Below are 72,089 nucleotides of genomic sequence, written 5' to 3' on the forward strand. Positions count from 1 at the left end.
CATGACATTCTACTTGTATATGTGAGTACTGCATTATTGGCCATTAGGAATCATTAGGAACATACAAGGAGCCTGTCGTGTAACTGAGACCAGCTTCTCACGGGTACCAAACAGTATAATCCATTTATCAAACTTCACATTTATGAAACATCATTTTAAAAGCAATTAGTGTCCTTTTCCTCCCTCACTAATGGAGTGGCTTCTCAGGAAAATGGTTTCATTAATGCTTTTTTTTTTTTCCTCAGACTTTTTGTAAGTGCTACTACTTTTTTGAGGTCACCTGTCTCTGTGTAACCTCCTCTGAGTCCAACCCATCTAACCTGGAACAAACAACTCCTCATATTGTTAGCATCAGATTTGCTATATATATATTTTTTTTTTAGTAAAGGTGATTAGCCACTCATTGGCTAGCAGAGCTGATAATTACAGATCCTTTTAACTCCTCTGTTGTAGAGGAACTGAGCTGCTGTGAGCAGCAAACCTGCATAATGTGGGGATTTTTGTTAGCATCCTGTTTTGATAATATATATATAATACATATATATATTTAAATCTCATTTTTCACAATCCCCCTTATGCCCTTCCCTATCTTCTGGGGAGTTACGGACTACAGTTTAAGAAGTAAGGGGCTTGGTGTTTATTAGGATCATACTGTTATTTTCTGTTCATTTGTTTACAGCTGAACTTTCGTGTACTTTTAGCTGGAAGGTCAATGATGTTTGCCTTGTTTCTTTTTCTGTAATTATTTACACAGAAGAATGATATCCACTTTACACCTTTGTTTTACTAAGCCTCATAATCCAGGCTCTTGGAGCTTCCAAACACACAGCAGGCTCTATGCATTTGCTCCTGTTCCTACACATTGCTCTTGTGTATCAGGGATCAGAACTGTACACAACAGTCCCAGTGACCTTATTTATAGTACGCTGATTAGTTCTGACACATTTCTTCTTATTAAGGAATATGATCACAATTCATGAAATACAAAGGTCAGGGGGTTGATTCTTTTCCTGGCAATAAATGTTTCAGTGATTGTCCTTAACTTGCTAGCTGGGAGCTAGGGGACCCTTTTTTAATCTAACCCTCATGCAATCGCAGGCCTCTTGGTGATTTCGGTGGCACAAAGTCAGTTCTTAAGTAGTGATGATTTTTCTCAGACAAAACTCTTGGTGTCTTTAAAAGAATTTTTGTCTATAACGAATAAACAGGTATGGACAGAATTGACCATTAATCACTTTAAAATAGATTGGCCGAAACAAGTACACTAGGAAAAATTGCAGGCTGGCGTGGGCCAGACTTAGTTTACCTTTTGCTTATCTGATTTCTAGCACGTGACTATTTTATTCACTATAAAGTATAGTTTTAACAGAAGCTCAGCCTGAGCTATATGCCAGGTTGGCCATGCCAATTACTTTTTCAAGGCAAACTAACATTTGGAGGGCAAAGAGATTCAGCTTTACATAGATCTGAATATGAGCTTTGCTGCTGAAATTTAATGCCTGACATGAAGCATTATTACGTTCACCCCCTCTGACAGACAAGAAGGTAGAATCGGTAATGACAGACATGGGGAAGGCTGAGGTACTCAGCAGGTTCTTTACCTCAGTCTTCACTGCCAGTCAGGCTTCCCACGTCTCTCAAGTCCCTGAACCTCCCTCCAGTGGCTGGGGGAGAAAAATGCCTCCCGCTGCGAGCGAAGAGCAGGTTCAAGACCACCTGATGGAACTGAACAGGTACAGGTCTATTGGGCCTGATGCCGTGCATCCCTGGGTCCTGAGGGAACTGGCTGATGGAGCTGCCAAGCCTCTCTCCATCATAGTTGAAGAGGCCTGGCAGTCAGGTGAAGTCCCTGGTGACTGGAAAAAGGGAAACATCACTCCCAGTTTTAAAAAGCATTTTTAAAAGGTCCTTGTGGACAATAGCAATGTGCCCTTACTGCAGCTACATCCAGGGCACTATTCACAAGAGGTTGGCCAGTATGGCAAGGATTTATTTCTCGCCGTTTTGGCACTTGTTAGAGCACATCTGGAGTAATGTTTTCAGTTCTGGGCTCCCCAGAACACAACGTAGACTTACCAGAGCAAGCCCAGCGAAGAGCCACTGAGATGTTCATGGGGCTGAAGCACATAAGAGAAGAAGCTGAAAGAGTTGGGTTTGTCAGAGGAGGAGGCAAAGGGGGGATTTTATCTCTGTTTTCCACTGTCTGGTGGGAGGGTGTAGAGAAGATGGAGCCAGAGACCCTTCAGGGCTGCATGACAGAAGGACAAGAGGCAATGGACACAAGTTAGAACATGGGAAAATCCCGATTCAAAGTAATGAAAACATTGCTAATGTAAAGATGGTCAAAAACTCAACCAGGTTGCTCAGAGAGATGGTGGAATTTACATCCTTGGAGCTATTTAAAACTCGACTGGACATGGTTTTTAGCAAACTGAGCTGGAGCAGCTCTTAGCAGAGGATTGAACTTAAGACCTCAATAGGTACCAGAGACTGTATTAGTCTGTGATTCCGACTTCTCTACATCAGTAAAGTAAAAATGTTGGTGGAATCATTCCCTATTTCATAAGTACTCTACGAAATTACATTGGTATACTGGCATCTGAGGTAGCCATTTTTATTTCTCTTTAATTGTTCTAATCAGAGCCATTAACATAATTGTTTTTGCTTATGAAATGGCAAAGAGTCTCGCTGGAAGGAAAGGGCTTTATAAAATATTGGTAGTTTTATTTCAAGAAAAGGAATGTTTTCTACTTAGCCTTAGCTGAGTTCCAGTAAACACAAATTTAATTTTATTTCAAACTCTACCAAATAAAATTTGCTTTGCTGTATGAGTGCATACAGACAAAGTTGTACATGATTTTAACAGTGCTGCAAAATGCACTTTTTTAATAATGCATGAAGTAACCAGAGTTATTGCAAACTCAAGTACTGAGCAGATTGCAATAGTCTTTCAGCAAACATCGTGTTACTGCACTTGTACGTATCTTCCGGATGCTAAAAGAAAATCCTGTTCTGTCTTCATAGCCTCTTCCTGAAAGAAAAGAAGAATCAAATACAGAAACCACAGGAGTAAAAAGCATGATGTTCTCTGCATGAAGGTGCTTCGCATGTGTTTATAATTCCAATTATATACTCTTCCCTAGGACTTCAGCAGAGTTGGAATTTGTGCTCAACAAGCTTCAGCCTTCACTGAGTGATTTGCTTTTTGCAGGCCAGCCTCCCTTCCAAAATGTGAAATGGTCCTTAGCATTTGCAGTCTTACATAGAACAGTTTTCTAAATCATTAACCTGAAGTCGATTCCACGGTATCACAAGATACAGCTGCTTTAAAACAGTTACATTTTAAAAAAAAATGCATGTGCTTTTATTTTCACCCTGTTTTGAACATGTTCAGTGTTCTGCTCTTGTATCTTTCCATTTTCTAGCTTACTGAGCTAGAAACTTGTTGTTAGAAGCAAAAGGTGATTTTCTCAAGTAATCTTCATCTCCTGACTCCAGGAACTGGCGTTGGAAGGGAGCTATCAAATTATCACAAGGCTTGTGATAACATAATGAGAGTTAGCTACGCTCTGACAACCCCTGTCAATGAGACAACAGCAGCTGCTCTGAACAAATATGTACAGCCAAAAAAGAACAAAATAATGGCGAGTCAAGGAGAAGTGAAACAGGGAATTAGCAAAGGATAAACTTGACCAGGCTGTGACCAACCAAGGATAACCTTGACCAACTTTCCCATATGTAAAATGGGAATCATAGCACATATTTATGGAGCAGGGTTACTGTTAGGGATCAATTAATTAATATTTGTGAAAACTATGGAGTCCTTAATGGAATAAGTAAAATAGTAATGTGAGCAAAATAGTATCTGTGTCCCTCTAAAGCAGCCACAGCTTATCCATGGGAGAGGGACAGTGCAGAAGAAGGGACAAAAAAAGGCCAAGGAAATAGAGGTCAAATGGCAAGAAGTGCTGCAGGGGGAGAAGAGGAACTGAAAGCATGGGGGAAATGGAAGGAGGCAATGAGGTCATTTGGGACAAAGAGGTGATGCCTGGGTTACTGCAGTGTAAAGACACAGGGCACAAACCCATATGAAATTGAGCTTTATTAGTTCTGCTGCACGTGCAATAACCTGTGTACGTTCCTGTTTTCAGTTTGTAGAGAAAAGTAATTATAAGTATAACCAGATGGAAGTATTTAACTGACCATCTGCAAGTACAGAGGGGAACTATGTGTTTTCCAGGGTATAAATCTTTGAAGAGAAGAAATCAAAATCATTCTACTTCTGTATTGCTGACAAAGAGAGCATTGTTTGAGAACTGATTGCAACACGCACTTGAACAATAGCTTCAGATCAGCGGAAGCACAAAATATTGCTAACTGTGACATATGTTTCAATTAAAACAAAAATAATGAACCACCCATTAGTGTCATGAAAAACACAGGCTATTAACAGTAAATGTTCTTTAGCAATTTTATTATCTCCACAAAGCCATATTGAGTATTTTTTCCACTTCTTACAGATCATTTTTTCCACTACGTAGCTGTCTGCCATATGCATGCTGTTTTACATATTCCTCCCCAGCTTCCTTTATATCTCGGTGCTATAGAGAACTGATTAGTGGGGGAGGCTGAAATTATACGAAGACTCCTTACCTGGAGGCTGCCTGTTGTCATATTGTGCGTCAATGTTGTTAGTACATGACAGCTAATCTCGCTTTTGGAGAAATGCTGCAAAGATCACAAAAATACTGTCTTGCTGACTGCAGTGGGAAGCTTTGCTTGGTGCTCTGGTAGGGAGCACACACACCGAAGAAGCATCCTGTACTTCTCACCTCTGGCAATGGATTTTCCAAATTAGTTTTAGCGCACTTAGGAACTGTCATTGACTTCTGAGGTTTTCATTCTATGGAGAAACTGAAGTGAGTTGATAACAATGGTTCCCCTGGTGCCTGTGTCAAGGATCAAATCCATTTAAACTTTTTTTTTAATTCCATAATAGAAAGTTTTTTGATACAATATTAAACAGCCTTATGTCTAGATATACTTGTGGCCCTATTTCTCCAAAGAATTCTGCAGAGGCCTCTGCAGATGTTCAGAACAATGTCAAAAAGCACACGGTTGCTGTTTCCATCCCTAGCTCGCGTACTTTCATATTGAGATCATGGAGACCTGAACTATACACATTTCTCTTGCAGAATATGACGCCATCTTTCAAAAACATTATTGTTGTATAAATGGACTCTTTTTCTAAGAATGACTGCATTACTCTCAGGCAGAATTCCACCTTATTTTAGGATTCTGGAGAATCAAAGCGGGATAACATTTTAGAAATCTACTGTTAATTTCAGCACGAATAAATTCTTTTATTTTACATTTTTGTTGGACACCTCTCTTACTAATGTGTATTTTAACTTCTGTTGGTAGAAATTTGTATTCAGTTTAGTAGTGTATTTTATTTTCTCTTTTATACTTTTAACTTTTTGGATGCTGGTAATCCTTTGTGTAATAAAAGGTTAATTGTTTGCCAGCTATATATATGGCAAGGTGCCCAGTATCAGCTGAGCTGTAAAAAATGCAAGCACCCAAGTATCTTCATCTGTGAACTCTGCAAGAAACAAATATTACTCTCTGCTTAAAAACAAAGCCACACTGATTGAGGAAAGCTTCGATCCTCTGAAATTATCATAAGGTATAAATCATTGTGAGCCAGTTTTACTTTGCCAGAGAACTCTCCTTCACCAGTTTTTTCTGTTTACAAAATTGGCCCAATAATGATTACTTCTCATACCTCTTTGTAAAATATTCCGGGATTTACTGATGAAAAGTGGTAAGGAACAAAATAATATTTGTCTTTAGTGCAAGTATAGTTTTCATAATTTTCCATAGTTTGTACAGTTTTCTGTGATAATTTATTAATACCTTGTTTGTGATTATAACTAAGATTGAATTAATTCTTTTGAAACTATGAATAAAATGTATCACCTCACCTGTTTTAAGTATTTGCCTGGATCCTCCCATATTCACTTAGCCAACCATCACCCCTCTGTCACGGCTCCCACAGAGCATATTCAGCTGCTCTGAAAAGTATTTTATTTCTGAAAATGTACCAACAACATAGTTTACAAAGATTAATCTACTAATCTAGATATTTAACTTTCTGTCGGTGAATACAAGATGATTTGATATGACTTTTAAAATATATTTCCTGTTTGTCTCTGCCGTTCCCAACAAGGATCCAATTTCACTCACATAATGGGTTAAGATTCCAGTTCTGTATAATTTGCATTCAGCTTCAGGTTTTCTTGGACTTGTGACATACAAGTTGAGGAAAAATTCTTTCATGTCTCACTCTACTACCTCGTAGCACAAATCCTGTAACACCTGTTGCCCACAAGGTAAGGTGTATTTCCAGAGCAGGGCTGGTTACTCTACCACGAGGATGGCGGATGACCTTCACTGGGTTATGTGTCAGTAAAAATCCAGACGGTGAAGTCAGATGGTCTTTTTGCAAGGACTAGAACCCCGTGCTATCACGTCTGGATCTAAAATTAAGCTTCCAGAACAAATAAAGAGGTTTATACACAAAGCAGCCTCTTCTGACCTCAAAGCTGACTGCTGTGGGCAAGAGGTTGGACAAGAGACCTCCAGAGGTCCCTTCCAACCTGAATTATCCTATGGTCCTATTAGGTTATGATCTTGTGAGCATACTACACACTGGTCTGACAACAGACACAATACGTCTGCATTAAGACACTGCAGCAATAGTCTGACTGCTCGGTGGTTTGACTGGTTAGCAGACAGGGTGAGCAGATTCATGGGACCAATCCTGTTGTCAGCCAACATGAATAAAAACCTGACGTGCCCCAGACTCGGCAAAACCACCTGCAGTTGCAGATAGACGATACGGGAACAAACATACCTGTATACCATGCCTACTCTTCAATTTTTCAAGCCAACCTACACGCACACGCCCTCGAGTAAGCTGGGCTCCTGCCAAACCATGAAATTATGAAACACGGAGAGGCATGGGGTGAGCAGAAGCAGTTTGTACCTGTCATGTTTTCTCTTTGCTCCTCTGTGTCTGTTGGTGCCTCCCTATTTTTGGATTGTAAACTCTTCAGAGGATTGAACAGATTTTCTCTCCATGTCTTATAGAGGGACTGACGAGGCAAAGGGCTCTGGCCTCTGAGTTGTGTCTCCAGGTGTCATGGTAATTCAAATATTATATAATAACAACAACCACCATGTAGTATGAGAGACTTTAAGGGCAGGGAACTAATTCTATCTGTTCAACTAATACATTTCTGTGAGAAAAGCACCTATTCTTTAGCTGAAACTCTTAGGAGATACTGAAAGCAGCATTTCTCTCAGCAGCATATCCCAACCATTAATGTCATCTACCACTGTTTAAAAAAGTGTGTAATTTCTAATTCTAATTTGTCTGATTTCAGTTTACTAATTTTTTTTTCTTGTTATGCCTCTCACTGTGCAAGATTAAAGATCTCTGTGGTCACCTCCCGGTCTTCTTTTTGATAACACAGGCAGATCGTGTCCTTTAAGTCTCTCCACATAAAGAATTTTCTCTGGCCTCAAACAACCTCTCAGCATTCTTTTGACAACAAGGACACCAGATGCTGGTGCAGTGTTACCACAAAAATCTCACCAATGCCACATGCAGAGACAAAACAACGTCTCTTGCTGCTTGCCACATCCCTGGTTATATAGCCAAAGATTCCACTATTTATCTATACTGTAACATTAGACTAGAAACTGATTTTTGCTGGCTTGGCCCCTGTGAATTCAGTCACTGCTCTCCGTAACACAGCTCATCTCTGCAGGCATGACCTGTTCACTGTATTTTTGAGTAACTCTACTTGTGCCTACATTTGAATGGAATGAATTTACCAAGCAATACAGATCTTACGATAACTCCGACCTTAACTTAATTTTCCATTTAGCCACTCCTTTTCCTCAGAGCACATCAGTTTTGCTTTCCCATAGCTGAAAATCCTAATACATCTATCTGTTTTCCTCAGAATTAAAACGGACCATCCTTGTGCTCTCCTGAGAAGTTTCACCCTTCAGAGCTGCTGCTCAGTGGATGCCACCTTCCAGTTTCCTGAATAACCTGAAGTCTGTTCTCCTAAAGCGCAGGGTCTGCAATCTGTTGCTCTCCTTCCTCAGGATCATGAACGCCACTCCTGGCCACGGCTTTTATCACCAAGCCACTGATTGCCACATCCCCTGGTTCTTCCTTGCTAAAGTGGCAGATCCACCTGTGGTTGGCCCATCCACTATCAATAAATCATCCCTGACGCCCTTCAGAAATCATGACTGCTTGCACTGTGATGTGTTGTGCTTGTAGCAGATGTCAGGTAGGTTGAAATCCCCCCAAAACCCCGGGTCTGTGATCAGAGACTTCCTCAAATCCTTTAAAGAAGTCTTAATTTGCCTAATGAGGTAATCTGTACCAAACTCCCACCACATCACCCCTGCAGAGCTCTGGTTTCCCAGGCTGTAGGCGTTTGTGCACATACCCTTGAGATGGGTGGCCTCTCACACCCTGTTTCATCGTCCCTGAGGTCTCTCTTATTCCCAGCATGCTGCACCATTTTCTTACCACCCGTGACCACCATTTCTTCTCTTCCCCGTGCATCATAGCCTCCCTCCTCTGTTGTCCCCAGCTGAAAGTTCTCCTGTCCAGGCTGGCTGGCCGGTTGGCAAAGATGCCCTTGTCTTACTTTGTCAGGTGGATCTTGTCTCTCCCCAAGGATACAAGATATGGCTGATATTTTCTCTCAGACAGGGTTAGTTACCATCCTGATCTACATGCATGACAGCAACTCTGTAGCCCTTCTGAAAGCTCTTTCTCCTCAAGTATGCACACACACACACAATCCTAGGTCTATCCTACCTAAACCAGTCAAAATAATGGAATATTTAACTTTAAATTCCAATTGTGACAACTAAGTGTTAACATCCAATCATTTCCTCACATTTTAATTGGCAGTGAAAGCGTTTCTGTATTCAGTTCTCTATGGCCTGTACGGTTCCACTCGATGCCACTTAATTGGTTGCAAACTGAATTATCTCCCAGATAACCTTGTAGAATTCTGCAATAGTGCAATCACATTTTGCACTTTTGCTTTGGGGAGACAGCATCCTGTCATACAGTCCTTGTGTCATTTTTTGAACACTTTGCCCTCTCCGGGTTACACAGGATAATCTCTTGTAGCATGCCTAATACTGTAAAAAGTCTTATCACATATGGATCTTGCAGCTTTGTATTTCAATATATGAATTGCTGGATATCTGATGGCTTGATGTGTCTAGCTGGTCAAATATCCTCTCTTGGTCTTTTTGCTCATGGGTGGCCAATCCATTTCTTTTGTTTCTATTTCTCATTCCCTTGATGCTGTCCTCCCCCATTGTTTCTGTGGCAACAGTTTCTGAATGTAGTCATCCAAGAGGTATTCATTTTCTCAAATACTGTACTTATGAAATACACACTTCTGGACCATGTCTATTATATAAAAGAAATGCTTGAGGATATCTCAGGTTGCAATAAATAGCTCAGATATAAGCCTTTTGAAAGACATATTTACGTTTCACATGAAGGAAAACTTAATCTTTATTTCCATTAATTTAGTTGCTACAAAATGTTTACTTCTGAAGACCATGGAATCACAGATATATATTTTAATAGCTATAAATTTAAATTATCTTTTTTTTTTTTTTTTACAGTGATGTCTTTATGATCTAGGCCCTACTAGGCATTTATCATTAATAATAATGCATCCCAATCTGCTATATGTTTCCCATATGTGAAAAAAGACAGGGTGAGACATAGCTAATTTTAGGCCTCCTTAATGCAGATATTAACATCTTGGACTAGTCATCCAGATTTCCATTGTAGTCCTCAGACAAACAGGCACATGTAGAAGATGATTCATCTCGTTCCCAAGCAAACATCTTAAAACAGTTGATATAAATGTCTGTTCTACAGGTCAACTTGATTTTGGAGATGTCTGAGGCTGGGATGGTCAAATCCCAGACTCGGTGAAAGCAAAGAGCTGTTAATCTAGAGGCTGATTAAGAAAAAGGAAAGAAGAGAAAATTTCAAATGTTTGTCCTATGTGCTTGACCCTCCACACCCCTCTTCCCATGAGGGACCCTTTAGTAATGGCTCTGACAAACAACTGCTGCTTGGAAGCCAGAAGTCACTCCAAAGTTACCCTGGCATTAGAGTGATGCAGTTGACAGGAGAGATGAGTTTTCTTAGCTCAATTTTTAATTTGCTTTTGCTGCTTAGCTGGGATTTATGCCTAATTCCATTCTCCCCACCTCCCCAGGCTGCAAGGTAACCGCTTCTTTCCGTGGAAGCAGGTCAGCACCCGCACTAAGGAAGCTGCTTGCTCATCCTCACTCCCCTCAGTTCAATTCTTCCCTGTTTCCTCCCCATGCCGAGTCTGTTCCTCAGCAAATAAGAGCCAATTCAGATGATAAAATGAAACAGAGCCTCACTGATGCAGAATGTGGCTGTAGACTTCACCACCAAAGAACAAAAACAAACACACAGAACCCAAGAGGCAGGCACACTTCACCACCAAAAAATACAAAAAAAAAAAAAAAAAGGAAAAAAAAAAAAAGAAAACCAAACCCAATGGGTGGAAAGGTGACATAGCTCCATAGAAACCTCCCCATACAGCAGAGCAACCCCTAGAATTGCACCCAGCAACCCATAGAACTGAAACCTATGGGCAGATACAAAAAAAAAAATAATAAAAAACGGGTTGAAACACCAAGAAGTGTAGCGCCTGGAGCGCTGCGAGCAGCCGCCAGGAGCCCTCGCGCCCACCCCAAGCCCACCGCCGCCATCTTGGCGGGCGACGGCCCCGGGTGAGGCGCTGGGCTCCACGCCCCCCTTTTTCTCCCCTCTGCGCATGCGTGCCCGGCAGCTCCCGGGAGGGGGCGTGGCCAAGGCGGGGGGCGTGGCCGGCGAGCCGGCTGGGCGGGGCGGGGCGGGGCGGGGCCGCGCGAGCGAGCGTGCGCGCGTGCGTGTGCGGCGCCCGCCGGGAGCCGCGCGCCCTCGGCCGCCGTTGGGGCCGTAGGGGCCGTTGGGGCCGTGCGCGTCCCCGCGCGTCCCCGCGGCTGGCGGGGGGGGCGCGGGCTGCCCGCCCCCCGCAGCCTTCATCCTCCTCCTCCTCCTCCTCCTCTTCTTCCCTCTGCCCGGCCCGGCCCGGCCCGGCTCGGCTCGGCGCTGTGATTGGGCGGAAGATGGCGCTGGGCGGATGGAAATCCTAATGACAGTCTCCAAAATCGCCTCCATCTGTACCATGGTGAGCCGGGGGGAGAACTGGGGCTGGGGCTGGAGCTAGGGTTGGGATTGGGGTTGGGATTGGGGCTGGGGTTGGGGCTTGGGGTTGGGGCTGGGGTTGGGGCTGGGGCTGGGGTTGGGATTGGGGCTTGGGGTTGGGGGGGCTGGGGCTGGGGCTGGGGTTGGGGCTGGGGCTGGGTTTGGGGTTGGGCTGCTTTTGGGGAGCAGCTTGTTCCCCCAAAGCAAGGCAAAGCTGGGATGGGGGAGCCTCAGGCCGCTGCCTCGGGTGGCTTGGTGGCAGGCAGGAGTGCTGAGGGTGCCTTCCTTCCGCTGGTCCCCTCGGTGGCGGTCCCCGTCTCTCAGAGCACTTTGATAATGCTATGGGGCCGAGAGAGGCTGTTGGCAGGCGGGTGCTGCGCTGGGTACCTGGAGGAGTGGTGGCATCCCACACGTTGGGTGTCACTATCTTCATAGCCCTCTTGACAGAAGCAGCCATGCAGAGGTGGAGAGGCTCTCCTGGAGTTCCTTCGTAATGATGGGTGGGGAGCTCAGTAGGTTGACCGATGAGGGAATGCTGAATTTAGGGAAGGAAACATCCCTTAGTCAGTAGAAGTCACTACAAGTCGTGGAAGAGATGTGTCGGCACGTCAGGATTTATCATGCTCTTTTCTAACTCTTCCATGGACAAATCAAAATCCCTGTCCCCAAATCTGTTTCCACAGGGGAGGAGATGGCTAAGGGGAAAAACGCACTCTGTCATCCCATTTGTTAATTTGCTGAATTGGGATTATAATGTATCGTAATGTCAAGCAGTGGGAAATGCTGATGCATGCATAACTGGAAACTGATTTATGATTTTCATAAATCTTATGGCAAAGAGTCTTTAATATCTCCAACAGGCAGTTCGGAGTTGGCCTCTGAGAATTTGGAATGAGTGGCCATAAGCCCGTGGGGTGGGGTTGCTCAGGTGGTTGCTGATCAGCTGGAGTAGTGTTCTTTGCGACATGGGAGATCACTTCTTTTCATTTGGACTCGGAGGGCCAGACTTCCTGAGCTCATGAGCCGTCCACCAAGATCTTCTTGGGACCAAATGTAGGACCAGGAGTTTTCATTCTCTGAAGCAGTTACGTTTCAGGTTAAGACTGTTGAGGAGCCAAAGTGATCCTTGAGCCAGGACAATCTGGTTGTGCTGCAGTTGTAGCTAACTCATTTTTACCTACGGCTGACCACTGGCTGTTGTGTCAGCATAGGTTCAGTGCTGGTCCCCTGATTTAGGTCCAGTATGGGATGCCACTTCTCTGCTTATCACAGTGTGAAAGTTGTAGGTCTGGATCGGCCTGGCAGCTAGTTGCAGGTTATTCTGTATCCGTGGTTATTAGAAATGACATCTCACTGGCATGCAGGTCAATACCTAAACAAGTCTTTCAACTAAGAATTTTATGATTAACTAAAGCGTCTGTACCCGTGAAGCTGAAATTCTGATGTCAATTAGATATTCTGTGTCCTGTCGTAATCATGTGCACTGAGGTGGATAAACTCTGGGCATAAGATTTTTCCTATGCCTTTCTGATGCTTAAGCTTTAATAGTACTGTGAGACTCGGGATAGCTAGAATAGGATGTAAAAGTTTGGCACTAATTTATATAGGATTGTGCTTATAAATATTTCAGTAAAGATAGTGAGAAGAAGCAGTTGATATTTACTTTGGAGTTGTCCAGAATGACTCCTTTAATTTTCAGTCATATAGTAATTGTGCTTAAGCATTAATTTTTCAAAACCAAAAAGGAATATAAATGCTGAGTAATACTTTTTTTTTTTTTTTCCCCTGGCAATTCTTCTTTGTGTCAACCCACCATCTGATACGCTCTCAGCAGCTTTATGAAAATTCTCACAAGGTTTCCCTACCTTTTGCCCATGCTCTCTTAAAAGAATTCTCAGGTTGTTGCTTCCCGTCTTCTGTTTGGATAGTACAAAACCAGTAACAGGTACTTTTTGCCAAGAGACGGTGCTTACACAAACCTAACACATACGTACACCTGCAGTCTGGAGTGATGTTGAAGAAGCTCTTCCATCTCAGTCCCACGTTTTATGGCTTCTTTTTTTTTTGTATCCAAATTAGTTTAACTTCTGCTCACTCACTAATATTTAATGCACTTTATCCTTGTTGTTCAAGCTCTGAATACTGGAAAGTAATAAACCAGGTTTTCCAGCACTGGCAGGTTGTGTGGATACAGTGAAGAGTGATAATGTCCAGGGTTTTTACTCTGTTTGCCACAGTGCCTTCGGAGATGATCTTGCAGGAGCACGCTCTGTCTACAAAGGGGACTTTTTTTCTTCATTAGTTTGTTATCTATACTTCAGTGTTCACATCAATTATGCCAGAGCTCTTCCTGTAGTACTGTTTTCTACTGTTCTACCCCTGTGGGGTTCTCTGGACTTCTCTCTGTATCACAACTCTCGTGTTGTAATAAGTCTTAATTACATGGCTGGAGATTGTGGAAGAGCACTGGAAAACACCTTTGCTCTTGAGTGGTTTAGTCACTGTTCTTGTTGCAAAACGGATGAGGTTATAAGGTGGGCTTTGTTGTTGATTTTGATGTCTTTGCAGTAGAAGTAGAAGCTGGCCTTTTACCCTCATCCCCACATTGAACTGCAATCAAAGTCTTACCTGACTGAATGATACCGGGTTTTTAATACATTTCTGGGAAGTGGTAAAATAACCCATGTTAACTGCAGCAAGATGTGCCCCGAGCTATCCTCACTATAAAGATTCAATCTAGTCCTTCTGACTTTTGCTTTTGCTGTCTAGAGTCCAGCAGGCACTTATCATCGGGTGGAAGGTATCAAGCCTTCTAGTGGCTGAAGTAAGGAGAGGACAGAAGTTACCTTTGTAGTTTAAACGGTGTCGGTCTCAGACATAGAGAAGGAAGTTAGGATAGTAGCAGTACTTGTTTTTCTGTGTTTCTTCTAGAAACTGGTTGATTACGTTAGCATGACCTGAAAAAGCTTAATGAAATTTACAAACTATGCTAATCTGTAAACTGTAGTGCTAGACACGAAAATATTTTGCTTAATGTTTCAGGTATTTGTCTAAACGATCCTTCTCTGTCTGCTAGTTTAACGTTTTATATACAGGGTCAGTGTGCTTGGCCATTGAACGTCTTCAGTTAATTCAGACCCCCAAACTGACATCGAACACATAATTTGTAGTAAATCTGGCTTTTATAATGTCATAGTGTGTTCTGCGTGAGGAGTATGCGCATGTCTTACAGTCTGAATTTTTGTTTTTAGGCTTGTTTTTGAAAGTAGTAAGGCTTGTGGGATCTCACTGAATGCCTGGCTGTTGTCCTTTTCCTGCCTGCCTTCTTATCCCACCTCTTGCCCGTTTCAGTCCCGTTTGACAAGGGAGAAGATGTCTCAGAGATATTTGACTTCTTACACGCATGTGGGGAAAGGCTGCTTAGGGGAACAGCCCCTGTCAGCGCCCTGCTGAGGGAAGGCCGTGGTGCGGCCTTACCTCAGATGTCGTGGTGCAGAGGCTTTATAAAACACTTAATTGCAGCTTATAGTTAACTCTGAGGTAGGTGTACATACACAGGCTTCATTACTGCTCAAGAAGCTATTTGTTTACAATAGGTTTTTCAAGCCTGATTGTGAAATCCTTACTTAATGTAAATTGATGTTTGCCACAGTTTGCAGTCAGCTAGAAATGGCTGTCCCGTACTCACTCCTGTTCCTTTGGTCTGCGCCGTCTCTGCCGAAGCACAAATTATAATATATAATGTCTAATGTAATTGATAATCAGTTTAACAGATTCCACAGAAAAGTGTGAGGGGCACTCATGCTGGAAGAAGCAAGTAGCAGCAAGGAAGGAAGCTCAAAGAGAGGAGGTGATAGGAAGGAAAGCAGAAGGTGAGAGGGCTAAAGTAAAGTAGCGCAGAGGAATTAGCAGCGCCGTGGCGTTCCTTATCCGGCTGTTTGCCTGCTTATGTAGCAGGGCTGGCAAGAAACAACATGAAGAACATGTGCTGCCTCCCAGCCGCTCCGCTGCTCTCTGGCACCGTGGCCTGGACCCGCCTCATCGGCGGGCTGGAGCGCTCAGGCACGGGTTTTGTTGCAGGGCACGTTCAGTTTTGGAGAAATGTGTGTTAGACAGTTAGGTTAAGAGCTTAAACTGCTGCAGGGAGGTTCACTCATCGGTTGGATTTCTAATTGGGAGAGCTTTTCATGATGAATATGACACTAAGAGTCAAGCTGTGGTTGTGGCATTTGTCATCATCATTCTTGCAGATGTAACGTTATTGTACAGTAATAAAAGAGAAGTCTACACATTTGCTCTTTAAAATACTGGGTTTATGGCACTGCTTAATACGCCAATTAATTTGGACAAATTTGACTCTAAATACATAGAAAACAAATGTCAAATACGAGACATGAAGAAAAAAGTACTGAAGTTGTGTAGCTATAAAGCAGTATTTGTCCCAGCACAGAGGATTACTTAGTTTGCATATTACGTAGTTGGATAATTTCAAGTATATAAATGTTTCTTTGTCTTTTTACTTGTATGCAAACATACATTCATTTTGCACATTCTAAGCATGCAGAAACGATAAAATACAAACTTGGACTCTCGTCTTTCCAACAGCAAGAATTTTTATCTGTGTCAGTGGGACCAGCTGATCCCATTACTACATAAAGCTTGATTATTCAGATTGGTCTTTTAAGTAGTCTTTGTTACTTTTTAAACTAGCAAAACAACAATTAAGACTTAATGAATGTCTTAATTTGCATTAAGCCTTGTAGGAATGATTCTGTTAAAATGTTGTAAAAGGCTTACTGCCCATGAATTGACATTCTTTGTTTTTCTCTTTCAAATCTGTTGAAGGAAGGAGGAAGATGAACGGCCTGTATTGGAGTAACTTTTGTTTTCCTGGCTTAGGAAGTTTCATAGATTAAAATGCTTTTAACAAAGGACATACTTCAAATAAAATCTATCTGATCTTTAAAAAACAAAACAACAAAAAAACAACCCTAGATAACTTTTGTAGTGTATAACCAGAATGAGTTATTAACATAAATGATGTATTAGCATAAATACGTTGAAGTGGTGTATTAACATAAATATTCCAGAACTGGAAAACATTTTTTTTTTAACCATTTTTTGTAAATTCAAGATTTTAAATAAGTACATGAAAATAGGAAATTATGAAAGCAACAATTTTTTTTATTAAACAGGATTTTTTGTGGATTAAAAGAGTGTTTGAAACACACTATAGTGTGCAGTTTATTAAGAAAAGCATTTGAGCAAATGTGTTACTGTATTTTTTCCCCTCTGTTTTTTGGGTGATTAGGGGGTTTTTGTTTGTTTGTTTTCTGGTTGGTTGTTTTTTGTTTTGTTTTGCTTTTACATGGGGGTAATGCTTTTAATTACCTGGTTATTTAGGCGGTGAAAGGTTTCTAAGGTCGCCATCAGATCCTCTTGTAAATACATCTCACAGACTTCCTGTCTTGTCCATTAGTATAATTCAACCTTTAAGTAGAAGTCTATGAAGGTAATAGTGTTGGCCTTTCAGGATCCTGCTTAGTAGGTGTCATAAGAGGTGTTGTATTGATACTAGCAAAAATCCATCTGATCAGAGGAACCTGAAGCAAAATCAACAGATCTCATAAACAGCATTATCTCGGGAATTTTCTGGAATTATACAAGATAAATACGGCTTACTGCGTTGGCAGTGTTTAATTTGTTGTGATATGCTTTCCTTCTGCTTTGAGGGTAACAGTCAAAATCCATATTTAAATGTGGCAGCAACCTGGGAAGAATTGCATCGTTGTGAAGATTCATTCCATGAAAGAGCTGAGCCCAGAGCCCTAATTCTTTGAGTCTCAGCTTCATATATGGGAGTAACTTAGGTTTGACTTAAGTGTTTAAAACAGAAGAAGTATGACTGTCTGTCTGTCTGTCTGCCTGCTGTGAAGGAAAATGTGTTGCGTGTGCTCAGTGAGGCTCAAAAAGACAGGTGTGGTAGACGTAACGAATGGGAAGTGAAGGTAATTTTGTGCTGTGCAATCATCTTCCTTCCCTGTGCAGGGATGTTTTACCATGGGCTCAATTAGACTATTGAGTTAATGCTATTGAGTATGATTAGAGTACGTAGGACTATGTCTCAAATCAATTAGGCAAGGAAAAAACTAAAACTATTTGTAAGTATTTTAAAAGCACGAACTGAAGCTATCCAAATTAGATTATCAAGTCGCGTATTGCTAGAGCGTGTTCTTCTGCAAATAAAATAACTACAAGCATTACTGAAGCCCACTCAGCATATTGCACTTCTTCCTGGGCCAGAAACAATATTGTAAGAGATGTGTTTTCGTTTTGCTTTTTGTCCTGACTTATATAAATACATGGAAAAGTGTGAGTTTACATATTCTAGTAAAATATGACTTGAAGAGTAGAATTTTGTATTTCGTTTGCCACAGAAGATTCGATCAGTCACCATGCATTAATTAGTTTAGGCTGGGAAATTCTGTACACCTGCAATAGTGGCACAGACAAGGAAGCATCTTCTAATATATGGGGGGGGGGGAAATGAAAGCACTATCGAATGAGTATTTATATACTGAAATTTACTTTTACAAATTGTAAGTAAATTAATTTTATACTTGTATGTTATATTCTTGTTGAGGAAAACGTTGTTATTCCTGGTTACTGAATTTCTTACTTACTTGTAATGCCTTTCAGTCACTAGGAAGAATAAAGTTCTGGTCTGTGTTTTTCTTCTCTTTCACTTACCTATAGCTAAGTCGTGCTGGAAAATTTTGGCTTCTATATACACCTATGTAATGTGGTTAGTTATGTCAGTCACCTTTTTTCTTTGTTGTTCCTTGCCTCTTGGGGAAGGTGGAGAGTATTGTAGGGAATGATCTAGCATAGAGCACAAATGAAGGGAGAAAGACATCTTCAGGACTTTGACAACAAATGTAAGTTTTGAGATAAGAAGTTTCTTTTAATAAAAGTTCAGTCATTGGTTTTACTCAGGAAACTTACAACTCAGTAAAGTTACAGAATAAAACTATTACAGCAAACTACTGAGAAGAGGACCCACCATGTTATCAACTGATGTTTATTCTAGAAAGGGATAGATCAGCATCCCCCCTCCCTCCCGTAAGACTAACACCAGTATAATCTTCAAAGCACATTAGGCTGGTTGTGAGTCAATCTTTGTAAGAGAAGAGCTGTCTACTAGGCTGGGTGATAAAAACAAGGTAGGACACATGAAAACTGGTAATGTTTGCCTGCTCACTGACATGTTTGTAGACAGTACTTCAATGCAGGGTAGCTTTTTTTTTTTCTTTTTTCTTTAGGCAAGTGCTGAGTGCCTTCACATTAGTGTTTCAGTGTGCACTTCTGAACTGATTCCTTCAGGCATCTGAATTTTACCATACTTTGGTTTACATCTTGAAGTCATCTTACTGTGCACAAATTAAATTCCTTTTGGTGGAAACTAAATCAAGCAGCATAGTTAAGCCACAGCTGAGTGTTCAGTCACAGAGCCAGTCTAAAACCAATCTGGCAAAAAACATCTGAAACTCAAATTGTGCGTATGTCAGATCATAAACACCCACTGATGTGCTTTACAGATCTGCTGCTGTAAGCTTATCCATATGTTAGCTGTTAGAATTAGTACTGCTGAGACCCACTACTTGTGGCACCACAGAAGTGTGACCTCTGGGGCAGTGAAAGAAGGCAATGATAAAAGTGGAAATACTTAGCAATATTATTGCTTTAGCAAGTTTTTTTTTTTTTAAAAAAAAAGAAAAGAAAGGGAACCCATCTTATATCTGCACTTTAGATTTTTTTTTTTCTTTCTTGTTGAAATGCTCAATGTCATGGATTTTTTTTTTGTCCATTTTAGAACTTTTAGAGAACCTGTATCTGTAAAACGTGAAAATCAGGAGAATTAATTGTGCTTAATTAAAGATACTACACTCTTCCAGCACTAGTTGTATGGGTTGTTCAGTGAGCCCCAAAAAGCAGAGAATCATTTTGGGATCTTCCCGTATCCCAGTTAGGTGGCAGAGGAAAAACTTTTATACTCTGCGTCATACATCATAGACTGAAATCTCCCAAGTCTAGATCCAAGTCTAGATCCAGTAAATCTCTCATGGCTGATGTAAAAACATATGACTCCACTTCTGCTTTAAACCACTGCTGACCTTTTGTCTAAAAGATCATACGATACCATAATATTTGGTGGTGTCACAGTGCTTCTCCGCTACATTCCCAGAGAAGCTGTGGATGCCCCATCCCTGGAGGTGCTCAAGGCCAGGCTGGATGGGGCTTTGGGCAACCTGGTGTGGTGGGAGGTGTCCCTGCCCATGGCAGGGGGTTGGAGCTGGGTGGGCTTTAGGGTCACTTCCAACCCAAGCCATTCTGTGATCCGTATTTGATATATTATCAGCAGGGACTGATAATGTGTACGGTAACGTTAAATGGGAAACCTCTCAGAGTGAGGGATAGTTAGGTAATAGTTCTTACGTGCCAGATGTGAGTATGCATTTCAGCACGCTCCTTCATGCTCCTGCTGCATGCTCTGTCCTCCCCGTCTGCAGCCAGCACACTGTTACTGTGTGGGGAGGAATGACATCCTCTTACAACAGACAAAAAGAGGGGTGTAGAAGGAAGTCTGAGTAGCTTGTGGGTTTTTATATTGGTATCAAACATCCGTGCTGGTTTGTACTGATAAAACATTCATAATCAACCGCATTCAAACAAAAGTAATGTCATGCTCTGAAGCTATGTGAACGTCTAAGCCTCGAATGAAACAGCCTTGAATAATCAGAAAACTGTACTGTTAGTATAGGCCTATCTTAGCATGTTTTACTTACTGACGAGTCAGGATCTTTATTGTGCTAGAAATCTAAATACAGTGGTCAGGTCTGTATGAAACAGAAACATCAAAGTTTATATCATAATATTCTCCCTTCCAAAGATAGAATAAAGTAGCTACTCCACCCTAGCTTTGAAAAGAGAAAGAATTTCCTAAACGCCTTGAATTTATTTTTAATGAAATAGAGGTTTTAACAATAGGATAAAAAGGCCTTCCTTTTTTTTCCCTATTTATTTGTAAATAATATCCACCTTGCCAGAACTCGTGGGTGTATTTCAATAATACTGCAACACCAAATATTCAGAAGCCATGGAGCACTTTAATCTTAGATGAAGGTTTATACAACTTTTCCTCATCGTCAACGTCACCATTTGAGAACAGTTGTGAAATCCTAACTGCTATTTTTAATGCAGTTTTGTGATTTTGATTCAGTTTTATTGTTGTTATGTTCAGGGCCATTTGCTACATATTTTGTGTAAAAACAAACAAATAAAAAGAACTAGTTGGGAAGGAGTTGCATCTGCTTTTAAGATTCTTTATAGTATGTGCTATTTTAGATTCACTTAGGCTTGACTTTAGACTGGAATATCCATGCTTATGTGTTAGTTTATTAGAGGGTGTATATATATGGCAATGTTTTATGCAACAAAGGTTAGATATGTTTGCTTTTCACTAAAAGCATTCAGAGTGAGACCTCTAAAAAGTAAGTTATTTATTCTCTGAATTTTCCAAGCAGAGGTTTTTCTATCTCTAAATAATAATAAAAAAAAATTTAAAATCTCCTTCCTTTGAAATCCACTGTTTATTGCACCAGTTTAGTCTACAGCCATCAGCTGGAACGACAGAGTAATCAGAGTTACTTTCTCTGACTTCTCTCTGAGGATCAAAACCAACAGATTTGTTGGGCAAAGTCTGCAGCATTTCTAATGCACACCAAAGCTAGCTGTACTGTGCTCTTTTAATTTTACAAGTCAAAGTATTTAACAAAACAATTTAAACATTTTATATTTTTCATTTTAAGTGGAATCGTCCAGTCTGTTTGCTTCCTATGAACATCTGCATTTCTTAACTTTGTGTGAGATACATTGCTTGAGTATGAGAATTATGCTTGTTGAGGGGAGCACCATTTGACCTTTTATCATCTACTTTGTAATATTATATTAAAGTGATTGTTATTAAAGAAGCTACTCTGAAACAAATAAATATAGCACACCAACAGTGTAACTGCATAAAAATACACAAAAATGATGTAACTTACTTTGAGATGTTTTTGAACAGAATGCATTTGGAAACACATTATCTAAGGCGTTTTGGATTATGTAGAAATAAATTTCTGGTGGTGAAAGGGTGTTAGGTTCTTTATCATACGCATGTAAATATTATATTGTGGCACAGCTTCTCGCTGGGTGACCTGTCTGCTTTTAAGATCTGAGTGGAATGATTTTGTGGCCAATATAAACATCCTGAGAGTGCAAATCAACAGAGAACGCAAAGGACCGATTTTCCTGCATGCATGAGTACTGTTATCCTGCCTACAAACTTGTATTTGGATTAGGAAACAGACTAATTAAACATGTTTTCTTAATTTGGCATGTATGATTGTTGAGCTGGATCACAAACTCCACTTCTTCTACCCCTCTGGGGTACAAGCAGGAAGGTGTTTCATTCATTTTCTGTGTTTAGTCTCTGATTTATTTTTGTCTTCCTCTCTCCTGATTAGAGGGATTGCTTCAGCATATGTAAATTCAGTAAAATCTAAGTTTTACAATCTGTCATCTGAAGATGCAGGTTTGGTGTAGCAAGGTCTACAGCTGTGACCAGTAATCTCGTGTGTGTGCACACAGGTAAATTGAAGTAAATCAGTGATTGCCTGGGGATAAAAACCTTTGAGCTAACTGTTTAGTATGCATATGTGAGAATCAGGATTGAAATATAATGTGAAATGCATAACTAATGTCTGTGCACGATACAGAACATAGCTTGAACAATGGCTCTTTTCCCCAGATGTGTGCTGTGGTCAGACTCATAATTGTGACTGTGTTTTTGATGTCTCTGATGTGTATGAGCTGCCACTCATAGCTGTAGTTGTTCATTTTACAATTTTCAGATCCAAGTCATTTATCCTTGCGAAAAAAACTCGCTAGATTTTTTTTCTCAAGCAGATGAACTCCCTGTGTACATAGTTGTAACACTAATGTTTTTCTGCTTTTGATTTTTCTAGGGCGCCAATGCCTCAGCTTTGGAGAAAGAGATTGGTCCGGAACAATTTCCAGTTAATGAACACTATTTTGGTTTGGTTAATGTAAGTTTCAGTTCCTAACACGATTGCTTTGAAATGCTGTGACTGGATTTGTTAAATTGCAAGACTGTGACTGAGTCGATAATTAAAACACTGAAAGATACAGCCATTGAATAGACACACTTACTGAAACGTATTTTAATTATTGTATTTGTTGAAATGTGTTACTGAAATAATAGTTGAAATTGGGCTAGTTACTTAATACTTTATTTCATTTTACTTATTGTAAGGTAGTTTTTAAACCACTTGCAGTTACGATGTAGAAGTATTAAAAAAATCTGTTTAGAATATATATCACATAGTTGGTAATTTGCCAATCTAAGAGAATAAATACAGTAAAAGAAAAAATCTGTGAAGCTGTTGAAGGTATCAAGCTTTCACATCTGCTATTTTTATTGAGATGTAAAAAAAATAATACTGAGCCCAAAGGGGGAAGCAAGTGTGGAAAAACACACTGAATTGTTCAATTCATTTACTAGTTTTCAGGAATAATGTAAAATTTAATTTCTGGTGTTACCCATGAAAAGTATATCTTGTTATAAGTTGCATGATTCTGTCTGAAATAAATTATTAATGGCTTTATTTTGGGGGTTTTGGAAAGTATGTACTAAAACCAGGTGGATTTTACATGAGCTAGCATCTTCCTTTTTGTAGTGGAACTAATTACTTGTAGTGCTGTCCTGCTACTACAGCACGTGTCTCTGCCTCTAGGTTCTTAGCACTGACATGGTTTAGGTGTCTAAAATCCCAGCATCCACTGGGCAGTCATTAAATGTTCTTACTGATAAGCTGCCTTAGATGCAGCTTAACTGCCATGACTTAAATTAGTAATTTATTCCTTTCCTGTGGAAGTTGAATTTTCTTCAAAATGACGCATTGCGTTTTATTTTTATTTTTTATGAAAAGATGAAACAGAGGAGTTTAGCTGTTAATACTTACTGTAGGGGGTACACTGTTCCCCGTAAGATTTTGCTCAGCCTGGAGAAGAGGAGGCTCAGGGGGATCTCATCCGTGTCCCTAAATCCCTGAAGGGAGGGTGCAGAGAGGACGGAGCCAGGCTCTGCTCAGTGGTGCCCAGTGCCAGGACAGGAGGCCATGGGCACAGCCGGGCACCCAGGAGGCTCCCTCTGAGCACCAGGCAGCACTTCTGTGCTGGGCGGGTGTCCCTGCTTGAGCAGGGGATTGGACCAGGTTACCTCCAGAGGTCCCTTCCAAACTGAACTGTTTTATGATTCTGTTAGTTCTATAGCTGAGCTTAGACTTTCCTTCAAAGCTGTTCCTTTTCTCAAGTCTGTTTTTCTAATTTCTTATCTCAGTCCAGGGAGGATTTATTATGTCTCTCATATTACACAACGGATTGAACATCGTTGCACTGTTTTCTATATACAAAATCTCTTTGACCTTAATTTATACCTACAGTACTGGTTGATATGAATGCTGCCTCACTGTCCCTTTTCAGATCAGAATGTATGCCCTGTTTTTACTGTAGAAATGCATCTAGAGAGAGTAAAAGAGGTAAAAAAGAAATAATTGAAATCTTGCGATGTCCTCTTAGCAATCTTAAACAGATATCTTAGACACCACCCACCCTTTCTCTCAAGAGTACAGCACTTCTAAAAGTTTGTCCCATGATCTATGGTAGTATGCAAAGGGCTTATGCTGTCTTGGCCATGTCTTAAAATAAAGTGTAAAAGTATTCTATTTTTTTTGGAGGGGAACAATGGCTTAGCTTAAGCCTTTGTCTTCCACCTTGGTTATGTGTCTATATAAAACCCTCTTAAAATGACCCAAGTAGTCAATAAACTAATGCGAGATCAACCTGCAGATGACATATTAGAAATTTCAGTTCTCTAACCATCTAAATTCAGATGTTAAACTGGGTAAGTATATGGTGCTAATATATTTCCACTTTAAACATGTGAAAGACCAGGTGGTTGATGGGGTGTTTGATTCTGTAAGTGAAAGCTCTACATGGAAAATTCAGCCTACAGTTGAAAGAACAATATCATTCACTAAATCAGCAGGAAATATTTTAGATATGTGGTAAGATCAAAATGTTAGTAGCATGAAGTACTGCCATTTGCATCCACTAAACTGAAGATCTTTGCGAACTATCTGTCAGAGGTAGCAACTCCTCTAAAAATGCCTGACATGAGCACTTTATTCAGTTAAATCTGATTGCCCTATTGGGGTCAAACCATAGTGCATTTCAGACTTGCTGCTGATTCCTTCTCACTTTGTGTAGAGCCAAATGCTAAGTACAAAGAAAAATAAAGTTAGCATTCCTAATGTGATCTGGAGAGACTGAACTTATAGGGGTGACACTTAATAGCAGGTCAGAGAAAGCTTTCTTGCCTGATGCGGGATTTTACGTATGAGATTCAGCAAGTATAGATTGCCTGTGTAGACATGGCTCAAATATATAAGCTAAACATTAATGCGGTATATGTATTATGGTATTTACCAAAGCTGTAGTCTCACCATTCCATATGCAAATCTAGCTCATGTTGCTGTTTTTTTTTTTTGTTTGTTTGTTTGTTTTTTGTTTTTTTTTTTTAGGATAATGCCAGGCTTCACCAGGCAAACTGCTGATTTGCAGTCCTTTCATGCCTTTCTCCAACTCTGTCCAACCTTTGTCATACTGCTGAAACATTTCAGCTTCCATAAAATCACAGAAGGGTTGGGGTTGGAAGGGACCTTTGGAGGTCACCTGGTCCAACTCCCTGTTTAAGCAGGAACACTATGACCCAGGACCACGTCCAGGCGGCTTTTGGAGATCCCCAAGGAGGAGACCCCACAGCCTCTCTGGGCAGCCTGTGCCAGGGCTCCGTCACCCGCCCAGCACAGAAGTGCTGCCTGGGGCTCAGAGGGAGCCTCCTGGGTGCCCGGCTGTGCCCATGGCCTCCTGTCCTGGCGCTGGGCACCGCTGAGCAGAGCCTGGCTTCGTCCTCTCTGCACCCTCCCGTCAGGGATTTAGGGACACGGATGAGATCCCCCTGAGCCTCCTCTTCTCCAGGCTGAGCAGCCCCAGCTCTCCCAGCCTCTGCTCACAGCAGAGATGCTCCAGCCCCTTCTCCATCTCCATGGCCCTATGTTGGACTGTCTCCAGTAACTCTGTGTCTCTCCTGTACTGGGGGACCCAGAACTAGACACAGCACTCCAGGTGTGGATTCGCTGCTGCTGGATAAAGGGAAAGATCACCTCCCTTGACCTGTGGACAGCACTTGTCCCAGTGCAGCCAGCACGTTGCTCCTTTGTCAGCTGAGTAAGCTGAAGGGGTAACAGCAAAGATTGTGCAGCTGTCAAAGGAAAGAACAGGACCATGAAGCGAGATTGAGATAGGCTATGAAAATAGCCTTTCTTAGGTATGTACATCTTAAGATGGTCCTCACAGAAACAAGGAGGCAAGTTATAAACCAGTTGAAAATATCAGTTAACTCCCCTGTATGTAGCCTCTGTTAAGTTTCCCTGAAGAGACAGACGGAGGAGTTTCAATGTCCGGTACAAGCTGAAAGTTTAAGATAAGAAATACCATCGTTGTATTTTCTTACATTTTCCTACTGTTACTCTGATGCAAACTGCAAAGGCATTTGTTTTCCTACAGCTCTATTTTGAATAAACCAAGCGAAATACCCTTCTTGTTTTGAATAGCTGGATGGGTGTTCAGTGCTGTGCATTTTCCTATTTCAGAGTGGTGCTGGAGTTCTTACAGTATCACTACAAGGCATACAGCTTACAGTTACAAACTTCTCATTGTAAAAAGCTGTGCAAGCATTGCTCTGTACAAGTATTGTGCATCTGAGGCAACTGGCTTTTGTTAGCTGGAAAGTGAGGAGAGAAGGAAGGTGTCAGTTGACCAGGCTAGCAGGAGAGCTGAGTATGGAAGGAGGAGAATTAGAAAGTGATGTGTAATCTAGAGGTTGAAAAGGCCCAGATTGACATTGTTCAGTCGGTGATGGGATGATGAGAGGACTGCAGCAAGGTCTGTTTTTGGCTGTTTTTGAAGTTAGAGGTGTGTTTTTGTGTTGGAGTTGAAGGTGGGAAGTAAGGTAATAGTGATGGTAAGACCAGCATTTATTTGCTTAACAAAGTTTCCTATTTACTTAGTAGAGAAACCTCCCCGCCTTTTCCCCATTTCCCTATCGGAAGCTTGTATTTAAAAAAGATATATATCAGGTTTTGCAGCTATGGAGATTGATTCTTTACGTAAAAAATAAACATGATCTAATAAAATTGTTGTTTTCAAACTATCTTCTATTGCCTGCTGTCTTTCTGAATTTGGCTGGAGAAAACCGTATGAAATTGATCTGCTTGCTTTTAGTTCCAATCCATAGACATGTAGGTTAACATACATTAATATTGCATTTAATCTCCAGAATTTTGTTCAGTGTTCTCTGTTGCTTCATATTTTGGTTGCCTCTCACTGCATGCTTGTCATTGTAATTAATTTGTAATCAAAGCGTTCCTTCTTAAAATGGGAATGTTATGAAATTTCTAATTTACTACCTTTTCATCTTTTGACATCTGGTGTAGAGGTTTTTAACACTTCTTCCATTTGATTTAACTGGAACTTTTAAAACATTTTAATGTATTTCTTCTGTATATTGTTATTTCTAATTATAAAGTCATAAATAGCTAGCTTATAATATTAAATGATTTGACATAAACTAATGCATGATTTCATCTGTTTCCTATAAGGAAAAAAGCCCTCTTTTCCTCTTAAATTCATTAACCTGTTTGAGTGCAGATTTGGGCCTCAATAGAAGCTAATATAGCTAATATATTCTCCCTGGTCTAAAAAGTAAAATTAACAGGTGTTATTTTGCTCAATTTTTAGTATGGAGATCTTAAGACTTCTTCATGTCTTTTTAAAAAAATACACTTCTTATTCTTTGAGTGAATCTTGGGTATTTAGGAAGCCATCTTTCATTATTTTAAAAGCAAAACGAAACAAAAAACAATTTCCTTGCCAGCTTTCTGATTAAATTGCATAGTGCTCTTGTTTGTCATTGTCTCAATTGGTAGAGGGCAGAAAACAGTTACTTCCCCATTACTCCTAAGATGTAAAAGCTTTTAGTGCTTTTTCTCTGTTGATGGAAGCTGCTCTTAATACCTCTAAATGGACTGTGTTTGCTGTGTAACAGTCTCCCCATCGCAATATAATTTGGTACCCATATATGCTAATATTTTTATATAAAGCATAAAAACATTATTTTCACATTTTACAGGCTGTGCCTGGTAGGTATGTGCTTCAATTTGCAGGTTGAGTGACTGCAGCTGAAAGGTTGGATTGCTTGCTGAGGGCTTTATAAAGAATTTTCTGACACTTTCAGTGTCAGATAATGGGCTTCGCTGCAGGAGGGCAGCATAAAATGAGAGCAACTTTCACCACTGACAATTCATGATGCCTTCGCAGAGGTGACGGGGAGGTTTGTCATGTTGGGGTGAGCTGGCGACAGTGTCAGTGATTGCAAGACTCAAAGGAAGCAGTGCCTATGAGCTGGAAGGAATTTAGGGAAGAGGAACATAGAGAGCATCTTGGCACAAAGGGTGTTATGGATGCTCTTCGAGCTGACTCTGCTTACCCCTCTTCAATTCAGTGGCCTGCCTCTTTCAGACTGCCCATGTCCAAATTGTGTGTCCTTTTCCTTCTAATCTCCATTTGAAACTACCACCTGTGACATAGCTTCAGATCCTTAACAAGCCGTGTTTCAGTGTTTGAAGAAAACTGGAATGCCAATCCTGTCACCTTAAAATGAGAACTGAAAATACAGAAACAGGTTAAAGCAGTTATTTCTGACATTGATCACAAATAATAAGATTTGGAGAATCCAATTTCTGAAGTGTCTGAACAGCTCTCTTAATTTACAGCTGAGTTTCTTCACAGTACAATGTCATGCTGTGCCTGTTCCTCGCTGTTGTGGCTAGATGGATAGATGCAATAGATAGATACTTTTACTGGGCCATGTTTTGGGAGCTGTGAAATTGGTGGTATTTGTTGCACATTTTGACCCAAGTTAATGCAAAATATTATTAACTAATTAAATTTACAGGTAGGACAAAATGATATAGCATGTTCAAATTTACATTTTTTTTGCATTTACTTAGTGTCCTTGTTAATCCTTTGCACAGCAGAAATATGCTTTAACATCTTAAGGTCAAGAAGAAATGACTTACATAAAATTTGCCGTGCTTATGAATTTTCTCATACTTTGGATTTAATTTTACCTCTCTATAGTAATACAATGCAAGCTAATAAATGTCTCTCTTCTTTTATAGTTTGGGAATACATGCTACTGCAATTCAGTTCTTCAGGCACTTTATTTCTGTCGCCCATTTCGAGACAAAGTCTTAGCATATAAGAGTCAACCAAGAAAAAAAGAGAATCTCCTTACATGCTTAGCTGATCTCTTCCACAGTATAGCCACCCAGAAGAAAAAAGTTGGAGTTATACCTCCCAAGAAATTTATAACAAGATTACGAAAAGAAAATGGTAACTTTTTTTTTTCTTTTTCTTGTGTAATAGCAAGTATTATTTGGTTCTGAAGTTGAAATAGTGGAATACCTACATATTTATTAGGGATGAAAAGTGTTCTTGGTGCTGTAGGATAAAGATGAGGTGACCCTAGAATGAGGGTGTAACCCTGGATCTATTTTGAGAGAATCCTCATCTCTTTCTCTTTGTATAGAAGTGAATGTATTGTCAGAGGCTGCTTCTGAACTTGTCTGCTAATATTGCCTAAGAGTTGTAATTTTATAATCCAAATTCACTGCAAAGCTTTTATTTTGTGTTTAAGAGATCATTACTCTTTGAATATAGAATTGAATGCTAAATTGAATGTATGGAGCAGACGTTGAGACATCCCTGCAAGAATCTAGCTTAAAATCCAGTGATTTTTTTATATTCAGTTAGCATTTATACAATACTTGGCTTGACTTGCGTTTTAAAGACTTAGTGCATTTTAAAATAAGTGTTTTTTATCTGATTTGTTTGATGTAATAGATATCCCAAATTTTAAGACATTGCCAGAGATTTTTAGCATTTCTTGTTTCTTATCTGAAGAAAGAAATGTCTTACCTAAGCAGAATAGAAAGCTATCCTTAAGTTCTTCAGTAAGTGTACTTGAGTATGTGTGCTTGTGTTTTTAGGCATTTACAGAAATTATTCATTATTATTTCATTAGCTAGTTAATAAATGTTGACTGACTATGACAAATGAGAAGAATGGTTCAAATGTAAAGCAGAAAGCAAAACACAGGAACCATTATGTTCTTTATAGAAAGTGTTATTTTAAATGCTTAATTATGTCATGATACTGAAATTCTACACAGGAGAAGGAATTGAAAGATCTTCAGAGAGAAAATGTGAAAATTCAGATCTTGTTGGCTTTTTGAGTCCCTTAATGATGAAGCTCTCACCTTTTCTACAGAATTAAATGGCTAAATTGTTGACCAATGATTTCATGGACTTTGTATATACTATTACATGCTTATTGTAAAGTTACACAAATTTGAGCTTTAGAGAAGAGTAGGATTAAGAAAAAATCAGATAGGTATGCAACACCAGTCAAAATTCTGTTCCAGTCAGTATCCAGCTGTACCAGGGAGATGACTGAGAACATAAACTTCATGTATTCTACACTACAATGCTGCTATTCAATCTTTGTTTACTAAGCCTGGATCCAACATACGTATATTAATGACCTTAAAGCTTAACTGTCTGTGAAGCAGCAACTGGCTTGAAGTCAGCTGAAGGTATACTGTTACGTTTACTTAAATTTCTTCTAATCATAAAATGAACAATGTTTTTCTTGTTAATTTACTGGCTGGGCAGATATCCCCAAGAGATCTGTGACGTAACATGGTGAGGAACCTCTGGAGTGTTTTACCTCAAGAGACTTGCAGCTCTTGTTCTGCCTTGACTTACTTGATTAAATAAAGATCTTGTAGGTGGTTAGATTCACAGTGAAACTTTTTCTTCTCAAAAATAGTGTAGGAGTTCATTAAATAGGATACTTGATTCATACTCTTGGCTGCCCTATTGCACTATTTAACCAAGTGATACAGATTAGCATCATATTCTCCCTACTTTCCTAATAACTCAGGATTTTTTTGTGTGTTTGAAGTTTACTCCTGGATGGCATCAATGTGAATGATAGTGAATAATACTAAAGCTTTGATGTAGTCCCTGTATTCATTTCAAAACTTATTCATCACTGAGGATATTTTTCATTCATCTTTCCAGTCCTGAGAACTATTCCTCTCATGAAGGCCAGTCTTTTAGTGTTATCAAAAGCAAATCGCAAGTTTTAGTTAACTGATGTGAGTGCTAAAAAAAAAACAACAAAAAAAAACATGTATGATATTAGCCAATGATATAGCATGGTTGTTAAATTGACAGGAAAATTTCCTTTGAAGAACTCCTGGTCAGAAAGAGAGAAGTAACTGTTAATAAATGTGGTTCAATGCCCTTTAGGTTTTCTTAGTCCCATGAGTGAGGATTTGTAGAAGGAGAGGATGTCTCAATGTGGTATTTCAAGGGGCTACAATAAACTGTTTTCACGGTGGTACCAGTCTGAACGTAAACAAGATAATAGACTTGTAAGAGAGTTTAATCTGTAGCATTGCTATACATTGCAAGTATGTGCCGGTGAAACTGTTTCCCATCAACTGAATTAATTCTATGATTGTTATACGTAGAAACGTTCACAAACCAACGTGAACTGCAAAACACAGTGACTGTGTTTTTATCTGTCCAACAAGTCTGCCAGTAATAAAGTTGCTTCATACACCAATCTCTAGAAGCAATATTTCAGATCTTAAAAGATGATCTGTTTATTACTTGAAGTCCTAATAAAAAGCTTGTTTGCTCTTGCCTTGGTTAGATATTCAGGCTAATGCGACATGGCTCCTACAAACACTGCCTTAAAGAGATCTGCAAAAAACAATGTTGTTTAAGAACTTGAGATACTGCCATTTTAATCTTATTTTCATTGCTATTTCTTACAACAAAGCATTTATGACAGAGCAAAGGTAGACTTAAAACCCTAGAAGTGAAAATCAATAAAGGAATGTTTTGAACATTTATTGTTCATGTTCGTCCTTGATAGAACGTATAAACAATGAAATATTTCCTATCGTAAGTTCCGAGTTCTTTGTGAAAATATCAACATCTAATGGCATTTGAGATGCCCTGTATTATTCAACATGTTGACCTAAGCTTGTCTAAAATAGCTTAGCCCCTGTAAGAGATCCAAACCATTAAAATCTATAAAGTGGCACTATACGTACACCAATGTTTAGTTAGCAGAATAGTGCCCTAGTTTTCTTGCAGAATGGTTGACTTTTTTGGTAACTCTGATCGGCTGAGATATTTATGTGAATGTAGACTGAGTTTCTCTCCATCCCCTGCTGCATTTTTGGCTTAATATGTGAAGTACTGATTTTAGTGTTTACTGTGAAATGATTCAAGACCCGAAACAAAGACTGATTTTGAAGTTTGCATTTTTAAAATCTTTTTTATAGTATAATGCTAACCAATTTATTATTTTTAATCTTTTAGAGCTTTTTGATAACTACATGCAGCAGGATGCACATGAATTCTTAAACTATCTATTAAATACAATTGCGGATATCTTGCAAGAAGAAAGAAAACAAGAGAAGCAAAATGGTCGCCTACCCAATGGCAACATTGATAATGAAAATAACAGCCCACCAGACCCAACCTGGGTTCATGAAATCTTTCAGGGAACATTAACAAACGAAACCAGATGTCTTACATGTGAAACTGTAAGTCTTTATTTACTTAATAAATGAATCATGAAACAAAGTTCTGAAGCATGAAGAATTTATCTCAACAGACTAACAAATCAGTTTCTTTCTAAAGAAAATTTTACATTTGTATGAGCATACTGTGGATGCCAGTTGGCACTGAGACATTAGACTGGGATACTCAAAGAACATAAAATGCAGGAAAAGTAATCGTTTCTTAAATGTCTGTCCAAAGGTATTTTGCTGCTACTCGACCCTGATAAATAAACTCCCTCTTTGAGTGAGCTATACCAAAATTTCTTTGAGAGTAGTTCTACAGTAAGAGAAAGAATATATTTCAGAGAAAAACTTGTAATTGAATTTTACCTTCTTGAGAAAGAGAAAAAGCAGCACAATTTGAAAATTACAGTAATTTTGTCATGGTTTATGCCTTAGATATAGTAAAAAGCTAAATGACTGTATTTTTTGTGTGGCTCTTCATACCTATTTTCCTTAATTACGTAATGCATATATTTCAGCATGACATTGGAAAGGAGGAATTAGTCAGATTAAATCTATATATTTCACATGTATTCTTTTCTGTCTTCTAGAAATCCCACCACTTTTTGATGTCAAAAAAAAAAAAGTTTACTAACGTCATATGTAATGCAACTTCAGACTTCAATAGATCATGATATTTTGAGTAATTTAAGTGCTGATTTCAACAGACAATCTTTTCTGGTACATTTCTCCTCCCTAGTTATTACCTCATGGCAACTGTCAGTCACTTTTCTTTTAGTTCTTAAACGGTGTCATGGTTTTTTTTCTTCTTGAAAGATGAGTTTAGCTTAGTCTAATGACCAATGTCATTACGTTTGCTCGCTGTGGCATAGTGAATAATACCTGTCAGGATTTTGATTTAGGTATGGTCCTTAACACAATTAAAAAATGCTGATATGTTCTTTACCAGCATTATTTTACTAGTTATCAGACCTATCACAATTTTGAGTTTTACTGATATTGTTCAGTTCTATTTATCTGTTAGTTATTGCTGAACAGGATATGTCATGGCTGTTCACAGCTATGCCTCCTTGACTAGTTGAATTTTGAAGAATATCTATCACAGGCCATTTTTTTCTAATACACATTGTTTTTTATATACTAGGGCTTTTGTATTCTATCCCCTAACAATCGGGAAACTATTTTATCAGCTTCTGTCTACTCAGTATATCAGCTTCTAATTAAAACACGGTGACCTGAAAATCAGCACTTAGAAACACATTTACACTTATTAAATAGGTAATAGTACTGTGAATAGTGTCTTATTTTCAAATATAGTAAGTATATATGATTGCTTTAATGTTTATTGAAATTGCTGGTATTTAGAGTGCTTCTGTGCTCAGAAAAATAAAATGTAAGGAGTACTTGAATATAACTCATGTAGCAGATGGCATAAGCTTTACATTGCATTACTTTGCATACTTACACAGCAATAAGGGATGATTTAGTGCTTATTAATGATAAGACAATAAGCTTAGATTTTTTATTATTATTTAAATGTAGAATTTAATGCATTTTTAAATATAAAACACAATCTTTCTTCCAAGTGAGAATAAACATCTATGATGTTCCTAAAAGCCACTATAGCAAGATTTTATTGTATTTTTAATTGTCCTGATTATAGAGCTTCTTTCCAGGACACACTGTCTCATTAGCCCTTCTTTGAACTAAAAAGTTAACGTACTATTTAAAGGTTTATCCTCAGTTTAAATATGGACAGTGGAATATAAGAAACAAGAGATATGATTCTTTAACAAAGATTTGTGTCTTGGGTCAAGCTACACTAGAAACTAAATAAGTTACAAAGCATATTGTAAGTTGTCTTTATATTCTTTTAATGTGATTTCCTGTCGTGATGCATTCCCCCTTCCATGATAGAGATATGAAGTATGATTAAGTGAATTTTACAATTTTATTGTAGCTAATTGATAAAAATGTTCTGAAAGTTCATTGGTTTTGCAGAGTTTTCCTCAAAATTTCAGGAAAGAATATCAGTGAACCATAAAATAATGTAGTTGACAAAGGGGGAAATGGTCTTGGATCAAAAGCATCAGACTGATACTGATAAGGGTTTTCTAGTTCAGCTGGTGGTCTTGCTCTTGTTCTGGTATGATTCACCAACATACAAAATTCTTCTACTTTGGACTGAGGGAAGGCCATAAGGAATAACTCAGTGGTCTCTCTGCAGGAGTTGTATTGAAGACTTAACTATGTCCTACTTTCCCTTTCCTCCCCCACAACAAATCGTGCCCTTTGTTTCAGCTTAATTTAAAAATAGTTTCTGTCTTAGCACACATGGGAGCTTACAGCTGCAAAAGCTTTTTTGTCCACGAGCCGATTCACGTTGCTAGCAAGATACCAAACTGAAAGAAATAGAGATTCCCTGAGTGTTAGCCATCTGGGTTTTGTGTTCTGTGTGGCGTTGGCCATTAGACTACAGATGTGCTGTCTGAGTGGAGATTATGTCCATGATGTGAGAACAATGTACCATGCATTTTCATCAGAATATTGGAACACCCCAGTACATCGTTGTTCAGATACATGTATTGTGTTAGGAGCACTCACAAGGCTTTTTGAATACATCTGGGCTTTACTCTGCAAGTGATGACAATGTCCGTTTCTGGGGTTGGTTTTCTTTCATTCTATAGATGATTGCAATACATAGTTTTGAAAATTTGATCACTTTAGTCTTTTTATTTTTAGGAATTTAGTGATGTTTATTGGTAAATATAATCTGTAGAGAAGAAGAGACCGTGGTTAGAGTGCGAGATTATTTTTTTTTTCAGTAAAACTGTACACATAAATTAACTGTTCAGACACAACTGCATGAAAAATCTTAAAAACGAAGAATAGCATATTCTAAGTTACCAGCCTAGATAGAAAAAACTCACTTAGTTATTCTTTCAATAAAACCTGTAACGGTTCCTCATGATCGGAAGTGCACAATGACCAGCTAACTTGAGAGACGTTCTTGAAGGCAGTATATCAATATTATCACTAAGAATGGAAAAATTCCTTTTGCAAACTTCTGATTTCAGTACCTATTTCCTTTTCAACCAACTATAATACATCCCTTTTTTCTTCCCCACTCGCCTCCCTGCCCTTACAGCTTCTGCTTGTGATAAAGCCACCTATGAACTTTTCATTCTTTCATGGAATTTTCTTTGATTAGACCAAGAGAGGAAGAAATATCTTAATTACATGTCTGAATAACACTGATCACGTGGCACCTTAATTCTAGCTGTCCTCGCTGAAGACTGCAGCAGAGTGTTTTCTAGAACTGATTTTTTTTTCTGAGCCATTCTTAATTCCTAGGCTACAGTGATTTCCACCAGAGTTCTTAGTGTTCCAAACTCAAATTAGTAATTCTGAAAGTGGCTTGCAATGACATCTTTTGAAGAACTGCTGATCTGCATACACCTAAACTGCATTACAACCCTGAAGATGGGAAATGAGCAACGTGCTGAAGATACTGGTTTTTTTCCCCACCCTAAAAATGTCTTGGAAGTTTTCTGCATATATTCTGGAAGTCTAAACATTACACTTAAGCATTTAAATGTTATTGTAGACATATGTACTGGCACAGTGGTATATTTTTTGTGTATGTATACTTGTTCTTGGAAAGATTATCTACAGAATAGTGGGACAAATCTTTCTCCAGTCCTCTCATAGATATTTACAGAAAGTTTTAACTTAATTTCATAAGTGTTTTTTTTTCTTTTGATTTGCCCAATTACATTAATTTTCAGAAATAATTGTCTTGACCAGCTGTATTTTTCTTTTTATTCTCCATGTCTGCTGCCCTTAGGAACTGTGTGCTTCTCATCTCTTGATAATCAGAGAAAAGCTTCAAATTTCTCTTAGGGAACACAAATCTCATATGTTTTAAAGATAAATATTTAGCTCTAGCTGCTTTCAGTCAAGAAATTGCAGCTGGGCACCTTTTCTGAAAGCATTCACTTTTGTATGTAGGAGCCATAAAAGGCAGTAGACGTTCTCACCAGTGATACCAAGTATCTCTAGATACAAAGGGGAAACACTAGCAGATAAAAGTTAAGGTTGCAGTTTGCTGTTTCCTAAATATTTTAATAACATGGTTGATTTTCAATCAGTCTCTTCCCTAACAGAGTGCAACACCCCTGCCCCGCCTTCGCTGTGTTTCTCTTCTGAAGAGCTTGTAGACCTTTATTCCAGTGTTCCTCTTGTGTGATTCATCCCACCACGTTTCCGTGATTATAGTCATAGTCATAGGTCATAGTTTTCTAATTGCACCATGGTTTCCAGCTCCTCTTGCTCGTTTCCCATGCTGTGTGCAGTGGTGTAGATGTTATCCACAGTTATGCCTCTATCAGACTAAATCCCAAGCTCTTGTTTACCAACAAATATGCCATCTGTTGCTCATGAATCTAGACAGAAGGAGTCTTCAAAGCATTTCTGCTCTTTATTAGGAATGCTAGGATAGGCAAATACGTATCTTTCAATAAGAGGAAATCATAGGGGAAGAGAAGAGGTGACAGCATTATATAGGAGAAAAATCCCAGTGATTATATTCTTTTGGAAAGTGTGAGGTGTAGAAGGAACTTGGAATTATTGTTGAGCTAAAATCACAGCATAATCACTGGCACTGTATACTTCCATGGACACATACACATTTCCTTCTTCCTCTTTCTGAACAAAATCAGAAACAGATCTAGCAAATCTCTAACATGCAAAGACATTTCACTTGTAGCAATTTTTTGAAAGCTATTACAAGGGCAATGATGCATTCTGTCAATAGAAAATGATGCTGAAAAGGAGGTAAATTAGCATAACAGGTTTTAACTGTAATCTGCCTGTCTTTTCTTCCTGCAGATAAGCAGCAAAGATGAAGACTTCCTAGACCTTTCAGTTGATGTAGAGCAGAATACTTCAATCACTCATTGTTTAAGGTAGATGCAAAAATCTGAACTTCCATATTTTGTCTGTCTTTTTTTAACTATGAAAGCAGAAAGTAAAACTAAAAGCTCATAGTCATTTTATGTAGCAAATTTTACTTTATGTAAACGTAATAAATAATGTTTCTGTTGTTTTTTTATGTATGTTTATATATATTTTTCAGGTAAGAAACTAGTATCTATATATTTTTTTTTTTTTTATTCAGGGGTTTCAGCAATACAGAAACTCTGTGCAGTGAATACAAATATTATTGTGAAGAATGTCGCAGTAAGCAAGAAGCACATAAAAGGTACATCAGATTCAGGGAAGGAAAAAAAACATATGTATTTCATGAAAATACTCTTGTATTTCCTTTTCTGTGTGTTTGAGGCGTGAGGAGAAAGTTCTGTCTCTCTTAATTGTTCTCACTCTTCTTCCACTTAAGAGTAACTTGGTTACATTCCTCGTGCTTGAATTCATCGAGACTACTTCCATGAGTAACGAGAATCCATGTAAAGTGTTTTGGGAGGCCTATTATTTATTTTAAGAATGACAAAAATAATGGTGTTAAGACCAAAGATAAGATGAAAAGACAAGCTAAATAAACTACTAATAATTAGTTAAAAATTCTGGGTAGTAATGAAAATTTACTGATTTCATGGGACTTCTTAAGCTTGTTTTTCTCTAAATAATTAAATATTTTTTACGATTGCTGCAAGAGACGGTTTGATAGCACTTTTTTTTTACTGATTCAGTCTGAATGATGCTTGTAATAACACTTTTTGCTAACTGAGATTTTGATTAGTTGTGCTAAACATCTGCATGACAGTGCTCCTGAAAAGCATCTGAAGTTCCATGGAAGCCTGTAGTCTATTTAGTGTAAAAACATTTCTTGTCTAATATTTCTTTTAGTCTTGTTTACACCTTTGAAAAAACTTTGATGTTGTGTACTGTGCTGTATTTATTACCTAAGAAAGTATCTGTCTGCTTATGTGGATGAGTTGCAGGGATGGGAACACGGACATGCTCTACTGGTTATACCACTGATTCTGGTTATTTGGTTTACCGCAGATTGAACACATGGCTTTTGGCATATCTCATATGCCAAGTTTGCTTTTACACATTGCATAAGCTTACTAATTGATGTGTATGAGCGGGTTGTGAAGCAAGGTCTGTCCTGTTGTTTTCTGTTGCCTTAGCTTTTTTTCTGTGTGGGAGGCAACGTGATCCCTGACCAATAATAAGATGTGTTGACATAAGCCTGTACTGTAGGCACTGATATATTGGCAAAACACAGCTTTTATTGTTTATATTTTACTCTTCATGTGGCCCTTAAGGTCAGTTTCACTGCAGTCATAATTTTCTTCCTTCTCTATATCATAAAGTTTATCCATGTTAGTGTCTGTTCAACTAGAAAAAGTGATTTTTTGCCAGTGAAAGAGCTCCTGTTGTCTAACACGACTGCATTTTTAAAAGAGGACTTCCATTTTGAAAAAAAAGTAAGCGGAGCAGAAATTATATCCATATCTCAGTAATATATTAAAAAGTAGCTGTCCAGAAAAATAGCTGCTCCTGTCATCTTCCACCCCTTCTCCAGCATTTTTCATTTCCTACTTCCCTTGCAGGCCAAAGAGAAAACTTGAGTCTAGCATGGTTTTTCAGATACTATCAAGTCTTGAGTTTAATGAGAAAAGAAACAGGTGTGTTTTCAAGGATTTTGTCCACAGTCCCTTATCTTTTGGAAAAGGATTATGTTGTACAAACATATTTACTGACATTCCGAAAATATGGTCTTAGTAGACACACCTGAAGCCTTCATTGGGCTGTATTGTTAAGACTTTTGAGCAACCTTTCAGGGCTAAAGGCAGTCTGACAAATTCTGCACAGTGCTAATCTAAGGTAATAAGCTGTGCCAAGAAGCACGGCACTCTAACTTGGTAGCTGTTTTTGTGGCAAATTTATTTTATTTTGTGGGCAAATTTATCGCCCAGAGGGTGGAAGTTTCTGTTTGTTGCCAGGCCAGCTGTGTTTGGCTGATGAGGATTTGTAAGCACTGAATTGAGATCTCAATACCTCAAACTAGGGAAGGGGGCCAGTGAGTCCTCAGTAAAACTAGGTTATCACATCCCAGCTTTGACTTCAGTAAAATGAAGCTGCAACATGTACACAAAATCATTGCACTTAGAGCACAGCATTATCTTATTTTGGCAGCATAAGGTAAGCCGAATAACAGTGTTCTGTTTGGATCCCTTGGCAATGTTAAACGAATGGCTTGATACGAAAACGTGGAGTAATATAAATGTGACAAAGTCGTATTGCCTGTTTTAAAATTCTAGTTTGACTTGGCCAGTTTAATGGGAAGTTCAACTGACACAGGATCTCTGGAACAACTTTGTTGCGATACCTCCAATGTATACCAAGTGGGGTGTAGGATTTGCATTTGGGAACTCAGGAAAGCTCTAGGGAAGTATGTCTTAAAACCGAATTCTGTGCTACGTGGCTGTGTGGTGGTTTGATACTGGTAGGTAGCTAAGTGCCACCACGCCAGTCTCTGATTCCCCCTTTTCAAAAGGACAGGGAGAGAAAATACAATGGAGAGTTTCGTGGGTTGAGTAAGAACAGGGAGATCACTCACCAATTACTGTCACAGGCAAAATAGTAAGGGAGATTAATATTATTTATTGCGTATCACTGGCAGACTAGAGGAGTGAGAACTAAAAGCAAACTAAAAACACCTTCCCCCCATCCACTCTCTTCCACCTCCTCCCCCTGAGTGGTGCAGGGGAACAGGGAATGGGGGCTGCGGTCAGTCCCTGACGCTTCGTCTCCACCGCTCCCTCACGGTCCCTCTCTGCCCCTGCTCCCCGTGGGGTCCCTCCCACGGGATGCCGTCCTTCCCGAACTGAGCCTGGGGGGCTGCCCACAGGCTGCAGCTCTTCAGGAACTGCTCCCACACGGCTCCGTACCACGGGGTCCATCCCCCAGGAGCAAACTGCTCCAGCACGGGTCCCCCACGGGCGGCAGCTCCCCCCAGACCCCCTGCTCCTGCGTGGGCTCCTCTCCACGGGCTGCAGCTCCGGCCCAGGGCCTGCTCCTGCGGGGGCTCTCCATGGGCCGCAGCCTCCTCCAGGCCACATCCACCTGCTCCACCCGGGGCTCCTCCACGGGCTGCAGCGTGGAGATCTGCTCCGTGTGGGACCCGTGGGCCGCAGGGGGACAGCCTGCTCCACCAGGGGCCTCTCCACGGGCCGCAGGGGAACTGCTGCTGCGTGCCTGGAGCACCTCCTGCCCTCCTGCTGCACTCACCTTGGGGGCTGCAGGGCTGCTTCTCTCTCAGCTCTCGCCCCTCACCCAGCTGCTGTAGCACAACAGATTTTTCCCTTTCTTCCATCTGCTCACCCAGAGGCGCAAACGACATCACTTATTGGCTTAGCTGTGGCCAGCAGCGGGTTCCTTTTGGAGCTGGCTGGAGCTGGCTCCTGACGTGGGGCGGCTCCTGGGCTCCTCACAGAGGCCACCTGTGCAGCCCTCCCACTACCAAAACCTTGCCACATAAACCTAATACAGGCCTTTATGTCTAAATTATTATATGGGTTGTTCATGGGTCTTCATTTAGCTACTATTCTAAATAAATTCACAATTCTCTCAATTGCTAAGACCACCTTTGCTTTAGCAACACAGGACAAGTTCTGTATTATTGAGGTGACTGACGATTTTAGCATCTTTTTAATGCATGTAATTTTTTTAAAGACTTCAGTATATACGTTTCATGTTTGTCAATGTCAGCTGAATGATTTGGCTCAGTATTGGAAATACTGTTTTTTTTTGTTTGTTTGTTTTCAGGATGAAAGTAAAAAAGCTACCTATGATTCTAGCTCTCCATTTGAAGAGATTTAAATACATGGATCAGCTGCATCGATACACAAAACTCTCTTATAGAGTAGTTTTTCCTTTAGAGCTTCGTTTATTTAACACCTCAGGAGATGCCACCAATCCTGACAGAATGTATGACCTTGTTGCTGTGGTAGTTCATTGTGGAAGGTAATAATATATTTTATGTAAGCGATTTTTGTGTAAGCTTAACTGTGTTTACAAAAATAAAACAGCCAGTATCACATAACTAATAGCATTTAGAGATCTCTTAAAAGTTTCTTAGCAAGGAAAGCATTGTGAAGAAATGCTACCAATCCTGGTAATACATGGCCTTGTAGCCATGACAGCTCATTGTGGAAAGTGGTAGCAGTATGTTTCATAGGAGTATTTGTATGAGCCTAACTACGTCAAAAGGAAAAAAAATAAAATAAAAAAATACCCCATGTCATATAAGCAATAACATTTAAGGATCATAGGGTAATTTTAAAAAATGGAGGAGAGAAAGCATTTTAGAACAGATGCTGCTTTATAAAGGGTTTTCTTTAGGGTTTTGTGTGTTTCCCACAGACTTTATCAACATTTTCTGAAATATACTCATATGGTGTGAGTTTTGCTGATTACTTTGTTTCCTTGCTTTCAGAATGTGACTGTTAGACTTGTATTTGAATCATAGAATCATTAAGGTTGGAAAAGATCTCCAAGATCATCTGGTCCAACCATACCCCTACTACCAATGTCACCCACTAAACCATGTCCCTAAGCACCACATCCAGCCTTTCCTAAAACACCCCCAGATAGAAGAAAACTTGATTTTGCTGTTTTCCATAGATGTTCTTATGGTTTCAAGTCTTTAAATTAGGGCTGCTGTACAAACTGCTTGTTGACTAAATAAAAGTGCCAAAGTGGAAAAAGATGATTTAACATCTGGAATCATAGAATAATTTACACTGTGAGGTCAACTACCTAAAGCTTAAAGCAGGGCTAACTTTGACATTTGATTAGGTTGCTCAGAGCTGTACCCAGTTCAGTTTTATGACTAGGAATGGGGATTTTTACTGCCTCTTTGGGCAATTTGTTTCAGTCCATCAACGTTCTCACTGTACTTTCTTTCCCCTTTATATCACATCAGAATTTCCCTTTTCACGCTTTGTGACCATTGTCTCTCTTACACCACCTGGTGCTGTAGTTCTCTGACAAATGCAGTAGCCTGCTGCTGGCCTTGCTCCAGTTTATCAGTCTCCCTGTTGCATTAACCAAGCGGTGTCTGGAATTCCATGTCCAATTTTGGGTCCCAGAGTGCGGAGTAGCAGGGAGTATCACTCTAACAGTACAGCCCTACATATGCTCAATCTTGGAAACTTACCCATTCTCAGAGCCATGTCAGGTTAGTTGTGTTTTACTTTGGGTTGTATAATTTGGTACACAAACGTCCCTCATAGATGGCAGCCTTCCCTCCCTGATACAAACACCAAAATTGTATGAATGTCATTAGCAGGTTAAGGCAGTTCCACAACTACTTTAGGTAGTCGTCCGCTTTCAGTTTTAAGATTCAGCTAGTTTGGAAAGTGTATCATTTTCTTACCTGAAATCTGATTAATTAGTAAGACACTTTTACAGGTTTCATTCCTGTCATGGTTGTGGAGAAATTTCTTGTCTGCCACAAACTGAAGAGCTGTGCATTAGAACTGCTTTAGTTTAAATGGGAGACCTTTCCTTGCTGTAAGGATTCTTCAAACTTCTAAATTGCCAGTTTAATTCAGTTTTTGTTTGCAGTCAAGCAAATGAAGAGATTCCTGATTGAGCCTGTAGATGAACAGCAGCTCTACATGTTCTTCTTTATGAAGATCAGAACTGGTGTGGGATCTATCCTGTCCTTATGAAGCATCAGAATAATTTCTTGATTTCACTTCCCTGTCTCTCTTTTATTTCCTTTCATTTATATTTTCATGCCTGTGCTGCTTATTTCTCAGTTTATATATAATCCTTTTTTTTAGCACAGCATTAAATACAGATAAGTGAGACATTGTTATGAAGATGATTTAAGTGGAAGAAAAGAGGAAAAGAAACATCCAAACAGAAATTGTGTTGGTACCCATTTCAATTACCGTTAAATACTGCTTTTCTACAAGAAAAAAACACTTTAATGAAATACGTTTGTACATACATGTGTTACAGTTTGTGTTCTTTTTTTTGATTGTATTTTACAGTGGCCCTAACAGAGGACATTATATTGCAATAGTGAAAAGTCATGATTTTTGGTTGCTTTTTGATGATGATATTGTTGAGGTAAGCTTTGTGTATACTCTGGACTTTTTTCTCATACCAACCAGAGCACTTGCAGCCCTTGTTGTGTGCATGATTATTTAAAGTAAAAAGACTGATACACTAACGAGAAGAGTTATTCAATCCCAATCTAAATGATCAATAACTGTGAACACAGAGCTGCAGCTTACAATTTGACTGTGCAATAATTTTAATTGCATTTCGTTTTGTATATTTCTGAAAAGAAACTTCTTTGTTTATGGCCACTGTCTTTCACCTTTGTTTAGTAAGCTGTTCCTGTGGCCAGAGTATATGGCAAATAAAGGTGCAAATAAATTGGTTTTATTGCAGTTCTTCTCTGAGAGTAAATAATTTCTTGGATGAATGTATTTGTGCATATTTTCTAAGAGGTTATAAATTATTGGAATGGATCAGTCTTGTCATCTGTTTTATAGAATGTCCTGGATTGTTTCAGAAAAAGCTGCAACAAGTGTCAAAGTAGACAAACTGGGGGTTCCCAAGTTTCAGCGTAAAATTTAAAAGTTAGTCCCAGAAACAGGAGTCTTTTGCTTATGGTATTCTTGCTAATATTAGCCATGCTTCCAGGAATTCTTGTTATTCAAACAAACAAACAAAAAAAAAAAATCCCTTCACCAGTTTTCACTTTGTCAACTGTTTCATCAGTTATCTTTTATTCTTCATTGAGAAAAAGAGCAGAAACTGCTCATGTCTATATTTTGTACTGTTACAGGTTTTTTGCTTGTTCTGTCATCTTCCTTTTTCTCCCCTTGTTTACGCTTATGCATGAACAGAAGTATGATTGTGCTGTCCAAGTCCTTTATTAGATTTAATTAAGACAGTACAATGAATAGTTTACATTTTTTCTTACATTATACAAGTACTGTATAATTAAAAAGAAGAAAAATGAGTGAGACATGTATTGGACTTACTGTGTTAATTGGCAGGACAAGTCAAGGGTATTAAGGATTCTTATCTCCAAGCCGCATTATGGATCGTTTTTCACACAGGAAATGACAGACATGGAAATATTCAGGGTTGCTGGGAAAGTAAAAGGATTGCCTCTATGCTTTATCCAGATACACTGTAAATTGAAATGTCCCAATAGGTCAAAAGTTCACTTTCCTCCAAGGAAAAGAGAGGCCACTGTGGTAGATCTCATATCATTTCACAAACATCAGGGACAATCTCTCCAATTCCAAAGCAGTAACACCTGGCAGTAATGTATTTTTTTTCTCTTAGCTCTTCTAAAGAGGAAGAAAATAATCTTCTCGTTCTCACATCTAAAACATCTCATTGCCTTTTAGGCCCATGGTTAGTCAAGTTGGAATGACTTGTTCCTTCCTGAGAGAGGTTTCATTTCAAATAGTGGGGATGCGATTAAATAATGTCTGCCTCAGTGAAGGAAAGTTCATCTTTCCACCTCTTGTTGTTTGTAGCCTAATTATGCTTGGTTTAAAATATAGCAAGAGAGCTTGCTTTTAATTTCAATTTCATTTGTATAAAAAGTGATGACAAGAAAAACAGACTTTACTCATTTCAAAAATGTCTGGTTTTGGCAGACACTTTAAGTCTTTCCCCAGAAATCTTGGCTATAGGAGGCTTTCCAGGCTGGCAGGATCACAGACAAAATTTGTATGAAAAATTAAGAAAAAGTTAGCCTTCATTCTTTGCTTTCTCATTATTCTCATTTGCAGTTGACTGGCTTACACTGCTTAGAGTTAGAAATGATGAGGTTTGCTTAGAGTTAGAAATGATGTTCTTCATTGTGAATTTAAAGTCTTAGTGGGATATTGTTATCTTTAAAGCTTTTCTGTGTGAAATTTGCACAAACAATGCACCTTGGGTTACACTCACAGGTTCACTTAATCCCTAAAATTGCACACACATACATACATAAACATATGTATCCACTGCCATCTGTGCAGTTGACGACAGACTGGAAACATAACAATTTAAGAATTATTGGGCTTTCATTATTATATGTAATATGTGAAAGTTATTTTTGTTTGAGAACATATTTTAGAGTGGAACGTAATGTGATATATATGTTATGCAAGGTATTCATACTTTAAAATTTTGGATTTTTACATACAGAAAATTGATGCACAAGCTATTGAAGAATTCTACGGGTTGACATCAGACATCTCAAAGAACTCTGAGTCTGGTTACATCCTCTTCTATCAGTCTCGGGATTGAGGGGGAACTGTAGCGAAGAGAGATTGTTGTGCCTCACATCTCTATCTTGGAATGGAGCAAGCACTGAAGAAAAGAAAAGCAGGAAGCTCCAGGGGTGGTAGCACAGTTTGCACACAACTAAGCAAAGAGTTTGGGATTTTTAAAACCTTCATATCATTACCATTTTATTTGCTCAGGTATCATGCTGACTACACGTCTCCACTGCATCCCGTAAGCAAAAAAGAGATACCAACCAGTCTTGCAGGAGCTTTCCATTAGGTAATGCTGTTTCTGTGGTCCTAATTCAAAGCCCATTAAGGTCACTGGAGAACCTTACATGGACTTCAGTGGAATTTGAATCAGGTTCTAACTGCACTGCCAGATTGGTGCAATAGGAGCATTAGAAATCTGTATTTTATACAGCATTCACATATAAAAAGTGAAGGACTCTTTGTGAACTTAGTTTCCTGTGCTTAAGTTTGAAAGAATGAGGCTGGGAGGGTTAACTTGTAAGCAAGAAGATATATCTGGGCCCAATTGCCTTCTTGATGGTAGTAGTTTAACTGAAGATATAAACTGGTGTCAGGGAGGCAAGTATGTTTTGCTTCTCTGAAGAAGCTTACGTTATTTATAATGTATGATCGGGAACAATCAGTCAAGATTATGGCTTTTAATCTCCGTATGGGGAAAGGTTTGGTTTGTAATAGTTTATTTTTATTTATAAATTATTGTAACTTAGGATCTTGTGTACTGACTGTCCTTTATTCTAACAAGTATTGAGAATTTTATATATTAATTTGAATTAAAACTATGTTAAAATGTTAAAGAAGAGCCAACATAAATTCTAAAAACAATGTCTACAATGTCTTAAAAAATTAGTAACGTAGGAGAGAGATTTCCTTCTGGAAGAACTGGTATCTAAGTGAGGTACTTTATTTAATTAAACTAGAATATCATCTTTCCATTAATGGGTGAAAAAAGTGAACAAATATTACACAGAAGACTTTTAAGAATGCATATCAAAAGAAAATGTTGGTGCAGTGGTGGTATACCAGTCTTTATAGTTCTTTAATCATTTATTAATGTCTTGTACTCTAAGCAAATTAGAATTATTTGGATCAAAGTAAACTGTTTTCAGAATTTCATACCCTTTCTTAAAAACAGATCCACTTATGTTACCAATAACGTTGGTGACTGTCTCAAAAACCACTCAAGGTCTCAAGTATAAATTTTTCTAAGTAATAAAAAGAAACAAGCTTAAAATTTAGTGAGACTGAAGATACTGCATTCCTTTAAAAGTAGAATGAAGCGTAGGGTTTTTCACTGAAACCAACTGTTTTACCTTGCTTTGGGTTTATGAAACAGCATTAAGAACTAACTCTTGACAAAACACCTGATCCGTAATAAATGTGAACTACTGTGATCTGACATTCTTCCATTTAACAGTACTTTGTCTGACAGTAGCTGAATGTAATTTCTGGAAAGTCAGGGGATATGCATTCCAGATGATGGCAATCAGGTCTTGGATGTCCTTGTCACCCCTCTTCAGCTAGTGATTTTTACATTATTGTAGTTTTCTAAGGTTATTTTATTGATACTGTTACAACTTTTGAAAAGAATGTCTCCTGTCTGCTGCTATAACTGACTATTTACTTACCTGTATCTTTTAGCTCAGGAAATGACTTCACCTATTCACTCAGTTGAACAAATCTTTAACAGGGTCACTAAATAAATTGGGCTATTTAGCAACTGTCATGCTGTAACAAATTGCTTTTGTAAAATGCAAAGTTTCTAAAGCCCTGGTTTGGCTAGAATTCTTTTGTATAAAATTATGTATCATGATTAAACTACCAGCATTGTAAAGTAAAGCTTAAATACTGTGGGAGATGCAGAAAATATGATTGGATTTTTCTTAAGGGATTCAAGTAATTTTAACACCTTTTTTCAGCTTTCAGTGGGAAAAGGGTTAAGGAGTGAGCCGGTTGGTTAATGGTGCATGTTAGAAGGATGAAGTCCTTTGCATACTAAAGGTACAGTATTGTAAAAGAACTGTCATGTTACTTTTTGCTAATGGACATTTTTTTCATTATTTTTCTTTTTTTTTTTTGTGTAGTCAGAATCTGAGACTAGTTGCTAAATACTTTATACCCTAACAAAATTCAAAACGTTTTCATTTTATTCACTGGTTTTACTCCTGCCACATATTTTTATAAGGCGCTGACTTTCATTTTGTATAGGGTTTTTGAGATAGTATTCCAAATTATATATTTCATTTTACTTGTAGTGCAGCTGAAATAATCAGAAGTTCTCAATTAAACTATTATCAGAAACTGCAACTTCATAAAAAAAAAAAAGGAAAGAGGCAGGGAAGTACAAAATATAACTGATTGGTATGTAAAGCATTATAGGATTATTTCTTGGCTGTAGTACAGAGGGGAGTATGGGAAAGTTGTCAGTTGTTGTAAATGGTGGAAATGATTTGCTGTGTAACTATGTAAATGTTAATTGGGACTGCAGTCCCCTATTTTGTATATTGGAGCAAAAAACTTCTATTAAATAAAGTATGTTCTCTAAAGGTAAGTACTGCATCCTCTGCAGAGCCCCAATGGTCAGTCTGCTGTCTTTTGTGCTTTTCTGTGTTTTCAAACCTAAAACGTATCTGGAGCTTCCTGTATTAAGTTAACTGTCCTTAGCCATGGAGGGAGAAGTGTGTTTAAATATGGTGCATTTTATATCTATGTTTGTTGTTACAAAAAATGGTTTGGTGGCAGTAATGTTTTTGATGGTGCACTTACTTCTCTAGAACTAGTTTTTAAGTCGGTTGTTGATCTCTGAGGCAGAGAAGAGGGAGTGTTTTGAAATACCATTCTTTCTTGACTTCCATTTCCTCTAAAAATCTTTATCTTGCTACAAAATGTGCATTCAAGTTACCTAATTGATTTCTTCGATTGCCACTTTGTGGGAGGGGAAACGGAAAGAAAAATATGAGTGCTTACAGTATTAGCATAAGAGAGAGACTGACCAAAGAACTGGAGTCTAGCATCAGAAGAAAAAGGTGCATTACTTCGGTAAAAATCTCTTTTCATTATCTGTGTGTGATTTGGTATCAGGTTAATTTTTCACTTGGAGTATACGCTGCTGTTAGCAATGAATGTATGTACTTTTTACAAACAGATCAAACCCTGCCATATTCCTGGTTGTGACAACCACACCACATCCGTGGTCTTTCACTGTATAGAAATTGTGACTTTAAGGTGTTCAGGTTCATGTATGAATGATTAAGATGAACTCTGTTGTGAGAAGTTAATCATAAATCAGGTTTAGGTGACATTCAGATGTTAGCACATAGAGATATGATGCCATTTCAGATCTACTGCCATACCCTGAGACATCTGCGTAGGACTGGCAGATCTAACACAAGACCTACAAAAGATCTGCGTCCTTCTGGAGCAGCAGCTTAAGGCTGGACTGAACATCCTGGCTTGTTCCCCATGTCTTTGTCTCAGCATTTTCACAAGCACTGTTGCATATATGCCCTCCTTGGTGCATACAAAGATGAAAGTTTCTATCACTTCATTACTTTTCTGAGGCCTCTGGTTACTTTTGTAATTCCCTTATTAAAATGAAAAGAATTTTATGTTCTATTTGGTCCAGTCTCTCAGCTGTGGGTTTAAGATGATCAGTACAGACTTATCATTAAGATTACCCTTGCAGCTTTTAAAAAGAAATTTTGTTATGTGAAATGTTCAATCTTCATTTAACAGAACTTAGCTTTATTTCTTATCTTTTGCACAGAAATTTCCGATTTCCTGTACAAGAAAAATCTTACTACGGGTTAAATCTGTGGGTTTCAGCGTTACACTGCAAATGTTTATGTGACTATTTTTCCAGAAGTTTAAATAATCCAGATGTGGTTTGTTTGCTGTCATGGAGAGGCTTTATAGTCTGAGTTGTTCACTCCCTCCCCCCATGTTTGTCTGGGTTGATCTCAAGATTGTATGTCTTAGAAATTCAGTCTTTGTTTTCCCTCTTGGTAATACTATGTGCACATTTTATGGTTTCTGTCTTGTAAGGCTTCAAAAATCCTCTAACCTCTCACAGTATAATGTGAGATGTATAATACATTTGTCTCTCTACATGCAAGCCTCCAAGTACTCAATTATTGCCAAAATTAATATTCTACATAATCTGTATTCAAGGGCTGTTCATTTTGCAGCAGCATTGCTGATTGATTGTTATAACTGAACTATGCAGGTCAACTACCATGCAAACAAACACTGGCTTCATCTTTTTACTATGGAGATCTCTGAAATCTGTTGTTTCCAATTTTAATTATGGTGAGGCAGAAATAAACTTTGTTTGGCATATGTTCAAAAACATCTGCAAAATTGTCTGCCTTTTTCTTTTTTCTCTTTTAGTGAATTAATTTTCAGGCTAACACTCAAAGATCTGCTATTATGGTCGTTGAGTTCCTTTTGGGGGAGCTTGTGTAAGTGTATTTTGGATACATAAGGAGGATTGTTTGCAGATATCACCAGCTTTGAAATGAACTAAAGGATATCTTCCGGTTTCTTCCCAAAGGTTCAAATGAATTACATTCTTCCTTTCCCTCTAACGGCTTGTGATTGCTGCCTTCACAAGAGATTTTAAGGGTTCAGAAAAGGGCAGAGGTACTGCCTCTCTAGCTCTTTGTATAGAGCTTGTGTTGGCAGCATTAGGGAGCTTTAATTACAGAAGGATCGTCAGTCATGTCCTTGATCTGCGTTCCACAGGTTATGTAATTCAGGAGAGAGAGAATGCAGAGTGGAGATCTTGCAGAGAAAATGGATATGTAACTTTGCAATTATTTACTAAAATACTAGATAGAAAAGCGACATTTCCTAAAAGGTAAAATATTAAATTTAATGAAGATCTCAGGTGCTGGGAGAATTTAGGGTGTATCCAAAACACTCTGCCATACTTCAGGCTTTTGTTGCTTATTAAAGCATCATGCTTATATGTGTGTGTTAAATTTTTTATTTAAGTTTAAATTCAAATTTTTTTAATTGTACACAAATTTGTTAGGTTAATATGACTACGTTACTTAGTGCTCTTCCAGAAAACAATATATGTGTATGTGTCAGTTGAATGGAGTATAATCTTAAAACAGTGATCCAGAAAGCATTTTCAGCTTTTCACTAGGAGTATTTTTCAATTCTGTATTTTCTGTTACTGTTTTTAAGTTAGAAAAAAAATAAAAATAAAAATCTCAAGATCTCCGAGTACTTTACTAGCATGCTATATTATTCAGTGATTCAATATCCATGAATATGGATAAAAGTCTCAGTGCTGTCAAGCGTTGGCTGTTAAGAGTCTGAATGTCATCACGTCATAAAGCTGATGTATCAGCTGCTGAGTGTGATTATTACGTTACTTCAACTCTCACTAAATGTTGCTTTATTGTAAAGGCTGCTTTAATTGTCTGTTATGAGTTGTGCTATTGACATTCAACTCCAGTTACATACTTCCATGTGTGCATGTTTATTTGTGTTTCTAGAAATTGATCATCCTAATGTTATGTCAGTCCTCTCTGTGCATCTTTCATGTCAAGCAAGACTGCAGATACATAGCTGTAGGCAATGCCTGCTAAGTTAGTGAACAGCATTTCAGAGATTAGATCAATACTTAAGATTTTTTTTTGCATTGAGAAGAGATGGAGGTTTTTTGTCTTCTAATCCCTGTGCATCTATGGTGAAGGTTCTCCTCTTCAACAGCAAAAATGCTTTTTTGAAGTCATGGGATTGAACAAATGTAACAACCATGATGTACCCCTTTCTTCCTGTTTTTAAAAACTATGGAAGCAGTCCTTAACAGTGTTACAGAACATGAAATACATCTGAAAACTGAAAGATTTGTTTTACAGAAGATACCTTCAATTTATTTTGAGATTGCTTGAGTTCAGTATGGTGATAGGGCAATATTACATCAGGGATCTATCAGAATGAGCAACAGATCCATTAGGAGATAGATATCAAGATTTCTTTGATACACTACTCTTATTTGGAAATCCCAATTTATTCTAATAGGACAAAAAATTTACTAAGGGATATCTCCGTCCATTATATGACCTACCTGGACTTGTGCAAAGCATTTGACACTGTCCTGCCTGATAGCCTTGTCTCTTAATTGGAGAGAAATGGATTTGATGGATGGATGGATGGTGGATAAGGAATTGGCTGGATAGCCACGCTCAAACTGTTGCTGTCAACAGCTCAACGTCCAGATGGAGATCAGGAACGAGTGGTGTTCTTCGGGGATCAGTATTGTGATTGGCACTGTTTAACATCTTTGTTGGTGACATGGTGTGGTGGTTTTACTCGGGTGGGCAGCCGAGCTCTACCTCAGCCACTCTCTCACTCCCCCTCCTCAGAGGGGGAGAAAAAAAGGGCTCAAGGGTTGAGATAAGGATGGGGAGATCGCTTGACAATTATCGTGATGGGCAAAAGCGACTCAGAGTAGGGAGATCCTAAGATTTCTTGCCTATTACTAACAAGCTAGAGAAGTGAGAAACAAAGGAAAGAAACCAAAAACGCCTTCCCCCCATCCACTCTCTTCCACCTCCTCCACCTGAGCGGCGCAGGGTAATGGGGAATGGGGGCTGTGGTCAGTCCCTGACGCTTCGTCTCCACCGCTCCCTCACAGTCCCTCTCTGCCCCTGCTCCCCGTGGGGTCCCTCCCACGGGATGCCGTCCTTCCCGAACTGAGCCTGGGGGGCTGCCCACAGGCAGCAGCTCTTCCAGAACTGCTCCCACACGGCTCCGTACCACGGGGTCCATCCCCCAGGAGCAAACTGCTCCAGCACGGGTCCCCCACGGGCGGCAGCTCCCCCCAGACCCCCTGCTCCTGCGTGGGCTCCTCTCCACGGGCTGCAGCTCCGGCCCGGGGCCTGCTCCTGCGGGGGCTCTCCATGGGCCGCAGCCTCCTCCAGGCCACATCCACCTGCTCCACCGGGGGCTCCTCCACGGGCTGCAGCGTGGAGATCTGCTCCGTGTGGGACCCGTGGGCTGCAGGGGGACAGCCTGCTCCACCAGGGGCCTCTCCACGGGCCGCAGGGGAACTTGTGCTGCGTGCCTGGAGCACCTCCTGCCCTCCTGCTGCACTGACCCTGTGGGCTGCAGGGCTGGTGCTCACTCCTCGCTCTTTCCCAGCTGCTGTTGAGCAGCAGGTGGGGTTTTTTTTTGTTTTCTTTTTTCCTTTCTTAAATACGCTCTTACATAGGCACAAACAACATTTTTTATAGGCCCGGCTCCGGCCAGCAGCAGGGCCCTTATCTAACATGGGGCAGCTTCTGGATTGTTAGGGTGAGTCCGGAGGAGGTGCATGAGGATGATCAGAGGGCTGGAGCACCTCTCCTGTGGGGACAGGCTGAGGGAGCTGGGGTTGTTCAGCCTGGAGAAGAGAAGGCTCTGGGGAGAGCAGCACCTTACAGCAGCCTTCCAGTACTTAAAGGGGCCTACAGGAAAGCTGGAGAGGGACTCTTTGTCAGGGAGTACAGTGACAGGACAAGGGGGAATGGCTTTAAACAAAAAGACGGTAGGTTTTGACTATATTAGGAAGAAAATCTTGACTATGTGGGTGGTGAGGCCCTGGCACAAGCTGCCCAGAGAAGCTGTGGCTGCCCCATCCCTGGAGGTGCTCAAGGCCAGGCTGGATGGGGCTTTGGGCAACCTGGTCTGGTGGGAGGTGTCCCTGCCCATGGCAGGGGGTTGGAACTGGGTGGGCTTTAAGGTCCCAATTCTATGATTCTGTGATATTTCCAGAGCAGCTACCAAGAGCCTGCAGTGAATACTGGGAGAACAACTGCATTCAGCAGTTCTGTACTTGCTAGGTCTACACAAGGCTTTGAGACTGCCTGTGGCTCCTCTGCATTCCCTTTTTTTGGACAATAGGAACACCACATTGAATATGCAATTTTGATATTCACTCTGTTTTTGGATGTAAGATTCTGGTAAGTTTTTTTTCTGAATTGAAAAGCATTAGTTGTAGGGACCCCAGCCTAAGACCATGAGCTGTTTTCCACATGTATATTGAGACACCAATTAGCCTCTTTCCTTATATTACATACAGAAAAAATCATAATTTGCCTAAGGAGAATTGAGACAAAAATGACTACAGTTTCTAAGCTGTCTATAGTCTTTTTACATTATGGGATTGTGTGCAAGACAACCTTTTCTTTCCCCAAATATATGTTAAAAAAGAACTTCAGCATTTAGAAAAATTACAGTGCATGATAATTTCGTGCTTCAGTGAGTAACAGTAATTGTTAAAGAATATAAAGCAGCAAAACACTGCTTTGGGTTAAATTTGGTAACTTTTAAAAGTAAAACTAACTAGAATATTATAAGCTTATTAATAAGGATTAGAGTGAGATGAAAAAAGTCCTGCACTTGAAATCTGAAAACAATGAGCATCCTGCTAGACTGGGGGGCGTGGGAGGGGGTGTGCAAAGAAGAAAAGAAAAGAAAAGAAAAAAGAGAAGAAAAGAAAAGAAAAAATAAAAGAAAAAAAAAAGAAAAGAAAAGCTCTGCAGGCTGATAGTCTGTATAACACGCTGCCTCCTATCAGCCTGCACTATGAACCTCCAAGTCCAAAAATGGCATCTTCTAATGTTTGTGCTGTATGTCAGATATATTCAAATACATCAGAAGACACAGCTTGCCATTCAATGGAAAACTTTCTTAAAGAACATACCTGTGATAATAGTTACAGCATGTAAATATTTGTCTTTAACTACAGCAATGTCAACTTCAATATTGGAAATACTCTGGAAGGGAATCATGTGAAAAAACAGCTGCCACACGTCCTTAAAAATGAGAAATGTGGCTTTCTGGGGATGCTTGGTGTCATAGGCTCACAGAATGGTTTGGGTTGGAAGGGATCTTAAAGACCATCCCATTCTAACCTGGCCTGGAACAACTCCAGGGATGGGGCATCCACAGCTTCTCTGGGCAACCTGTGCCAGGGCCTCACCACCTTCTGAGTGAAGGATTTCTTCCTCATATCCAGTCTAAATCTGCCCTCTTTTAGTTTAAAGCTGTTACCCTTTGTCCTGTCATTACACCCCCTGACCAAGAGTCCCTCTCCAGCTTTCCTGTAGGCCCCTTTAGGTACTGGAGGGTCACTATAAGGTCTCCCTGGAGCCTTTCGAAGCCATGTTGGCTGTCACCAACCACCTCCTTATTTTCCATGTCCCTTAGCTTAGTTTCCAGGAGGATCTGCTCCATGATCTTGCCTGTCACATAGGTGAGACTGACTCGTCTGTCGTTCTCCAGGTCTTCCTTTTTTCTCATTTTAAAAATGGGGTTTGTTTCCCTTTTTCAAGTCACTGAGAGCGCCAATGTGGAGTCCTGAATAATCCAGTCCTGCTTCGGTGTTTCCCTTCAAGAAAATATGTGTGTTTCAGAGAGCTGGCAAAAATCTTCCGTGGAGGACTCCTGCCTAACACTGCAACGACTTGCGTTTGGCATTGTGCCCAGACACGAAGTGCACATGAAAATTGTATCTCAAAAAAATCCTCGCAGAGTTAGCGGTAAGACTGGGTAAAATGCTACATAAACTGGTTGCTTGCTCTTCCGCTTGTTTGCAACAGGTACAGCAGCTTTTAGGACTGAAGTATAACCTTGTTGGTTTTTATATTCGAGTCATCCTTATTGTGACACGCTCAATTTGGTGGTTTCTAACTGAGGGGCATTTAGCATCTGCTCATGGAGATAATTTCATTAAATCATGATCTGACTCCAATTTCCATCGCTGGCAATGCATGGATAGGAAAGACTTTCTGACATTCTGTGGCTATTTACTTAAGTGCCAAGAGCAGCACGGCATTTTCTGTTTAGTTCCCTCGAGGGCTGGCCAAGATTGCAGGGGTCAGCAGGCAGAGAGACTAGAAAAATCCAATTAATCATTACTTTTAATAGGAGTTATGGATTTTAAATACCTTTGTTGATATGGAACACAGATAGTATACTGTAAAAGCTGCAGAAGCAAGGAGTACTGAAGGCTTGTGCTCTTGAATATTTCAAACCTTTCCAATGCTCCATAAAAGCACACGGACCCTCAAGAAACAACAGCTCTCCCTGTGCATTGTCCTTGAGAAGCCGATTCAATGCAAATAACATTTTCTGGTGAAATGAGAAGCAATGAAGCATTTTCCTCATTCTGCAAACAGGGTCTGCATGAATTTTGAGGATGAAGTTCTTTCTCATTTAAAACTAGCTTGAAGTTATGTGATTAATAATTTAATGAAGTACTTCTCATAGATTACTAAATTTGGTGAATAAAGTTCTAGGTCTACTTATATCAGTGCTGGCTTCCCATTGTTGCTGCTACTTTTTTAATTATAGGACGGGAGATCTGGAGATTAGAAGTCAGCTTTCACATTTGGCACTCCATTTATTTGGCAGATTGGTCTGTTGTGGATGTTTAGATAATTATATGTAAATCCTGACTCTTGCTAATGGCCAACTTGAGGGTTATTTACTACAAATTTGTCAGTTCCTGAATGTTTCTCCTAAAGCGTGAGGAGGAATTGAAAAACATTTTGACACGTTCGTGCCAATGTAAGTTGAATGCAGACATGGAAATGCTTAAACTCTGCAGTGTCTAAGCATGGATGTTTTCAGACTGTTACTTTTATGCCGGCAAGCAGGCTATGTATTTAAAAACAAAAGCTTTTGAAATGCAAGTGCCTCGAGCTAATTGTCTCACTATGAATTCAAATTCTATTTGTCTTCTGAATATTTTTTTGGTATTAACAGAAAAAAAAAAAAAAAAGAAAAAAGGAAAAAAAAGGAGCTACATACTTTCAGTGTCTCTGGAAAGGTCGTAGGTCATTTTAATGTAGGTGTCTAATTCAAATTTGGAAGTGTATCTTTTTACATAGACTTGACAATTTTGGCTCGATTTATTAAAATAATTTTTCAATAGCTTCACATGTGGTAAAGGATCCGTGTCATGGATTGCAATGTAAATGCACAGTTACATGTAACTGAAAAGAAGTTTTCACATAATTAAATCCTAGTCATCTTAAAATCACTGGAGCTAATAATAGCAATGGTCAAAGTTAAAAAATGTTCCGAGTGTGCCATAATAACACAGTGCATTCAAACCTATGTGAGCACAGATTTGTGTTTATGGATGATTAATGCTATTCATACAGAAGCATCAACATCAACAGCAAGAGCTTTCACATACTAAGTGTGGGAGACAAGTTCTATCTTCTTTAAATAGTCTTTTGAAAACATTTTTTATTCCTTTATAAATTCAAATGAACAATTTTTCAAACTAAAACTGTGTTGAAGAATGCAGCCAAACATAGGCATGATTAGTTCATTCACAGCTCACCAATAGTTTGTTCATTACGTATAGAAAGTCAAATCTTCAGAACTGAATTAATAGTACTTGGAGAACTGTGCTGATTGTGTTTTGCTATACAGTTGACCTTTTTTGTTTGTTTGTTTTGGTACACGTACATGGTGTTAGAGAAGAAAAGCCCCCTCACACACACACATGTAACCCCATATAATAAACTAGATTACAAATGATAATAATTTATATATATATACATATAAGTCTGTGAAACTGTATATATCTTTGAAAAATTATTGAAATAAACATTTATGATGATGTTGATTTAATAAAGTGCAATTCTGAGCTACGGAATGGCTGGCCGACTGGAGGGTTTGGTGTTTGGTTTGGTTCTATAAATTGTTTTGGTTGCCAGATGTAAATATTGACCTTTCCTAATGCCTTTCTTGTGCTCTATTCAAAGAGCCCCAAGATTAAAAATGAAATCTAGTGTTTCTGGTGGATTAGGACTAGTAAGCAAAGAGGAATACTGGCCGCTGTAGAATCACAGAATCATTAAGGTTGGAAAAGACCTCCAAGATCATCTGGTCCAACCATCCCCCTGCCACCAATGTCACCCACTAAACCATGTCCCCAAGCACCACGTCCAACCTCTCCTTGAACACCCCCAGGGACGGTGACACCACCACCTCCCTGGGCAACCGATCCCAGTGCCTGACTGCTCTTTCTGAGAAGAAATGTCTCCTCATTTCCAACCTGAACCTCCCCTGGTGCAACTTGAGGCCATTCCCTCTGGTCCTATCACTAGTTACATGCGAGAAGAGGCCGAACCCCAGCTCTCCACACCTTCCTTTCAGGTACTTGCAGAGAGCAATAAGGTCTCCCGAGTCTTCTCTTCTCCAGACACAACAACCCCAGTGCCCTCAGCTGCTCCCCATAGGACTTGTGCTCCAGGCCCCTCACCAGCTTCGTATTCCTGCTCTGCCCCAAGCCTGTAGCATAATATGTGTCCTCAATTTTATACAGGCTGTGACACAAAGGTTAGTGCCACCGCACAGTATTCAAGAACAAGACAAACTGAAACACTACAGTTGTGGAACAGATTTACCAAGGTCATAATTTCAAGCAAAGACAATTGAAAGGTCACCCTGGGCTTTACCTTCAGTTGCTTCCAAGCCACCCAGAGCAGACAGTGTAGGTGATCACGCTAGGACGTGGGCTTGGGTACAGCTCTGGGTGTCTGTGGGAGGGAGGACATTGCACTCTGCTGCAGAATTTAAACACTGCAGTTAAACCAGTCCTGCCAGGGCCACACCACTTACGATATGTGCTAAGTAGTTGATTGTCATCTGGAATTTCACCGATGGCTAATCCTGCATTATGGACTTTTTTGTTTGTTTTAGAGTGCTGTTTTGTGAGCAAAATTAGTTAGGTTTGTGTCAGTGGTATGTGGTTTTAAAAGCAGCTTGGAGAGCTACACAAGCTGCTTGGAGAGAAGAGGGTCTAATTGTGTTGAGACGTTCTCTTTCAGTGTCAAAAATTAAATCTAGCCATTTGCACGGGCAAACAATGGGATTGCAGGAGGGAGTTTTGAAGAAGCTCCAGCTCACTGAGCATGCAGTGGGCCACCTACCAACCAATTGATATTGATTTTTGGCGTCTCATATCTGATCTTTCTCCTTCTGATGAAAGCCTAGTGTAACAGAGACAGCCAACCTCCCAGTGGCCATGGTAAAAACCACCAGTGGAGTATGGTGCATCTGCAGAGGGACATCTCCTGCCTTATTTGTGCGGTTGTGTCCTCAGAGCTACAACCGGGAAGGAATTTTACAGCAGAGAGAGAGCGTGGTCAGAAATCAATGTTTTGTGAAAGCTGAAATGCTTTGTGGGAATGTCATTCACCAATTTCTGGTGAAACAGCTGCAGAGCTAAGAGCACGGTCCGTTTGGTTGCCTGCCAGCTCAGCTGACAGGTTCGTGGGGTGCCCAGATTTTAGGACTCTGGCAGAGCTTTGCTGCGCGAACTCTTCAGTGGCAGGAGATCCCACCCGGTGGAGCCCTTAGTCCACCAGGCTGTTTGTTGGGTAGTCATGAGGGTTTAAGACCATGTAATTATCTTGAGGCCACTGTGGCTGTTTAGGGCGCTCACGTGCTACAGTGGCTTCAGACTAAGGGTATGAATGTTATTGCATATGCATTGGGGGCTGGATTAAGATACCATTTCTGCCCTTTGCATACTTGGCTTTGATAATATTCATTGGGGTTTGTTTGTAGCTTTCTGGGCTTTAAAAAAAGCCAACAGGGAGGGGCAGAGGTGTTCTTTTGTGTCCAATATTTATCAGTCCCTAGAAGGACTGGAAATTTTGGATCTGTGTAAAAGAACCAGGCGTTGGAGCTAACAGAGCAAGATATATGATGGTTATCTTTGGAACAGTCTGGCATGAAAAGAGATGAGCAACATGATGTCACAAGTGGACTTCACAGAGATTTTCTGAAGAAAATAAATGACCTCGGAATAACCCTCTGATTCCCCAGGCTGGAGGAGGATGTTTCCCACTTAACTTTCCTTGTGGCCTCTCGTGTACCATATAGCTATAATTTTCATCCAGCTGCTGCTGTGGGGCACCTCTAAGTGGTACGCGACTTCATTTAAGGTGCTTCTTGCTAGTGTTTCTAACTAGGCTACTTATCTGAACTCGGTACCCTTCTCTTGCTGCCTTTCCAGCCTCCACACCTCTCGTGTTACCTGACAAGCGGTCAGCCTCAACCAGCAGTTTCCTCCCCTCTCTGACTCGTCTCAGCCCCACCTCACTCTCCCCAGCTCTGGCCCCAGTTTCTTAGTGGGTGTGTGTCTCTGGTTTCTTATGACCTGACCCACCTCCCAACTCTACCTGCTTCTCAGGACAGATGTTTTCACCCACATGGTCCCACTCTCTGCTCCTCTTTTTTCCTCAGCCTCGACTCCTGACAACCCCAACTCATCCCACCACCCTGCTCTCTTCTTCTTCTCTCTCCTCTGGTGTTGGTCTGGGGCTGGTTCCCTCAGCTTTCAAGCTGGAAATTACTTGCCCAGGCTCAGCCGCAGGATGCTCTTCTTACAGCTTCAAGACTAAACCCAGCCCCAGCCTCTGGTTTGTGACTCACGATTCCCACTTTTGGTAGCCACGGGTTCACAGACAAGCTGGGCTGGGCAATGTGGGGTGACCCTGCAGGCAGGGCCTGAGCAGCACTGCCTGCCAGAGGGGATGCTGCCGCTCCTGCAAACCCCTCTCCTCCACACTGTTATTATTGTGCTACAAAAATTCACTTGCTGTAGCTCCAAGACTTTCCTTTCCCCTCATCTCTATCTGCATTCTGGCTTGGACAGCAACGTCAGCTTAATCCCCCTAACAAAGTCATGATACCTTCTTCTTCATCTCCATTTATGCATACCGTGAGTGCTCTGCTTAAAAATTAGTCATTTGTAAACCAAATGCATCAGCAAGATGCATCATTATCGTCTTCCAAAGAAAAATTATCCTTGAAACTCACCTGTAAAATGATCCCTAAGTAAGGCCAAGAAATTCAGGGGCATCAGATGTACTGTCTGCTGGCAATAGTATCATCGTTCTCTCAATCTCTAATTTTAAATTTTACCTCTCTCATCTGTTTATACCTCCCAGTGAGTAATTGTTTATCCTTAAATTGTGGTGTGAACCAGGTTATCATCATCTGCTTATGCAGGATGAGCCAAGGAGAGCTGGAGCCCTATAAGCTGTGTAAGGGCAATCATAGCAATCTTTCTACGTGGAGGATGTTAGACATGCATGAAGGAGGCACTCATGACTGTTGAGCTCCTAACTGGTGTTCCATTCCCCATTGCAGCGATGAAAACTACATTTTTTATTTTGTGATGATACCCATTTGATATTATTTCTAATTCCTTCAGTGGTGGTGGTGATTTCCACCCAGTCCCTGGCTCCATGCAGTGTGTTGCCAATTCATTGTTTTGCCTTGCCCAGCAGGAACACAGGAGTGGGCTGGCATGGCCCGAACCTCGATCCAGTCGATCCAGTCGGAGGCACTGGTATTCAGTGGAGGAAGGGCTTTATAAACATTGCGCTAATTCTTTTCAGAATGAAATGAGTCTGTGATAGCAAGTGATGAGGGGAGGTGCAGTTCCAGCACGCTACTAATTGGGTACTAAAAACCCAAGCACAGTTGTTAGCACGGCTCTCTGCAGCGATAATTCCAAGCATGATATCCTTCCCCCGACAAATCCACCTTGATGGGTAAATAAAGTGACATTTGGTTATAATCACCGAAAAGTTACGGCAAAACCCATTCATTTTAAGCCGTTACACGTCTAAGAACAGTCCCTGGCAAAGTCAAGAGGGCTCATTCCAATTACACTGAAACACAAAAATATATCGCTCTCCCCTTTATAAACAGTTACTGAAAATTGCACTTGTTATTTCCCCGCAGCCCATGGCAGCAGCAGCGCTTCCTCGCCTGGACAGCCTCCAGCCCCAGCCTGTGCTGCGTGCACGCCGCGGCTTGTTGGGGAAATCAGCTCCAGAGCTGTAATTTATCACTCCAGCTGGTGCCTGCGCAGCGTAACTGTAGGGCTGTGCTAATTGCCTGGTATTAATTCAAGCAGAGACGGGCACGCCGTGCTTTCTAATTTGTAGGTAGGATGAAGATGTCGGATGTTGGTAGTCGCCATAACAGCCTTTTGTTGTGCTTTGGTGGCTGCTGCGCTGGTCAAAATGGATGTCAGCAGCTTGTAGGAGCTTTTGATATTCAGGTTTTATTTCCTTTCCGTTCCATCTGAGAACAAACGCACAAATGCTGTAAAGGTCCTCCAAGCCAGAAGAGCTCAACGTGCCAAGTTATAGATTTGGAAACTGTAAATGATGGAAACCCAGCCAGCTGGCATTGCTGTCCTTGGTCACAAGTGGGAACAACTGGGAGCTCTGGCAGGGCTGTGGCTGTTCAGCATCCCTGCCCGTGGCTCCCTGCAGGGCTGCAGCCAGACCCGCCCTGGAGAAGTGCAATGTTACCCAGCTTTGCAAGCCTATAACTAGGGGTGAGTGGCTTCCCCTGACGTTTCACAGCACCACAGGATGGATGAGGTTGGAAAGGGACCTCTGGAGGCACCTGGCACACCCCCCTGCACGAGCAGGACCACTGGAGCAGCTTGCCCAGGACCATGTCCAGGCGGCTTGTGAACATCTCCAAGGAGGAAACCCCACGATTTAACTGGGCAAGCTGGGCCAGGGCTCATTTTCTGTACAAACAGCATCCAGATCAGCGAGTACGGTCAGGGTGGCAGGAGGTGTGTAACTCCATGTTTCTCCAGTGACTTCTGAAGCAAACTTGAGCAAGGCACAGGAGTCTCAAAGGGCATCCTGGTTCTCTGTGCCTCATGGCAGGGAGCAGCCCCAAGTTAACATTTCTACTATATTTTTTCTTTAAGTGTCCATAGTTTTCATTTTCAATGAGGTGCTGGGGAATGAAAACTGTATCTGGGAGCTGAAGATGGAAAACTCAGCTCCCTGCCAAGCGTCAGTAACTTTGCCCCAAGTCCCAGGGATGTCTCCTTCGTGTCACTGCCCTCCCACACTCTCCAAATAGTTCAGGTTTTTATTACGGCACTTTCCTCAGTCCAGAGAGGACTGTGCTTTTGTAGGCTGAATCCCACGTTATTTCCATCCAAGTTTGTATTTACAATTTTCTAAAAAACTCCTCCTCGAGTAGCGCTATCAAAACACCCATCAGCGCTCGTTTCTGCTGATTATTTACCGCCCTTCATTGCGTTTACACTGGGTCTTTTCTGAGAAGCTTCCATTAGGGGCCCTTAGAGCTCGGCACGGGGAGGATGGTCACAGGTGGGGCAGGGCTCATTAACCGCAGGGTGTTTTTGTTCCTGGTACGATACAAAAACATTAACCCTGGTACCAGCGATAGGGGCGGTTGTGGCCAATCTGCCCTGCAGTGCTCCCCTGGTGATTAACTCTGAGAAACATCCTTGGTACAAGCAAATATCCTATAATAAATAAATACGACGTTGCCTCTGAGCTGTGGACAGTGTTGTGGAAATAACAGTCAGCATCTGCACCACGTGCAATACCTTGGCCACGGCCTGCACATCTTCAGGTGCTCCTCTAGCCCCTTACCTCACACCTGCTCTGAGGCTAAACGTAGGCACGCATGTCCCAAAATATTACAGCCGTAATCCAAGGAAAATAAAGACCCCAGGAGGCAGTTATTTATTTTTAGGGCTGATGATAAACCCACGGAAGGGATTTTGCATCCATGAATACCTTCCCATTTAATATGAATTATTCAGCCACTCTTCCACAGCTGGCTTGTTTGGAGTAAGCAGTGACTTGGACTTCCAGCCACAAATCTTCGCTGGCCGTGTTTGAGGATCCCTCCTGGCACGACCAACATCCGTGGGGTTACGCCAGTCCCACAGGCACTCAGAGGAGCACCAGCGAGGGACAGACAGACAGACAGACAGACAGACGGTGCCAGTGCTGCAAAGCAGAGGCAGGGACCGGGGCTCCTCGTCGCTCTCCGGGCAGCTGAGGGCTGCGTGCTGCAGTTAGCAGAGCTGACTTTTTCCCCTCTTTAACTCTGACAGATGTAACCCGTTCCTCTGGCAAACACTTGCAGAGGATCAGCGGGTGCTGGGAAGCACCAGGGGAAGGGGGCGGGGGGAAGTTCTGCAGGCAGCGATACGACAGCCTGGCATGTCTCAGGTCCTTGTGGTTAACCAACCTCCTAGTTAATTGACTGATGTTCTACGAATTACCAGAATATAGACATGGATGAATCTGTTGCTCAAGGTGGAAATACTACAGTGATGCCAAGAGAAGGTCTTTGGGCTGATCCAAGCGAGCACTGGTGACACGGATAGCCTTTAACACAGCTGCTAGCCCTGTTCTCCCATGACAGAGCCTCTCTGAAGATCAGTTTGTATTGGGAATGCTAAAAGCTGCTCCCTGCAGCCTTTCCTACTGGCCTGTGTGATGCAGCCGCCTGCTGGGAGGGCAGGACCTGCAGTCCGTGTCCTAGAGCCTCTTCCCTGCTCTCCTGTGCCACCACAAAGCACGTTTTGTTCCTCTGGGAGGAGAGAGGGAAGTGGGGACAGATGCCAGGAGTCTGGATTGCAACTCCTTGGGCACTCATGGGACCTTCCCGTGAGTTATTTCCACTTCACATGAAACGTCCTTATTTCAGGTATATGATGAGAGAGATTAATTAAAGAACGAGAGGTCTGGTGCTGCGGCAGGGAGTGCCCACAGGGGACAGCAGGGGCCATCCACAGGCAGGCACATATTTCTGTGGCCCCCTAAAGCCCCTGTTGCTGCCCTGTGCCTACGTCGCAGCCTCCAAGCTTTCATCTGGAGGAGGGCAAGCATCCTCCCCCCATGGACATGGCAGCAGTAGCATTCCCTTCCTGAGCAGTGGCGAGCATTTCCCCGAAGAAACAGTCAGACCCAGCCCAGATCTGCCAAAGCAGCACGTTTATTTTAAGGCACAGTCAACTAAAAGATTCAGCAGGACCTACAGGAAAGGTTTCAAAACTGTTTTTTTAAAATCTGAGTCTGTAGGAGGGAAGATGAAGGCAAAGACATTACATTGCAATGCTCACAGTAGGCTGTTTGGAGTAGGTCAGGTTCAGCACAAATGTAACTTCATTCCTCCCTCTTCTGCTTGCTGTCCTTAGATGCAGGCCACTTTCCTTTTAGATACAAAGAGTGAAAGATCTGTTTTTCACAGGTCCTACCTCCCTGTACCTCCTGTTGGCCTCAGCAAATGTGACAGGCTCCTGGAGTGCGTGAAAAACTCAGAGCCCTGGTACATACCACACCAAGCCTTACTACGCCCACACCAGATCCGTATGAAGTAAAGGGTTCTTCCAATTCAGCAACAAATTCATGGTTATCCTGGACTCTCCTACTCCTCAGCCAGTTTCAAAGCAATCCAACATCTATATAAACATACATTGCAAATACATATACAGCATTTATACCCTGACCTCCTGGGAGTGGGGGACATTAGCAAGCCAGAGCATTTGCCAGCTCCCTTCCAGCACAAATCCTCTTGCTAAGAGCAGTCCCTGCTCTCCACCAGAAGAACAGCATGCTCCTGCCTGCCTCCCTTTCCTCCCATCACCTCACACAGGATCTTGACCTGCTGGCTGGGATGGCATTAGTACAGCTATAAATACTACAGCAACAGTATTTAGTGCCATGAACCTGTTTCCTGATTAGAGCGGCCACGCCAGCAGTCACACACCTCATCAGCAAGGCCTTCAGCATGTTTTTTCCGTCACTAATGCTGTTAGCTGAGTCACAGAGACCTGGGATCCACGCACCAAAATGCCCCAAGGTGTGCCTTCTTCTTGGTCTTGTACCCACCGCAGATACCCCCTGTCCCCAACCCAAGCAAGGACATCAGTACCAGCAGGCACTGGGACCTTCTTCAGGGGTCTGTAATGTTTGAGATACCAGCTGCTCTGCTCCTGGGCTGAAAACGCAAGTGGAAATTGCATCCCCCCTCCACTAGCTGCATGTGGTATGGGTACATAGTGGGTGCACACTGAAGTCAGCCCCTGCCCACGGCTCAGGACCAGTTTTGGGAGCTGCAGCAGCTCCTTGGAGCATTCCCCACGGGCACCCACCCAAAGCCTCTCTGCAGGAGAGCTGCGAGGCCATCAGGAACACACCTTGTGCCCGCGATCCTAGGGAGAATCTGCATCTTGTTGCTTTTTCTCCTCGACAAATTACATGTAGGTGGAACCAATTATAGGTAATGGGCTTCAGCTTCCTAAACGCAAAGCACAGGAGGCTAAAATGTGCCCCAGATTGACGTCAGCAGGATTTCAAGTGTGTAGCTGAAGGCAGCATCCCTTTGATATCTGTCTATTAGTATGTTTTGCTGATGTCATGGGTAGGGTTTTTTTTTCCCATTCATCTGTTTAGAATTTTTTAAAGCTGCATTTTAACGAATGATTTGCACCAGCAGAAAGAGAATTAGCAAAGAGTGTGTGTGTGTAGGGGGGGTGGGGTGGAGTGGAGTGGCTCTCTTGAAAATATGATGCCACAAAAAAGTATTACTTTGAGGTTGCCAGGTTCAGGAACAAGCCCGGAGTTGCATTTGGAGGTGTGAAGCACATTGCTCTTAGCTGGTGGACTTTAAACTGTGCCTGTGTCTCCCCACCCTCAGGGATACAAGTAATGGTTTTGCTTTCATAAGCACATCTATTCAACAAGAAACTGCTTCTCAGCAGCTTCAGAAGTGCCAGAGCTGGCTCAGAGCTGTGCAGGCAAACCCGCTCTGCTGCAGGCAGCAGGGACCCTCTCTCTCTCCCCCTCACCACACCTCCTTCATCCTTCCCTTGGGGAAGGGAAAACCACACATCAGCTCTCCTGGGTCTCCAGAGCCCTCCTCCTGCCCCCCCTGCCGCCTCCTCCCGCCCCACAGGGGACACCAGCGGTGTGGGAGCACGATCACCCACCGGGGACGTGTGGGAATGGCAGAGCCGTGCCTGCTCCCGTGACATGTGCGAGACGCAGGCTTCCAGCAGCTCTGCTGCGTTACACAGAGAAGCAGGAGCGCCTGTGGCTTCGCCACAAGCAGTTGGAGGATGTGCTCTTATTGTTTGCATGGAAAATGCTGTTAAATCAGACATGGACAGAGATTTATGTATGAGGTGCTGGGCTTATTGAGCACACCCAGTAACCAGCCAGCTTCCTCTTTTGCAGATTTACTTGTGTGGAGACAGACAGAGAAATGCTGGGGGGAACCCAGGACTGGTCCAGGGATGCCTGCTCACAACCACAGCCAATTCCATCTCTGAAAATGCCTTCCTCCAGAGAAGCCCCAGTGCATAACTCAATGAACTCGTTATGGTATGATCTGATGAGAAAGGAAACCCAACAAATAAATTACACAAGCAACTTCAAGTCCTTCCTTAGCTTAAAGCTTTTGTTCCTTCAGGTGGCACCTGAAGCACTGGCTGGCTTACATGGGTTCCCCTCACCTGGCCTGGAGGCAATGCCACCAGCGGCTGATATTGATATGAAATATTACGTAATATATATATACTACATTTATTGATATTGAAATGATACTTAATAATCTCACAGCCCATGTCCGCCTACTGCCAAGCTCCCAAAGCTCGGAGCCAAGGCCACCAGTTCTCACTCAGGAAGACACATCCGTTGTGGCTCTTTGACCAAGCTGCTGCAGAGTTGGGCAATATTCAGGAAGTGAAATCACTTGCAATCTCTGAATTTCCCAGATCTCTTGCCAAATTTGTCTCAGATGTTCCAAAGATTTTTATTTATTTATTAACTGGCATAAGATTAAGGATGTGTACGCTCAGGGAGACTGGCTGACATTTCACAGATACTTTTACCTTCACTGGGGTTAGCACCACACCTACTTTTCTCTGAGGCAATCACCCAAAGCTCAAGGGGAGAGGGTTATGCTTCCTCTTTCCATTTTTACCAACCCAAGGGAATGTTTAAGATTTTTGCTGCAAAGTGAAACAATTTTAGTGGGAGAAACTGGAAAAAAACACTGTCCTGGGCAACCTGCTCTGGTTGTCCCTGCTTGAGAAGAGGGGTTGGACCAGATGGCCTTTAGACATCCCTTCTAACCTCAACCCCTCCGTGACTCTGTGAGAAAGAAGCATCCCCCTTGTAGGTGCAATACTCTTAAAACTGGAGCTGTAGGCTGCTTGCCTAGGAGGAGTTAAGGGTATGCAAGTCTCGGTCCCCGACAGAAAACAAGAAAAGATAAAATTGCCAGGTGAGACACATGTCCTGAACCAACTCATTTCCAACATTGACACAGACAATGTAGGTCAAACTGTAACTTCCTGAACAGCCAGAATTATTATAGCTACTTTGGCACTTGAGCTAAAAGAATGAAAGGCTCAGTCTTCAAAGATATTTCAGTACCTAAGGATACAGATGGTGTGACTGCACACACATCCACGGGAGCAGGACTTTAAGCTTTCACAGACAAGCACCAGGTACCTGTCTGTATCTTTAGATGAGCAAAGGTTTTCAAACCTCTAGTGGTGAACATACATGTTAACAGAAGTGTGACACTCCTAGTGATGTTTTCACTGCACAAGGGAAAATGGAGAAAAAGAATAAAAAGATCGATTTGTTTTCAAAAAAAAAAGACCCCACTCTCATTAGCTGCTGTTAACCTTCGGCCATACACTGCATGTGCTGACAGAATATTCATACCAGTGTTTATGGGTTTGGTGTAAGCAATATTTCTACCTGTGCTGCCTCTTCCAAAAACTTGTGCCCACCAACAAATAAAGTATAATTAGTAATTGGAGCCTTTAATGATGTTATCTGAAGTAAGTTTTCCTAGGGGACGTTTGTGTGAGTGTGTGTGTCAGCCCATTCCTTGTATCATTTCCTTGAAAACTCTAACGAGTACTTCTGCCCCCCTGACAAGGCCACTGCTTGAGGAGCTTGGAAACGAGGAGAGAATTTGAGCACACAAGCAATTAGTTGAAGGTACATCTTGTCCCTTCAAAAGCTGGTCCTATTAAACAGCACTCAGACCATTACGCTCAGCCCTTACAGGAAATACCATAAGAGATCATCTGAGAAAATTTGTTATGCAAAAACACCATGTACTGAAGCCACTCAGGTAGAAGAACACGCGGGTAACCGAGAAGCTAGCAATCATCAGCTTGAAGGCTGTCTGTGCCAATAACTCTTGGCAGCCCCTGTTCCTCTCAATGTCCCCACGCTCCTTCTCAGCACCCCACAACCCCACCATCCCCAGTGTCTCTGCCCACCTCACAGGCCCTATTCACACAGCTCTCTGGCACTACCTGCCCTTGTCCTCTGAATTCAGGCACTTCGCCTAGCCTAATCCCCAGTTCCCAGGGCTGTCCTCTCATCCCCGCAGGATACTCCTAGAGAACTCATGCATTATCCTGAGTCAGCTGGGAGAGTCACGGGGTGGCTGGGGAGAAGCGTGGCTGGCTCAGAGCTCCAGCCCAGCAATGTGGGATGGTGACTCTGGCTGTAAAGGGGGGGCTAGGAGTGGATATGGGGTGGTGAAGCTGTGCACAGAGGTGTTTCTGACCATAGCAGGCTCAGGGAGGAAGGGGATGGGGGCTGGTGACTCCTGAGACCTCCCTGCAAACTGCCTCCCTGCAAGCTGAGGTTTAGAAGCTAGCCAAAGCTGTGCAGCGTTCAAAAGCTGTATGAGTACCCCTAACGTGGAGGTCACATCCAGCAGCCTCAGGGGATGCAAAAGTTTCTCCAGAAGCAGGTTCTGTGAAGCTGGTAATGCTGAAAACTGTGGTAGTTCCCCCTGTTTCATGCTTGGAAATGGGGAGAAGCAATTTGAGCTCAATCTGTTCCAAGAAGTCCACCTGAATCTAATACCTATACTGAAAAAAAAAAAGTCAGCACAGAGTTAAAGCTGGTGAACTGAGACACAAATAAAAGCTTCGTGACAGGAATTGTCTGTACAGTGGGGAAAGGCCCAGCCTTGTCTGCAAAGGACTGTCCTGAGTTGTGGCACATCTCTTCTTAAACAACAAGGAGGGGGATGAAGCAGATTGCACTGCTGCAGATTGGGAATGACATTTTACCTTGTTTCCTTTGGGAAGTTAATAAGAGCACTGTGTTTCGTCTCGCATAAGTAAACAGATACAGAATTGAACCAGCTTTATTTTCTATTTGCTTCTTTCTTGGTCCCATCCAGAAAGCATACCTCAGGCAACTGATAAGAACCACCACAAACCACACCATGTTTGGTGTTCAATGCGGACACGTCTTTCACCCAGCCTCGCTTCGGTTTTCATTGCACATGAAAGCCAGCAGAGGATAAGCCAGCAACGAGCCAGGCAGCAAAAAGATCTGTGGAGCAGGGATCCTGCAGCAGGGGCTGTGGCATAAGAACCTCATTAGTCAGAAGGACAGTCATTCAGGGGTGACTCAGCTGGGGAAAATGTGCTTTTTGATGACTTAATAAAGGGATGCTTAGCTGTGTGGGTTATTTTTTTTGTGTGTGTATTGTGTTGTTTTGTTGTTGTTGCTTTCTTTTTTGTTTTATTTACTTAAATAATTGTTATTACTGACTCATTGCTAGTGGATGTCAAAGATGAAGCGAGCAATATGGCACTAGCTTATCTAGCAGACGTGTGGCTGTCACTTCAGAGCATGTTTTAAGCGCTGCCACCTGTAGTTTAGGCTCTCATTTACACCATCACTGGGATTTTAGTGGCTTTACAATTTTGCAAAGAAGCCACCACTTGAACTGAATTTTCCCATGCTGGTGGTCTGCCTTGAGCTTATTGTTATTAACAGGGTTGTGGTGTTTCAGCTGTTTCCAAGAACTAAATTAGGAGGAAATGTTTTGCAGATGGCTGTTTTGTACATTGCAGGACATAACAGAAGAGGTCCTGGGCTCATAACACCACCACAAATCATCAATGTTTTTGAAATTTATTATCCTCTGATTTCTCATTCCTCATGTTCCCCAGAGATTTCTTAGAAATCAGCATATCTGGGGATATTTTATGCCTGCACTGAGCCTGCTGTGCCCTGCTACGTCCCTGGTGCATTGATCATCCTGCACACTGGCCATCTCAGGGGGACAATGACGCATGCTTCCTCCACAGGTCAATGTCTGAGCAGGACTTCCTCCGCTGCGTGCCACGGAGCAGAGGCCAGAAACCCTCTCAATCCTCCGCTTTTGACATTTCTCCTGCAAGGAGGGAAAGGAAATATCTTTGTTAGCGTGCCTGACAGAAATAAGTTCATCCAAGGATAAAAGGTATGGGGGGAGGAGAAGGAGGGGACTGGGAGACAGACAGACTGGAGACAGCATGGGCAGAAGGGGTCAAGCTTGCTTGGAGGGGATAAGCAGCTGAAGAACAGCCTGTAACCAGCACAGCACACTCCTTTCTTGAAACCTGGAACAGAACCCAGCACTGGCAAGACTTTACATTCCTCTGCAACCAACAACAGCTCTGTCATCAGCTGGTGGAGATGGCATCGGGTTAGCAGTCGGGCAGCGCAAGCACTGGCGCATGGACATCCCCTGTGGTTTCTGCAGCAGCTTGTTGGCCACACATCCATGCAGTTGTCAGCTGCCACATCCCTGCTGAAAGCTCCTGCGAGGCCCCTGGGGTTCAGAGAAGAGGAATTACTGCTGGCACGTGTTCTGGAGAGAGAAGGGGACGAGAGGAGGGGGAAAGGGAGGAGGGTTCATAAAAATCCTGTGAAATGACAGAGAAGACACTGCTGAGAACACTAATAGCATCTGGGAAATACCAGCACCCACACAATCTCCATTCCATTCCTAAGAGAGTAGGAACAATCCTTTTTCATTTTATTCCTTATTTGAGTAAACCAATTCTTTAATCAGTAAATCTGAAAGACTCCAGAAGCGGAGGCCTGTAACAAGTCCCCTGCTGTCACGGCTGACCATCTCTTAATCCTTTCTGTAAATCATTCTTGCTGCATCGTAAAACAACTCAAGTTTTGTTCTTCCTACTCGTACAGGCAGACTCTGTCCTGGACTCCTACTTTTCAGAGCACTCTTCAAATTCTGATTGCTAGCCTCAAATTATTCAAGTTTAAGCCCATTTACCCTTGAGCTTTCCAACGTCAACAATACCTCATGTACTAAACAGAGGGCAACCTCTATACTAATGGGTGATTCCCCAAAGAAGCAACAGCTTGACAGTCCAAGCATGATTGATTTCGACTTTGTTTTCCTACTGCTTGTACTTGTAACACTGAATATTTTTAGAGATATTACTGTACGTTAGGTAGAGTTATTGCAGCAGACTGCACTTCAACAACAGCAGTGCATTGCCAATATTTAAAGTCCAAACTGACTGAGAACCCAGTTATGATTCTACTAATTTTGTTCTTGTTTTGCTTAACCTTAAACCCAAATTATCTCAAAGAGAACAAGAAATACTTGTGAGAGCTGAAAAATTTCAAACTTAAGCTGCATATCAGCAGAGCTTTCTGGAAGACAGATTAGAGAGTAAATTTGTTTTATTGACCATTTAAAATGTAACTAAATAAAGCTATAAGAATGTGCTCTAAGAATAATCTAGCCCTGTCAGAAAGACAGATTAGAACATCTACAGGCCTTCTTTTCAATAAGTTTTTATAATTCTCAAGAA

General features: G+C 41.0%; 1 protein-coding gene and 1 long non-coding RNA gene across 2 annotated transcripts; one reads left to right on the forward strand and one right to left on the reverse strand.

Annotated features, from left to right (window-relative positions):
- Positions 1 to 8,807: 8,807 nt before the first annotated feature.
- LOC136789602 (uncharacterized) lies at positions 8,808 to 10,923 on the reverse strand. The gene is made up of 2 exons (XR_010828356.1): positions 10,803 to 10,923; positions 8,808 to 10,088 (listed from the first exon to the last, which is right to left on the reverse strand). It is a non-coding gene; the product is annotated as an uncharacterized lncRNA (long non-coding RNA).
- A 134-nt stretch (positions 10,924 to 11,057) lies between these two features.
- On the forward strand, positions 11,058 to 49,936 carry USP12 (ubiquitin specific peptidase 12). Its single transcript, XM_066989742.1, has 9 exons — positions 11,058 to 11,339; positions 22,426 to 22,506; positions 28,783 to 28,996; positions 32,065 to 32,291; positions 37,164 to 37,240; positions 37,453 to 37,536; positions 41,070 to 41,267; positions 43,307 to 43,385; positions 45,477 to 49,936. Exons 1-9 carry the CDS (start codon positions 11,292 to 11,294, stop codon positions 45,576 to 45,578), a joined length of 1,110 nt encoding a protein of 369 aa, XP_066845843.1. The 5' UTR covers positions 11,058 to 11,291; the 3' UTR covers positions 45,579 to 49,936.
- The last annotated feature ends 22,153 nt before the right edge of the window (positions 49,937 to 72,089 follow it).

This window comes from Anser cygnoides, chromosome 1, assembly GCF_040182565.1.
Source record: "Anser cygnoides isolate HZ-2024a breed goose chromosome 1, Taihu_goose_T2T_genome, whole genome shotgun sequence".
Lineage (NCBI taxonomy): Eukaryota > Metazoa > Chordata > Aves > Anseriformes > Anatidae > Anser > Anser cygnoides.

Bases quoted from the DNA above. Each gene is read 5' to 3' on its own strand.
- USP12 (XM_066989742.1), top strand. From the start codon at position 11,292: ATGGAAATCCTAATGACAGTCTCCAAAATCGCCTCCATCTGTACCATG. The intron at 11,340-22,425 runs GTGAGCCGGGGG...TGATTTTTCTAG, and splicing joins TCGCCTCCATCTGTACCATG to GGCGCCAATGCCTCAGCTTT. The intron at 41,268-43,306 runs GTAATAATATAT...TGTATTTTACAG, and splicing joins GTGGTAGTTCATTGTGGAAG to TGGCCCTAACAGAGGACATT.